The sequence below is a fragment of the Loxodonta africana genome, chromosome 13, assembly GCF_030014295.1.
Source record: "Loxodonta africana isolate mLoxAfr1 chromosome 13, mLoxAfr1.hap2, whole genome shotgun sequence".
Taxonomy (NCBI): domain Eukaryota; kingdom Metazoa; phylum Chordata; class Mammalia; order Proboscidea; family Elephantidae; genus Loxodonta; species Loxodonta africana.
Window position 1 is genome coordinate 46,794,109 of NC_087354.1, and position 71,743 is coordinate 46,865,851.

At 46.7% G+C, this 71,743-nt stretch overlaps 1 protein-coding gene across 2 annotated transcripts; it reads right to left on the reverse strand.

Moving 5' to 3' along the window:
* Window positions 1-22,461: 22,461 nt before the first annotated feature.
* Window positions 22,462-56,495, reverse strand: NOX5 (NADPH oxidase 5). 2 transcript variants are annotated; one of them, XM_064267333.1, is made up of 16 exons: window positions 56,153-56,495; window positions 46,854-46,977; window positions 44,914-45,064; window positions 42,529-42,739; window positions 41,204-41,438; window positions 39,158-39,311; window positions 38,715-38,899; window positions 37,399-37,581; window positions 34,629-34,761; window positions 34,086-34,228; window positions 28,686-28,730; window positions 28,066-28,190; window positions 27,708-27,792; window positions 26,961-27,060; window positions 23,891-24,057; window positions 22,462-22,593 (listed from the first exon to the last, which is right to left on the reverse strand). In XM_064267333.1, exons 1-16 carry the CDS (start codon window positions 56,200-56,202, stop codon window positions 22,462-22,464), a joined length of 2,223 nt encoding a protein of 740 aa, XP_064123403.1. In that variant the 5' UTR covers window positions 56,203-56,495. The 2 variants fall into 2 exon arrangements, with proteins under 2 accessions (XP_064123403.1, XP_064123402.1); XM_064267332.1 differs by having other exon boundaries at window positions 42,529-42,808.
* Between the last annotated feature and the right edge of the window lie 15,248 nt (window positions 56,496-71,743).

Consider the following 71,743-nt stretch of genomic DNA (forward strand, 5'->3'; position numbering starts at 1 on the left):
TTTATGACCCACCTTCAGAAGTCACAGTCACTTTTGCCACATTTCTGTTCATTAGAAGTGAATCATGAAGTCCAGCCCACATTCAAGGAGAGGAGAATTAGGCTGTACCTTTTGGGGCAGTTCTACTCTGCCCTGTAGGGTTGCTATGAGCCGCAATCGACCCAACGGCAACAGATTTGATTTTTACGGGTTTTGAAGGGAGGAGTGTCAAAGAATTTGTCACTCAACTACTGCCCTTATAGGTAAACTTTATATACTTGTGTCAGTATTTCCTTAGAATAGATTTCTAGAACTGGAATTGCGAGGCCAAGTGATACATGCACTTTTAATTTTGATAATTCCTGTTTGTGCCAGAAACTGCTCAAAACTAAACAGAAGAAAAAATTTAAACCAGTTGCCACTGAGTCAATTCCAACTCATACAGGTCCTACAGGACAGAGTAGAACTGCCCTATAGGGTTTTAAGGCAGAGGCTGGTGGATTTGAACCACTGACCTTTTTTTTTTTTTTAATTTTTACTGTGCTTTAAGACAAAGTTTACAAATCAAGTCAGTCTCTCATACAAAAATTTATATACACCTTGTTATATACTCCTATTTGCTCGCTCCCTAATGAGGCAGCACACTTGTTCTCTCCACATTTTCGTGTCCATTTGGTCAGCTTCTGACCCCCTCTGCCCTCTCATCTCCCCTCCAGGCAGGAGCTGTCCACATAGTCTCGTGTGTCTACTTGATCCAAGAAGCTCACTCCTCACCAGTATCATTTTCTATCCCATAGTCCAGTCCAATCCCTGTCTGAAAAGTTGGTCTTGGGAATAGTTCCTGTCTTAGGCTAACAGAAAGTCTGGGGACCATGACATCCAGGGTCCCTCTGGTCTCAGTCAGACCATTAAATCTGGTCTTCTTATGAGAATTTGAGGTCTGCATCCCACTGCTCTCCTGCTCCCTCAGGGGTTCTCTCTTGTGTTCCCTGTCAGGGCAGTCATCAGTTGTAGCTGGGCACCGTCTAGTTCTTCTGGTCTCAGGCTGTTGTATTCTCTGGTTTTTGTGGCCCTTCCTGGCTCTTTGGCTCGTAATTACCTTGGTTCCTTGGTGTTCTTCATTCTCCTTTGATCTAGGTGGGTTGAGACCAATTAATGCATCTTAGATGCCACTTGCTAACTTTTAAGACCCCAGAAGCCATTCTCTGAAGTGGGATGCAGAATGTTTTCTTAACAGATTTTATTATGCCAATTGACCTAGATGTCCCCTGAAACCATGGTCCCCAAACCCCCGACTCTGCTACACTGGCCTGCGAATTGTTCAGTTTATTCAGGAAACTACTTTTGGTTTAGTCCAGTCGTGCTGATCTCTCCTGTATTGTGTGTTGTCTTTTCCTTCACCTAAAATTGTTCTTATCTACTATCTAATTAGTGAAAACCCCTCTCCCTCCCTCCCTCCCTCCCTCCCCCCTCTCGTAACCATCAAAAAATATTTTCTTCTCTGTTTAAATTACTTCTCGAGTTCTTATAATAGTGGTCTCGTACAATATTTGTCCTTTTGCAACTGACTGATTTCACTCAGCATAATGACTTCCAGATTCCTTCATGTTATGAAATATTTCACAGGTTCATCATTGTTCTTTATTGATGCATAGTATTCCATTGTGTGAATATACCATAATTTATCCATTCATCCGTTGATGGGCATCTTCGTTGCTTCCATCTTTTTGCTATTGTAAACAGTGCTACAATAAACATGGGTATGCATGTATCTGTTCATGTAAAGGCTCTTATTTCTCTAGGATATATTCCAAGAAGTGGGATTGCTGGATCGCATGGTAGTTCTGTTTCTGGCTTTTTAAGGAAGTGCCAAATTGATTTCCAAAGTGGTTGTACCATTTTACATTCCCACCAGCAGTGTATAAGTGTTCCAGTCTCTCCACATCCTCTCCAACATCTATTATTTTGTGTTTTTCGGATTAATGCCAGCCTTGTTGGAGTGAGACGGAATCTCATTGTAATTTTAATTTACATTTCTCTAATGGCTAATGATTGAGAGCATTTCCTCATGTATCTGTTAGCCACCTGAATGTCTTTAGTGAAGTGCCTGTTCAGATTCTTTGCCCATTTTTTAAATGGGTTATTTGTCTTTTTGGAATTAAGTTTTTGCAGTATCATGTAGATTTTAGAGATCAGATGCTGATCAGAAATGTCATAGCTAAAAAGCTTTTCCCAGTCTGTAGGTAATCTTTTTTACTCTTTTGGTGAAGTCTTTGGATGAGCATAGGTGTTTGATTTTTAGGAGCTCCCAGTTATCTCGTTTCTCTTCTGGTGTTTGTGCATTGTTAGTGATGTTTTGTATACTGTTTATGTCATGCATTAGGGCTCCTAGCATTGTCCCTATTTTTTCTTCCATGATCTTTATGGCTTAGATTTTATATTTAGGTTTTTGACCCATTTTGACTTAGTTTTTGTGCATGGTATGAGGTATGGGTCTTGTTCCATTTTTTTGCTGATGGATATCCAGTTATGGCAGCACCATTTGTTAAAGAGACTGTCTTTTCCCCATTTAACTGACTTTGGCAAACTGCTGACCTTTTTGGTTAGCAGCCAAGCTCTTAACAACTGCACCACTAGGGCCCCAGAAACTGTTCGTTGCCCCCCTTCCTCCTCAATATCCATTTTTACTTTTAGCAATGAATCGCTTGAGTTTTAGCTGGACACAGTTAGAGAATATACTTCTCAGCCTCCCTTGTGGCTACATGGGACATGTGACTGAACTCTGGTCAGTGAGATATGAGGAGAAGTATTATGTCAAACTTCCAGAGGATGGTCTTGAGAAGAAGCTCTTTACCCTGCTTCCTCTTCCTCCCTGGAGAAAGCTGTTTGCAGAACAGATGTGGTGGTAGCCAGCTTCCACCAGGTGAGGAAGGCAACACCCTTATGGATGGTGGGTTGAGAAGCTGGAAAGAACCTGGGTCCCTGGGTAACCTCATGGATGCGGGCCACTCTTCTTCTCAGGACTGCCTTCCAGCTTTGACTTTTGTGTATGAGAAAAATAAAGGTTCTCTCTTGTTTAAGCCACTGTTATTTACTGATGATTTACCTTCTAAAAAGGCCTCATCAACAATGTATGAGTATCCATCTCTCCCATCCTTGCCCACACTAGATATTATCAGTCATTAAAAATTTACCAACGGGATGGGCTCCCCATTCACTTATCATCTATAATTTCCCTCATGCACTACTGTACCAAATGCCAGGAGAGGGGTGAAGGGTATTGATATGAAATTCAAGAATAAGAAAAAGAAAAGCCAGTGTTAATAGAAAACACAAAGATATAACGTTGCTTTGGGGAAAGATAGTCCTACAACTCTAAAAGTACACATCCATCACCAAAAAGGCTCCGCAGAGCTGCGGTGCCTGCCCTCAAAGGCATCACAGCGGCACTGGGCAGAAGAAGCTTTTGGAAAAAGACAAGTTATACAAGGTAGAGTAGTCAGCCTTCCCCGTCGGTGAGGCTGAATGGCAGCTACGGTGGTGGCCCTTAGCCTCCCAAAATCAGGTGAGAAGTGGGCGGGAGGGTGTGGAACATTTATGGAAAATGGCTGAGGGTACAGGCTCTGCAGTTAGACTGTCTGAGTTCCACTCTGCCGGCATGTATTCCGGGGTGCCTTCTAGGAGCCAGGCACAATGTGTGGTGCTGCACCCAGAGGTTACCTTCCAGACGGCTCAGATGGACGACAAGCCAGGCTTCAGTTTCCTCATCTGGAGAGTGGGGATAATACCAGCACAGGTCTCCCAGGGCTATTGCGAAGACTTAATGAAACACATATAGGGTTGTACCACGGTACTCAGGCAGAGCACATGCTCAGCAAAGGCAGCCATTATCATCAGGAAAACCCATGAGAGGAAAGGATGCCTCCAGAACCCCTATATTCCCTTTCTATGCTCTTTTGTCCCCTCATTGGTGACTTCTACAGACTTCATTTCCCCCTTCCCTTCTAACCACCCCTCCACCCCCACTTTTATAAAAGGTGTTATAAATTCTTTCTTACTGAGGTGAAAATGATTGAACTTGTTTTATTCATTCCTCTCCTGTGGCCGGCCCCTAGATGGCACAAACAGTTTGCTCTCTAGAGTTTGGTGGTTTGAACCCACTCAGTGGCACCGCAGAAGAGAGGCCTGATGATCTGCTGCCATAAAGATTACAGCCAGGAAAACTTTATGGAACAATTCTATTCTGTAACACGTAGGGTCGCCATGAGTCAGAACTGACTCAAAGACGAGGGGTTTGGTTTTGGATTTTTTTTCCTCTGGTTGCACTTTAAACACTTTAAGGGGGGGATATACTGTGTACTGGGTTTTTATACCGTGTTTGATTAAACCGCAGGCGTGAAAGTCTGATTATGAGATTTCAGGCATCTGCAAAGCTAAATGGAGGGCATTTGGACAAACTGGGGGTGCTTCACTAATGCTGTTAAAATCGTAATTTTTAGGGAGCCTGTCTCAATGGTCTCTTCTCTTCCTCCTCTCCTCCCCTCCCCTTTCCTTCTCTCTTCTCTCTTTTCCTTGCCTAAATGGCCATCTGAGTCCCTGGTGATTCAACGTGATTACATTTCCATCGGCAGGTGTGTGTCTTGTTGAGTCACATTAAAAATAAATCACTTGGCCACACTCAGTGGATGCACCTATCTGTTACTTTCCCCTGCTTCCCAGGAACAGATTGCTCAAAACCCAAACGATGGTTGGGAGGAATGTGAGCTGAGGAAAAGGCGTGACATGCAGCAAGCAGAGCCCTTCCAAGCTCATGCTCCAGGCTCCCCGTCCAATCAGAAAGGGAAAGCATCGCATCTGCAGCCAGCCGGAAGCACAGCTCTCAAGGCTGGGTTCCTCGGAGCAATGACAGTGAGCCTTGAAGAAATCCCGTGTGAGGAGGAGGGGAGGTACTCGGGTTTACTGAAACCTATTATGTGCCAGGCCCCATGCTCTCTTTTGCTTCTGCTCTAAGAGGGAAGCAGATCCTGGCTGGGGGAACTTGGACAATTTTGCCTTTAAGGATCTCAATTTCTTCAGAATAGAAACTTTACTAATAACTCTTTCTGGTGGAATGAAAAACCCTGGCGTTAGACAGTCTTGGCTCCACCACTTTGGGCACGTTACTTAACATCTCTGAGCCTCAGGTTCCTCATCTCTAAAATGAGGATGGGGGTCAAATGAGATAATGCATTTAAGACATCTTGTAAATGGCAGCTAAAAAATGTTGGTGTTTGCTCTCTCCCCCACAATATACGCACACCTTCATTCTCTTAAAGATCCTATGATTTTTACAGGTTGGGGTGGCAATGTTCTAGGGACTGTGTATGCATGTCTTCTTCTTATTCTTGACAAAAACGGTCTGAGAGAGAGAGATCTGAGTCTTTTTTAGAAACTCTTGGCCTTACAGAAAATCAGACCCAGGCCTCCATAAAATGCTATTGGACCTTCATTCATGGAGCAGCAAGATTCTAAAGATATCCCCCAATAAACCAGGCTTCCCATAGTCATGTTCTTGTGTGGTCCCCTCCCACTTGAACCTGGGCTGGCCTCTGACTTGCTTTAACCACTAAAATGTGAAGTGACGTTGGGCTAGTTCTGGGCCTAAGCCTTAAGTGATCTGGAAGTTTACATTTTTGTTCTTTGAGGAGCGCTTAGCTGATATGTGAGAAGTTTGGTCTCTCCATTTGGAGAGATCATATGGAGAGGACACACGGAGGAGTATATACGGAGAGAGAGGGAGAGGCCCAGTTGTTCCCAGCATCCCAGCTGATCCAGCCTCTCAGCCATCCCCCGCAAGGCACCAGACATGTGATGAGCCACATTCCGGCTCAGTGGAGCCCTCAGATGACTGCAGCCCCAGCCAATATCACGTGCAACAGAAGAACCACCCAGCTGAGCCCGATCAACCTACAGACACATGCGAGAAAATAAGATAGTTGTTTTAAGGCATTAAGTTTTGGTGTGATGAATTACACAGCAATAGAGAATTGAAACAGTCAGGAATATTTTGGGGCATTCTCTGTATGCCAGATCATGGACTGGCATTATGAGAGATACAGAGGTACTGTTCTCAGGAACTTGGTTTGGGCAAGAGGAGACATTTACTGGCCCACACACAAGTGTGTCACTAGAAGAGACAAACAGAGTATTTAGGGATGGGGCCCATTCGGGCTGGGAGAGTGAGTCAGGGAACACTTCCTGGAGGAAGAGAGCTTTGAGCTGGATTTTGAAGGAAAGGGGAATGACATTTCAGAGCATTTGGCGGGAAGGGGGTGGTAATAACTAAGAAACTGGGAGCACGGGGAGAAGGAGCTGAGATACTTAAAGATTGATATTAAATTAAAAAAAAAAATAAATAAACAGTTGCCATCAAGTCAACTCTGACTCACGTCAACCTCATATGTGTCAGCAGAGAATGGTACGCCATAGGGTTTTCAAAGGCTGGCTTTTCAGAAGTATATCGCCAGGCCTTTCTCCTGAGGCTCCTCCGAGTGGACTCGAACCTCCAACCTTCAACCTTTCAGTTAGTAGCCTCATGCGTTAATTGTTTGTACCAGCCCGGACTCCAAAGATTGGTATTAGCTGGGTGTAAAAATAATGGGACTCAAAAGGGAAGCTTGCTAAGTCCGGCCTTAAGCCTGCAGCAGGGACCTCAGGAAAAAAGCTGGTTATTTCCTGATCTTTACTTTCTTGGTCCCATTTGGCAAAAATATAACTTGCTAATGGCAACATCCCTCCTCTGCTAAATTATAAATGCCAGTGATTGTACAGTCTCCTGGGAGAAAGTTACTTTTCAGCACCCACTGGAGGTGGCTCAGAAAGGTATGCAGAACTGTCGGCTTTAGAGGGCCCTTGTATGTCTCCCCCAGTGACAGTTTCTGGGGTAGGGGGTAGCACGTAACAGTGAGGGAGGGCCCTCCATGTGGCTAGTGAGGAGCAGAGACAAGAAAGGCAATTGAAGCAGCAGCCAAGACCAGAGCTAACTGGTTGGTAATTAGCAGGTTAATGGCTCACATCAGGGAAAATGCAAGGCTGGAGCCAGATGGCAGAAAATGACTTTAAAATTCCCCCACTCTTTGCTTCTCTCCCCTCCTGGTGTCTGGTGGGGCTTTGAAGCCCTCGTAGCTGGGAAGGGTGGGTCATATTTGCCTCCTCAGCTTCTAAGAAAGGGCTCTGGGAGTCAGGGTAAGGCCAGAAGGTGCTGGCTAGCACCAAGAAATATTAATTTATAAGAAAACGAGCAATTCTGCTATTCCCTTGAGAAATGGGTACAAATGCAAGTGGGGTGGTAGAGAGGCATGTGGCCCCAGCTCTCAGCAGAGAAAGGCTGAAGGTAAGGGAGACACAGGGACCATTGCAGTATCTCTCTTCCAGGGTTAGGGTGGCACCTTAGTCTGGTTTCACCCAGTTTACTCCATTTATAATCTTAGCACGTACTGGCATAATGTTCACAGTTACTAGGTGACTCAGTTAGGAATATGTCTAGTTGTAAGTAACACAATTCCCAGCTAACAGTAGCCAAAGCAATAAAGATGTTCCCTCAGTCCACAAAGAATTACTGAGTGGTGACCATGTGCCAGGCACTGTTCTAGGAGGAGGGGGTAGCGCAGAGAGTAAAGCCAATCCCTGCCCTCATAGAGCAAAAAGGCAGCCCAGGAAAGGGCCACAGCTTGACACTGCCCTGAGCACCCAGTTTCCCTCCACTGACCCCAGCGTATTGGCTTCTGCCTCATGGTCACAGAATATCTCAGGATGTCCAGGAACCTCAGTCAAGACAGGAAGCAGGAAAAAGGGATGGCAACCAGCCTCACCCGTTCCTTTCAGCAGGAGAACAAAAACTTCCCCAGAATCCCCCAGGGGACTCTCCCTTACCATCATTTTGGAGAACTGAGCACACGGCCGCATCAGAAGTTTTGTGTTTGGTTATTTATCACTTGGGGTTGTTCTGAACAAAATCAGGTTCAGTTTGCAAGGGAAAGGGGGGAAGGACCACGGGGAGGTGGTCAGGTTCTCATGCTCCCTCAGTGTCGACAGGGCCAAATAGACACTGACAAAGGGAACCATTCCATGGGAGAACATACTATTGCAAACATTAAATGAATGCAAAGTTTCAAAATGAAATCAGATACAATGCAAGATCAGGCACAAAAGTCTTTATTGACTGCCTGCTGTTTAATGAGCTCTTTTCCAAGTGGTCTGTAGGAAAGGTGAGGCCGGAAGAAAGGATCTAGCCCCAGGGACTTTCCAGGCTACATGGAGATGACACACAACCACACGAGACAACCTGTGACCATGAGAAAGTGGGCCTGAATTTGGTAGAAACTGAATGTGCAGGTATCAGATAAAGGCACAAGACAGCTACTACCCTAGGCACTCTCCCCGCCTGCCCTGCACAGCCCCTTCTATAGAACATGTCCTGCTCAGAGCTCCTGAAGGCCCATCCTTACCCCAGCCATGGCTGATGGGACCAGGCACAACCCCTGACCCAAAGGCAGCCAGCCAATCTACTGACTCACCAGCAAGCCAGGTGTCTCATCTCAAAAAGCCCAGCCGAGCTGATCATGCTGTCTGTTGAGAATCTGAAGTGAAAGATACAGAAGCTTTGCTGCAGTGTGAAGAATCCTGAAACCAGGTGGACTGTGTGTAGGCACAGCAAGAAGACAGGAGGTCGCACAGCTCCTCGGGAAGGAGAACGCTGCCTCACTCCTGACTTGGGTCCATCCTGTCCTGGGGTCGGGTATTGCGCATTCCATCCTGACCACCAGTTTTCCTTTCACTAAGGCTGCTTTGAAGGGACCCTGGGGGAGCAATGGTTAAGTGCTCGGCTGCCAACTGAACAGCTGGCAGTTTGAACCCACCCAGCAAATCCACGGGAGAAAGACCTGGTGATCTGCTCCGATGTATAAAGGTTACAGCCTAGAAAACCCTATGGGGCAGTTCTACTCTGTCACGTGGGGCTGCTGAGTAAGAATCAACTTGATGGCACCTAACAGGGCTGCTTTGAACAGGTTTTTGTATCTTGGCTTGTCCTGGGAAGACTTCGTGCCCCCTTTTTTCTTTTTCACCCTTTCACCCTGTCATCAGCACCCATCCATTCCCTCCCCGCCTCCCCACCTTAGTCCAGGTCCTCCTCCCCAGAACCGGCCTCCCTACATTCGCTCTCCCCACTTCTCATTTCCCACATTGTGGACACAGTGTATGCATGTGTGTGTGTGTGTGTGCGCGTGTGTGTGTGTGTGTGCATGTGTGTGGACTCTCCTCCCTGGAAGGTTAGCCTCAGACCAGCCCTGGATGGGGAGCAGGGCTGTTGGAGGCCCTTCTCCCTCCCACCCCTGACGCACACCTCATCTCCCTGCACCGTGGGAACCGGCTTAGTGAAAGGGGCAGAAAGTCGCCTTCTTGTCCTCGACACCAGTCCCCTAAGAAACATCCCCTGTTTTCCCCTTCTGGAGAAGAATGCACAGAGCCACATGGCAGAGGGCTGCGAGCCTGCCTCAGATTTGATAAACAGGTAGGAGATCTCCGGCAGAAGCAATCAGGGGAGAAAGGAACACACATTATGCCAGGAATTCACAATGCAGCGCTAATGAGCCAAGGAGCTGCGGGGTGATCTCCCAGCTCCCGACTCCGCGCCCAGGATTAGCCCGGGAGCAGGATGCGGGGAGGGGCGCTGTCCCTGCTGAGGCAGCCTTGTCCGCACAGCCAGCAGGGCAGCCACGCAGGGGCTTCCAGGGAGAGGGGATTGGGGGGGGGGTGTAGTTGCTGACCCTGCAGCACCTGGTGATCCTTCCTGGGAGGGGAAGGGGCATTTATTAGGCACCCAAACATGGCTTGGCTACAAAGGATCTCAAAAAGAGGGGCTGCAGAGAGCTCAGAGCTGCAGTGGGGCTGGGGAGGAGGGCATGCGTGGAGGGGACCCACTGTGACCTCCTTACTGAGTGAGGTTAAGGCAGAGAAAGCCTGGCGTCTAGAATAATCCAAATCACCATCTTCACTGAATCAGTACCTACCAAGGCTTGTAAAGGGCAGGAACAATGATCAACATTCATTGGACTTTTTTCCATTCATTATCTTATCCAGCCCTCCACCACCTCCACCCAACACACACCCACTCACAAATACCCACTTACACTCACATTCACACACACACTCATACACTCACACTCTTACACTGTCACTCAATACATCTATGGGCACTCACACATACACACACTCACATATACTCACTGTCTCACACATTCACACACTCACACAAGTCTAACACACACAGTCTCACACATTCACACACTCACACTCGTTCACTCACACTCTAACACACACATTCACTCGCCCACACCCACTTACGACTGTGAAGTAGGCATTTGTTGTTATTAGTTGTTGTCCGGTTGATTCTGCCTCACGGCAACCCCATGTGTGCAGTCAGGCACTTAACCACTGCACTACCCAAGGGCTCCTGAAGTAGGCATTAAACCAAAAAGACCAAACCTATCGCCAACAATTCCGACTCATAGCAACCCTATAGGACAGAGTAGAACTGCCCCATGGGGTTTCCAAGGCTGTAATCTTTACAGAAGCAGACTGCCACGTCTTTCTCCGTTAGAGCAGCTGGTGGGTTCAAATCGCTGAACTTTCAGTTAGCAGCTGAGCACTTAACCACTGCGTTACCAGGGCTCCTCCGAAGTAGGCATTACCACCTTCATTTTACAGGGTGGAGAATTAGAACATGAAACATTTTCATGGCTTCCTGACATCACACAATTCCGGGCACTTGAACTCTGGGGTTAACTCCAGGTGCAGGTACTGCTAACTTGTGGGCTGAGTAGAAGCAGGGATCCCAGTGTCGGCATTGCTGTTGTAGGGGGAAGGTGACAGGTGACTTTGGAAACGCAGGATTGGGCAGATCAGGAGCCTTGTGGATGAGGGTCCCAGACCCTTTCTGCTCACTTCTTCACAGAGAAAGGACATGGAGGGCTGCTGACCACCCTTGGTGTACCTGCTGAGGTTCGGGGAGGAGGCACAGAGAGAGCGTGGGTCTGGTGGGGACATGTTGGGATGAGGGGGCATGGAAGTTTTTACACAAACTGCGGGACACCCTCTATTTCTCGCCACCACCCATCCTTACGTCTTGGGCAGACCCACTCAGGTCAACTTCAAGCCCAAACTCAATAGCAGCCCTGCCTCTCTGGAACACATTCTCAAGGCTGGAGAGCTGGGGAAATGGAGATGGTGCCTCCGGAAGGCATGGGCTGCAGGTAAGAACTGGCATTCTCAACTCCGACTCTGTAACTGTGAAAGGAGACACAGGTGGTGGGAGCCAGTCTCTGCTCTTATAAAAAGAGGTTGGACCAGATGGTCTCTGAGGGACCCTCCAGCACACACCTGTGTACAGCAAGGACGTTATGATACTGGTTGGGGAGAACTTCATGGGGAAGTGGGATGAGGACTTGAGGAGGGGCTTCAGGGCAGAGGGCACTGCATGGTGAAGGCATGAGAGCTGGATGGGTGTGGAAATAAGCAGTGGTGAGGTTGGTGGTGAGCAGGGTGGCCTGGCTATAGCACAGATGACTCTGGGGATATTACCAGAACATCTCCGCCCTTCCTAAAAGCAGCCTGTGGCAGGCAGGGCTTTGCTCCCCCATGTACCAATGGGAAATTCCACCTCAAGCCACATTTCCTGCTTAAAAGCTTCCGACTGCTTCCTGTTCCACCTCAAAGTCCAAGCTCCTGACCATGACTTCCAGCTCCAACCAGAGCTGGGCTCTGCCTACATCTTTGACCTCATCTCCTACTAGGCTCCCTCTCTCTGCATCACACCAAGCCCATTCCTGAGGCCTTAGCTCCTGCTGTTCTCTTACCCTGGGATGTTTTGCTCCCAGAGTGGAATGGCCACACGGCTGGCAACTCTCAGTTCTGACAGCATCTCCTCGGGGCACACTTCCCTGACCACCCACACTGAAATGAGTTCTCCCTTCCCCCGAGTTACTCTCTATCACTTTGCTTGGTTTTATTTTTCTCATAGCACTTTGTCGCGGTTAGCTGCTGTCGCGTCAGGTCCTGACTCACAGCGACCATATGTACAACTGAATGAAATGCTGCCCAGTCCTGGGCTATCCCATGATCAGCTGCAGATCAGACCATTGTGATCCGTAGGGTTTTCATTGGCTGATTTTTTGAAGTAGATTGCCAGGCCTTTCTTCCTAGTCTATCTTAGTCTGGAAGCTCTGCTGAAACCTGTTCAGCATCATAGCAATACACAAGCCTCTACTAACAGATGGCTAGTGGCTGCCCTTGAGGTGCACTGGGCAGGAATTGAACCAGGGAAACCCAATGGAGTACAGTTCTACTCTGCAACACATGGGGTTACCTTGAGTAAGAATCGACTCAAAGTCAACTAGTCTGGTTTGGTTTGTTCTCCCACATTGTTGTTGTTAGGTGCCATCGAGTTGGTTCCGACTCATAGCGACCCTTTATGTACAACAGAACAAAACACTGCCTGGTCCTGCCCCATGCCCACAATCATTGTTATGCTTGAGCCCATTGTTGTGACCACTGTGTCAATCCATCTCGTTGCGGTCTTCCTCTTTTTCACTGACCTTCTGCTTTACCAAGCATGATGTCTTTCTCCAAGGACTGGTCCCTCCTGATAACATGCCCAAAATACGTGAGACAAAGCTCGTCATCCTCACTTCTAAGGAGCACTCTGGCTGTACTTCTAAGACAGATTTGTTTGTTCCTTCGGCCGTCCATGGTATATTCAATACTCTTCGCCAACACTACAACTCAAAGGTGTCAATTCTTGGTCTTCCTTATTCACTGTCCAGCTTTTGCATGCATATGAGGCAATTGAAAACACAATGGCTTGGGTCAGGTGCACTTTAGTCCTCAAAGTGACATCTTTACTTTTTAACATTTTAAATAGTTCTTTTGCAGCAGATTTGCCCAGTGCAATGCGTCATTTGATTTCTTGACTGCTGCTTCCATAGGTGTTGATTGTGAATCCAAGTAAAATGAAACCCTTGACAACTTCGATCTTTTCTCCATTTATCATGATGTTGCTGATTGGTCCAGTTGTGAGAATTTTTCTTTATGTTGAAGTGTAATTCACATTGAAGGCAGTAGTCTTTGATCTTCATCAGTAAGTGCTTCAAGTCCTCTTCACTTTCAGCAAGCAAACACATGGAAGATAAGAGTTCTACCACTAAACCACCACTTCCCCCTCTCGTAACACTTGCTCTCTGGGATTTCATTGTTTATTCTGTTTATTGCCTGTCCCTCTGTAGAATGTAATGATAATAATGACGATGATAACCAATATTTATTGAAACTTAATACATGGAAAGCACTGTTTTAAGCACTTCATGTATGTCAACTCATTTAATACTTACCATTACCCTATCTGATTATCACCAGCCCCATTTTATGGATGAGGAAACTGAGAGCAGAGTCCTTGAGTATTCAGTCTACTGTTGAACCTCAGCACCTCGAACGGTAGGAGTTCAACAAACCTGTCCACTTAACAGATCCACAATATGCTCTAATGGGGGGGCCTGGGGGCCAACAACCTCCCAGGCAGTGGCTTACTGGCTCGGCCACCATTCGAGGACTCCGTCCTTCCCTCCCTTTCTCGTTCCTTCCATACTTATTTCTCAAGGACCTCTTAGTGCTCAGCTTGTGCACAGAGAGGAATCAGAGCCAGTTCTTGCCCCCAAATAGATTACGATTTAACAAGCAGGGATAACCTATGTCTAAAAATGACAGTAAGGTATAAAGTAATAAAAAACACAAAAGAGAAGCAGCCAGGGAGCTGTAATAAATTTGTTATTCATTCATCCCTTCATTTATTCATTCAAAAAGCAGTCACTGGGTTAAGCCCTGGGAGGCAGAGACAACGTGACTTAGGCCTCCCTATCAGGCCGGAGGAGGCAGGGGTTGCTTCGCCTCGGGGTGGTAAAGGCTCAGGGAGGCAGCAGTGCAGAGCAGTCTCCAGGTCTGAGCCCCTGCCACACCACAATCCCTCTGCTTCCTACCTGGATGGGGTGCTTTCCCAGAGCGGGTCTCAGGTTTTTGGGCTCACTGACTTCTCTCAGTGTCCCTCTGGACTCCCTCCCTCCACGATGACTGGCCGAGGGCCCCAGGCTCCTGGCCTGGCTGCTTCAGCCGAGAGCCACCCACAGCCACCCCATGGCTGCTCCCCCACCCATCCCCCAGATCTGTGGGGTGATTGATGGGCCACTCTGGCTCTTGGTCCCGGAAAGTTCCTTTAAATTAATAACTTGGCAAAATTACCCTCTTTTTTTTTTTTTGCTTTCCCTGTTTCTGATTCATTTGCTGTCTCTAAGCCATTCATCTCTTTTGAGTTAGATGAAGGAAGAGGAAGAAGGATTAGGAGCAGGGGGAGGAGGTGACACAGAGGTGCAAGGAGCACGAGTCCCACCTCCCCATTTTACCCAGGAGGCTAGAGAACAGCTCTGTTACCAGTCTCTCCCACCATGGTGTGACTCGAAGGCAGAGTGCGTCTCTGCCATTGTTGGTGTTGTTAGGTGCCCGTTCCGTTGATTCCAACACACAGGGACCCCATGTGACAGAGTAGAACTGCCCCAAAGGGTATACTTGGCTGTAATCTTTACTGGAGCAGATCACCAGGTCTTTCTCCCATGGAGATGCTGGGTGGGTTCAAACCACCATCCTTTCAGTTAACAGCCAAGCATTTAACCCTTGCACTACAAGGGCTCCTTACCTTTACCATTACGGTTTCATATTAAACCAGATCTCTGGTTGTAGAATAAAAGGCGCTGCCACTCTGAAAGGGAGGTATGGAGGCTGGGCAGCTAGAAATCATTTTAAGGCCCCTGAAGTCCCACCTTCAAGGCAGCTAGCTGCCTACTCCATCCCATGTAGGGCTGGTCCTGCCTGCGTGCCTGCAGAGATGTTGGAGTTTTCTCAGTCTTGAAGGGGAGCTCCAGAGAAGGTAGCGAAAGGATGGAGAGATGGAGTTTCAAGTGAGTCACGTCTGCTCACCTACTATTGTGTCAGGCTCTGGGGAGACAAATGTCAAGGAGTTCACAGAGTAAACAGGCAAATATAATACCAGGGATGAATGCTGTAGTAGAAGCAGGTGTGATGCCGTCATGAAAAAGCTATTGATTCTGCCATGGGAGGGAATGTCAAGGAAGTCTTTGTAGACAGGCTGATGCCAATGTGTTCATCTGCAGGTGGGAGGGCACTCCAGATGGACTGAACCAAGGCAGGGCCAATGGGGAAGAGAACAGATTTAAGCAACATTTAGAATGTCCTGTTTACTGGGCATGAAGGCTGTTGGACAGGGCACGTTGGCTGAAGGAAGAAGATGGGAGTGATAGGGAAGTCAAAGGTACCTTCCAGATCCCCAACTGAAAGAGGGGTCATAGCAGCAGAAATATTTGTAAGACACTGTCAAGCACCTTGGGAGCTCTAGCGGTGCAGTGGTTAAGAGAGTAGCTGCTAACCAAAAGGTTGGCAGTTAGAATCCACCAGTCGCTCCTTGGAAACGCTATGGTGTAGTTCTACCCTTTCCTATAGGGTCGCTAGGAGTTGGAATCAACTGGACGGCAACGGGCTTGGACCAAGCACCTACTAGGTGTTAGCACCCCTTCAGTGGATACAGAAACAAATCATCCATTGCCTTTAAACATTCTTCAGGGTGATTTCAAGATAAACTTAATCTCTATGATTAAACTTATATCTAGCCAAATTTGGGGGATTCTCAGAAGTCTTTTGTGAAAAAACACCCCCTTTTCTACTCTCCCATACTAATAACTCACTATCTACTTTTCTTTATTTTGCTTTTCTCCAGCAGGCTGCACTCACACAACTAGGATGACTCCAGCTGGTTCCCATTTGTCCCTGGGTAGGATCAGGGCAGCCTTTTGGGGCCAGTGAAGAATGGCTAAGGTTGGGAGGCCATAGCTTCCTTGAGAATCAAGGCTTCTTCCAGCCACCTCTGCCATTCAGCTTGAGTACTCCCCTCCCCCCGCCCGCCCCCGGGATGGGTTTCCCCATAAAATAAATGTCTTGTCTGAATTAATCGTATTTTTAAAAGGAGAGAGTCATCATATCGTAAAGACAGATCATAAAAAGAAGCATCAATCTGTCAGGAAGGCTGGTTATTATGAGTATTTGTTTAGTAGACACTGTGTGTCCTGAGGCGTGTGGACATGAGGCCCAGCTGGTGCTGGGCCAGCCCAGTGCACAGTTTCACCTGTATGTCCACCACCTCTGCAGCCTCACTGTACAAGCCTAGGACCTAAAGGAGCCTCATAGTTTAATGCTTAGAACATCCAGGGCTAGCACATTTGCACACTGAACCTGAGTGCTGTAGCAGCCTCATTTTTGGGAAGAGGCCGGGAGCAAGTCCAGCCTCCTCAATCCACCCCTGCAGCTCAGCCCAGGGGCCAGGCCTACTGCTGAGGCTGCCTGAAACACTTCTGACTCAGACGCTAAGCCATATCAGGGATCTTAGATACCATCTCAGATGATCTTCCCATTTTGTTCTATTCTTTTTTAAAACATGACAGAAGTCATACATGAGTATGTAGGTAAAATGGTACAGAGCAAAGCACCGCACAATAATACATGAAGTGCAGGGTATAAAAATTACATACCATGAAACATTGCACAGCTAATACATGAGTACATGAAATAGACAAGAGGAAAAATGATCAAGTCCACTTCTGCCTCCTCCATAGTTAAGTCTTGCGAACTATTTTGTGTGCATCTTTCCAATCCTCTTTCTGGGCATTTCTATCTATTCTCACAGGACATAGACATTGTTTTTGTTTTTTACATAAATAAAATCGTTTCTAACACTTGGGACTTTTACCTAACTTCCACTTTGGAATTCTTTTCAAAATAAAACTGTACAGCTAATACATGTTTATCGTAACAACTTCAAACTTTATAGATTGGTGAAAAAGAAAAAGAAAAAAAATCCCCCTTTCCTTCCTGCCCCTCCGTCCTCAGTCCCCAGAGCAAACAGATAAAATAAATATATTTTTGTGTATCCTTTTAGAGATTGACTATGCATATACAAGAGTTTAAACACACACATCTTTAATCTGTTCATTTTATGAGAAGGAAGTGAGAGCTCAGAGAGGTTAAGCAGCATATCCAAGGTCACACAGCTGACTGTAAAGGCAAATGTAGTGCCCTGAGCCCTGACTTCCAGGGGGCAAAGTCTTACCCACTGCACATTTCTAAGTTGTCTGCCCAGAGCCAGCCCCGGGCAGTGTCTCTAATCCCTTCCTTAGCCTTGACTTTGTCTACACAGAAGACTGGTGACGGATCTCATTGTTGCCCATGTCACCCTCCACTCCCACGGCTACCCCTCAGCTGCCATTGTATTTACTTGAGCTGCTCGTGGGGCCCTGCCTAATCATTGGTCTCTCTAATGCCTTCTGTCTGCTGGCCCCGTCCGCACAGCAGAACAGTCCTGTGGAGCCCTGCAAAGTGATCTGGTGACTTGGTGTCTGTGCTTTTGTTCCCAAATTACAAGTGGTTACTCAACCCTTTTTATATGCAGGACACCTGTCTCAAGGGTCCAGTAAACCAGCTGCTGTGGGGTCGACTCCGACTCATGGCAACCCCGTGTGTGTCAGAGCAGAACTATGCTCCACAGGGTTTTCCATGCTGGCTTCTCAGAAGTAGATCCCTGGGACATTCTTGCAAGGTGCCCCTGGATGGACTTGAACTGCCAATCTTCTGGTTGGCAGCCAAGCATATTAACCCTTTGCACCACCCAGGGACTCCCTTTCCAAAACAAAACGTTTTGCCCTAGGGTCGATTCCTCAGGATCGCTCTATTTAAATAATTCCTTTCCTAGTGAAAACCAACATCCAGTTCAGGTCTAGTCCCACCTCTCCGTGCTGAATTCCGGGGTCTCAGAGGTGGGCAGCTTACAGCTCGGCAGGGTGCACACTGGCAATCCATCCTGCATCTGCAGTTAGCCTGTGTGCCTCTCCCTACCCTTCACATGTGTCAGCCTCGCCTGTCTTGGGCCCAGATGTGTCTACAGCATCACCAGCAGCTGGGTGAGAAGTAGAGAAGTCAGCCAGCCATATGGATGCATTTGTTTCTTGTTGACAGCAGGGTGGCGCCCATATGGAAACCTCCAGATGGACCCACCCTGGGTTCTGTACACCCACATTTTTTATCCTGCCACCTAAGATAATATGTACACCTGGAGTGAGCCAGGATCTGCAGAACTCTCCCCTGCCAGGACTGTTCAGCTCACCTGGACCTTAAAATGGACATTCTGCTGGAAAGAAAAAAGAGGGAAGTCCAGAACCTAGGTCCTGAGTACCAGGGAGGGAGGAGTGTGCGCATGGTTGTGTGTGCATGTTTGCGTGCACACGCGCATGCTTGCGTGTGCAGATTTGTGTGCTGGGGTGAAGAGCTAGCAGTTAAAGAAGCTCTAACCTTGGAAATGAGCTCTAATGATTCCACAGTTCTGTCTGAGTCTGAGCCTGGGGGTGTTGGCCTGAGGGGGCAGCTTTGGAATTGGGTGTGGTCTTCTCTGCCCTTCCCTTTGATTCTCTGTCGCTTTACTAGGGGAAAAAAAAAAAAAAATGCTCTGGAGATCGCTGAGTCTGCAGCGCCCTCTCCTGGGTATCTGGAGTATCCCCGGAGAGAAAATCTATGATACAGGCTTATGGCCAGAAGTCAAACAGGGATTTTAGAATTGCTGTTTGTAGATGGGAGAGAGACTGGCTACATGTGAGGGCAAAAGGACTGAGGTCTGGAGTTCAAGTGTGTTAGGGAGGTGAGGACAGGGGCTGGACAAGATGTAAAATGATGATGATGTGTGTGTGTGAGAGAGAGAGAAGGGGGGGAGAGTGGGAGAGGCGGGGAGAGAAAGCCATTGTTAAGCAGACTCTGCTCTGCCCAGTTTCCAAGTCATTTGGGTTCATCCTCTTTCCGTGCTCTAGCTCGAAGTCAGGATGCCCTCTTTACCTCACGTCTTTGCTTCAGTGAGTGACAGGTAATTTTCAAGGTTCCCAAGCCAGCTAAAAAGGGGAAAACACAGGCTTGACAGAAGGAAATGAATTCCAAGATTGTGTGCCCTCAAGCTAGTTACTTAACTTCTCTGAGTGTCCCCTTGTGAGGTGAGTACCTACCCCAGGCACATTAAAAATTAAACATATTACGTGCAGATGGGCCCCCAGATATGCTAATCCCCAGGCCCATAAAACCTGTTCCCATTGAGTCAATTCTGACTCATGGTGACCCCATGTGCTACAGAGTAGAACTGCCCCATAGGGTGTCCTAGGTTATAATCTTTATGGGAGATTTCCAGGTGTTGGGTGGGTTTGAATCGACAACCTCTTGGATAGCAGCCAAGAACTTAACCATTGCGCCACAAGGGCTCCTGTTCCAGACCCATGTTGTTGCTGTGTGCCATCAAGTCAATTCAGACTCAAAGTGACCCTGTAGGGCAGAGCAGAACTGCCCCACAGGGTTTTGTAGGCTGTAATCTTTATAGGAGCAGATCGCCAGGTCTTTTCTCCCATGGAGCTGCTGGTGAGTTCAAACCACCAACCTTTGGTTAGCAGACGAGAACTTAACCATTGTGCCACAAGTGTCCCTTCCCCAGACCTACAGAGAGGCTCAATAAAGCTAGTTTCCCTCCTTTCTGTCCACCTTCTCCTTCACCACAGGGCTGACAAGCAGGCCCTACTCTTCCTCTGCTATTCTTCCTCCGGCCCCTCCGAGCATCTGAATACAATATCCCTTCGCAGTCTTTTGTCTGTTCTAGATCTCACTGTGTGTTTTGCCCAGTTCCCTACATCCCTACATCTCTCTTCAGCTTCTTCATCCACTACCCTCTCTTCTCGCTGCTTCTGTTTGAAAAGAACTTTTCCCACCAACTTTGTTTCATCGTCATCCCCAGAATTCCTCCATTCTCCACTCCTTCGCCTCTGCAAATCACCTCCCTCATGTGCTGGACCCCCTATTGAGGGGTGTCATTGTCATGGTGACCACCCAGCTTTTTCACTTGTTCTCCTCCGTGGACTTCCAATCCATGGAAAAGAAAGATACAAACTACAATTCCATTGGAAAGTGCTTGGCTCTGCTTGCACCTAGGCTGCTTCTTCCCAGCGCCCTGGTTGCAATTTGAGGGAGGAGTGTCTTCCATTGCCACGGAACAGGGAGAACCTAGCAAGGCTGACCACAAAGTGGAGGATGCCTAGAAAATGCGAGGTTCATAAGGGCTTGGGTGTTGGCAGAAGGAAAACGCCTAGCTCAGATCCCAGGGGATGAGGCAAGCCCTCCCGCCTGGCTCCCTCAGCCCAGGGCTCTCCCCTCCCCAAAGTGCCCCTAAGAGAGCTTTTGCATTTGCTGTCCCTGCCATCCACTCCCACCCAGATAGTGACACATGCAAACCGAGGCCAGAACACAGAGATAGAGAGATGGCTCCAGATAGTGTCACACAGGAAAGAGAAGATGCAGAGACACAAATGCCTGCAGCGATAAAGAGCCGCATGTGGAAGGAAGACGAATGTCCTGAACACTTAACATGGTGTCTCATTTTGTCCCCACAATTGTGACCACTGGATGGCATCAGTCCCGCCTTAAAGATGATGACACAGACTTGGAGAGGTTGTCAGGGCCACGTAGCTGGTGTGTGGCGAGCTGCGCTTGAGTCTGAGCCTGTTTGATTCCTAAGCACACAGCTTTTCCTTGGCCCCACAGAGATACACACAAAGAGAATGTCGTGCAGAGCAATGGAGGGACATGGAAGGAAACACCTAGGAAAGAGAGAGATGAAGAAACACAGAGACAAAGAGAGATCTGGATAGAGGTGGGAAGACAAAGCCACAGAGTTGTCGTTAGGTGCCGTTGAGTCAACTCTGACTCATAGTGGCCCAAGGAATGTGGATGAAGTGTTGGCCCGTCCTGTACCATCCTCACAGTCGTTGCTGTGTTTGAGCCCAATGTAGCCACCGTGTCAATCCATGTCATTGAGGGTCTCCTTTTTCGATAGCCCTCTACTTTGTCAAGCAAGATGTCCCTCTCCAGTGATTGGTCCCTGCTGATGATGTGGCCAAAGTAAGTGAGATGAAGTCTCACCATCCTAGCTTCTAAGGAGCATTCTGGCTGTACTTTCTCCAACACAGATTTGTTCCTTCTTCCGGCAGTCCATGCTATAGTCAACATTTTTCACCCACACCACAGTTCAAATTCATCAGCTGTTTTTCAGTCTTTCTTTTTCGTTGTCCAGCTTTTGCATGCATGAGGTGACTGAAAAGACCATGGTTTGGGTCAAGCACAGCTTAGTCATCAAAGTGACATCTTTGCTTTTTAAGATTTTAAAGAGGTCTTTTGCTGCAGACTTGCCCAATGCAATATGTCGTTTGAGCTCTTGACTGCTGCTTCCGTGAGTGTTGATTGTTGGTCCAAGTAGAATGAATGAGAAAACATGTTGTTTGCCCCTCTCTATGGGAATGGGTTTTGGAGAACATACACAATCCAGGTCTCATCTCCAGATCTTTGGAACCTGAATTTCTGGGAGTGGAACCCAGTATGCTGTATTTAAAAAAAGCTGACCCGTATGGCAAAGTATGGGGATCTCTTACTTTGAAATGCATCCGAAAAATAAGATGAACTCGTGGATGGCTAGAGGGAGAGACAGGTGGATAATATGCAATAAAGCCAATAGGTAGAGCAACACGTTAAACAAGGGACTAGGAGGCAGAGAACACCGTTCACAATACAATTCTCTTAACAACCTGTGTGTTTGAAAAACTCATAATGAAATGTTGGAGGAAAGCTCCCTGGTGGTTATGATGACTAGGCAGGACTGGGATGCGTACTGTAGGGGACACGCCCTCCAGAGGACTTTCTGGGGAGCCGCTGCTCTCTCCCAATCCCATCACACACCCTCTAGTCATCGGCCTTTGGTCTCCTCAGTTTCACGGTCATACGTGGCCACTGCCGAAGTCCCAGGATGCACAGCAGCACCAAGCCAAGCGTTTTCCTTTTCCTTGGGTTCTGAAGGAAATTAATCTGCCCCTCAAGTTCCCCCATTCTAATGCATTGAGCAGGATTAGGCGGTCCCTGGGCTTTGTACTGGCAGGTGGATCACTGGAGCCTAGTGCCTGTCTGGGCACTTTTACCATGACAATAACCAGCGGCCGTCAAGTCGATTTGGACTCATGGTGACCTCATGTGTGTTGGAGTAGAACTGCACTCCATAGGGTTCTCAATGGCTGGTTTTTCAGGTGTAGTTCTTTCTACCAAGGTGCTTCTGGGTGACCTTGAACCTTCAGCCTTTCAGTTAGCAGCAAAGCGCATTAGCCATTCGCACCACCCAGGGCCTACACCATTACAATAGCGCCAGTTGATAATCCTATAGCTTCCCAAGCTGACCTGTGGTATGAGTTTGAGGCAAAGCTCTTCGAGGTGGAGCTAGAAGTTCTCCTGAAAGAATTTGAAGTTGAACTGCTCACAATGGCCTTTAAGTACCTTGGCCAGAGCTGGGGAACCACAGAAGAAGACCTGTACTTTGCCCTTCTTCTCAGAGGCCACTTTCTGGAACACCTAGAGTCCATGGGTTGGGGGAAGAGCAAAAAGAAAGGAGAGGTGAGACTGCTGACCTACTTACTGACCCACCCAGCTGGAGTCAACAACATAACAAAGACCCATGAGACAGGAGAGTCAGCAGGGATGGTCCTCCCCATCTTACAGAGGAGGTTGGGGAACTCCATGGTACAGCTGATTGACTTTACAGCAGAGATTCCAACACATAACCATTCAAATAGGAGCCTTTTCCTCAACACATAACACGACCGAGACCCCTTGGTGGGGGCTGGAGCCAGAGATAAGTGAGGCCCTCCACTTAAGGAGCTGTGTCTGTGTGGAGACACCCAGTAACACAGGTGGGGAGTTGGTATGTAAGGACAGAGATGTGCCCAGAGTGCTCCAGGAGCCACACAGGGCATATTCAACCCAAACTGCCTGAACCTCCTACTAGTCCTCAAAGTTGGCCAGTGCCACAATTCAAATGTCTCTTTCCCCAAATCAGTCTTTTTTCTCCTAGTGAGGACACTTTTTTTCACCCCAAATTCTGCTTAAGAATTGCCTTTTTCTCCAAGTCTCCTTGGATGCCCAAGCACCACTGATAACCCATCTCCCCCGCAGCTCTCACTGCCTAGGCATGGCTTATCCACAGCCATTTTAAACGAGTACATTCTGGGCCACTTCCTGCAAAAATCTACACCCCAGTTGGTGAGTGCTCAGGAAAAAAAACCTGGTGGCATAGTAGTTAAGTGCTACGGCTGCTTACCCAATTGTTGGCAGTTTGAATCCACCAGGTGCTCCTTGGAAACTCTATGGGGCAGTTCTACTCTGTCCTATAGGGTCGCTATGAGTCAGAATTGACTCGACAGCAACAGGTTTGGGTTTTTTTTTTTTTTTTCAGGAAAGAAAAAATAATAATAAATTTTTCTGAGAAATAAAGCAGAAAGACTGCAAACCACTGCGTATCTCTGAGCCTCAGTTTCCTCATTTGTAACATGAGGGGATAAGACTTGATGCTTCCAGAACCCTGTCCACTCTGACCTTCTCACTCTGTTCTATAGGGAGTCAGAGGCCTTGGAGGTCAGATAGGCTAAACTTCCTCTCTGAAGAACTAGGGAAACAGAGGCTCATGATGGAGTAAAGTGTACTAGTGATGGATCCAGGACATAGGTCACTGCCTCCCGTTCTGGCCCTGAGACCCCTGGCTGGCCTCTGGACGCCAGCCTCATTTTTGCTCCTGGCTGCTGGCCATAATCTGCCCAGTGACTACCTAGGGTCTCAGCGGTCACTGGTCCCTGTAGGCTCTGCTGGCCCTTACCTTGCTCCAGTCAGGCCGCCCAGGCTGGGTCCGCGTCTGGAGCCCTGTGATAGAGTCCTTCTTCTCCTTCTTGGCCAGGAGGTCGAGGGCCATCTGCAGGCCAATGGCCTTCATGTCATTCTTGCCCAGCGCAGAGGTCATGTACATGTGTAGCTCCAGGAAGCGGCCTGGGGGTAGGAGGAAAGGGAAACACTGAACCTTGGTAACAGCTTTTAGCCTCAGTTTACCAGAACATTGAGATATCAGAGTTGAATACTGTATTTAAAACAGAAAGCCTTTTCACTTGAGAGCACTCATAAATACCAGCTGTACTGCATTTTGCAGCAACACAATTTTATAGTATTTGTAGCTGTGTAGTTATGGAATAGGAGTCCTTGGTGGTGCAAACAGTTAATGCCCTGGCTGCTCACTGAAAGATTGGCAGATCGAGTCCACCCAGGGATGCCTTGGAAGAAAGGCCTGGTGATCTACTTCCAAAAAATGACCTATGGAGCCGTGAGTCAGGGTCAACATGATGGCAACTGGTTTTGTTTTTTTCCATCAGCTTCATATGACAGACTAAGGAAATTATGCGAAAGAAGGAAAAAACTACATGACAAACATATTAATTGCAGGTTTATTTATAAAGGGGAGAATTAGGAATAAACAAAACGTCCAATAATAGAAACTTGGTTAGATAACTTATGGCACAACTATAATCGTATCATTAGATTAGTCATTAAATGCTACTACCACCATTATTGCTCTACTACTATGATGACGATGGCAGATACACTGAGCAGTTATTATGTCCCAGGCACTGTTCTAAATGCTGTCCAGGTGATGCCTCATTTCATCCTCACAATACCACCAAGAGGGGGAGACTCTTAGTATCCATATTTTCAGATGAAGAACTTAAGGCCAAGAGGTTAAGTAATGTACCCAAGGTTCTATAACTATTAAGGGATTGAGTAAAGATTCAAACCCAAACAGAATGATTCAAGCTCAAGCTCTCGACATTTAAAAATTATAAACCACATATTCTTTACTTCAAACTTTGATGTGTAATTAAAGTTGAAATCAGAGGCCCTAAGATTCAGCTGCTTAATGAGAAACCTTGACAGAGACCTGATGCAAGAAAGTTGTTGACTCAAGTGGCTTTGAGGCTGCAAAGCCCTGGGTTAGCGTGGCCCTTTGTTTACACAGATTAGGAAGAAGCAAACAGCAAATATTTACACACCAGTAACTAGGCAATTTAAATTAAATCTAAACTTTTCCTCCAGCTTGTCATCCCGAAATTGAGTTTCTAATGAATTAATATATGTAAAAGCATTAAGAGCAGGCTCAATGCTATATAAATATTTGCTACAAAGGTCACTTACGAGAAAGGGCAAGGAGCTTCCCTGCCACAGTCTAAGGTTTAGTAGTTATCTTCCAAAGACTGTTGACTTATACTTTAAAGCTTTGAATGTTTGTAATAGAAAACGACATCAGTTTGAATGCTTCCGGTATAAAAGTGTGTCTGATCACTTGAACTTGCAAATGCCTTTATCATAGGCATTTGAATTTACTCACGACAATTTAGTTCCAGTGAACTCAACCAGTACAACAGACCAGACTGATTCTGTTGAAGTTAGAGACACATCTAGAGACATTCCTCCTTATATCAGTTATTTCATAAGTAGAACAAAAAATAACAACTTTAAGGGATTAACTTCAAAACAGTGCCAAGTCTCAGTGTTTCACAAAGATGTCCCATGAAGACTGTGGCGTCAGCCAGAGAAACATTCTATCATACAATGTTTAGTAAAACATGTAGGATATAGCCCTTGGAGGATAGGAAGGGGGAGACAGCAGGGGCTGGAAGAAGGGCATTCAAACATTAATTTTTTTAATTTATTTTATATTTTGCGTGATGTTGAGAAGATACACAGCAGAACATACACCAGTCAACAATTTCTACATGTACAATTCAGTGGCATTGATAACATTCAAGTCATGCGGCCATTCTCACCTCCATTTCCAAATTGTTGCTCCCCCATTAAAATAAACTCACTGCCCCCTAAGGTTCCTATCTAACCTCCCAGAGTTCCTGTTGTCAATTTGATCCCATATAGATAGTTTTTCAAAGAGCACAATACTTCATGCAGACATTCCTTCAAACATTCATTTTTGATGAACAAATGAATGTAGAGGCCAAACAGTAAAAGACTTAGCACAGCTAAGATGTTTAATCTTTATCTTAGACCAGTTTCCAAACTTTCTGATTGCCGCTCCATGAGAAAAAATTGTTTGAGCATTTACACTCAATATACATGTTTATTCACATGTTCTTCTCTACCAGTACATTTTGTACTTCCAAAATGTATACTGGAGTAAGAATAGCCAGGTTTACCCTCTCATCTTAGACAATTAGAAAAATGGACAAACTATATGAAAGGATGGTTTCCAGACCCTGGTGCACAGGAAGTGCAGGTGGGGGGCTGACTGCAAAGGGGAATAGGGAACTGGCTGACGTAACGCAAGGGTTCCATATTTGGACTGTGGTGGTAGTCACACAACTGTGTATATTTGTCAGAATGCCATGGTACCATCCACTTAGAATTAGTGAATTGCAGCGTATGTACTTCAATAAAACTAAAAAAAAAAACACAAAAACAGCGTGAGTCTGAATCATTTGAGAACGTGTCACAATGTCTGCCCCTGGGCCCTGCTCCCAGAGAATCTGATCTGGAAGGATTAGGTCAGGCCTGGGAAGCTAAAGTTGTAACAAATTTCCTACCCCAAATTAAAAGACATGTCAATTAAAAAATTAGAAAAATGAAGGCTATATATTTTTATGTTAAAATGTGAATATGAAAAAAAAAATGGAAGGCAATCCTTTAAAATGTCTGGAGCAATCCGGATAGCTGATGGGATTATAAATGATTTGTTTTTCTTTCTGTTTTTTAAGCTTTACAAAATGTTACATTCTAGTGGAAACACGCACATACACACATTTTTGATAGAAATGGAATCATTGAAAGACCTCAGTTAGAACCTAAATTCCCCCTGCCCCCTCCTCCCTCCTCAGGCCCCGCCCCTCTCCTACCATCTTGATTCTCCTCGGCCTGGTCCATCTCCAGGCTGGTCAGCAGGCTCACAAACCACTCGAACGACTGCTGATCTCGGTTAATCCAGACGAAGTCCACCTAGGAGAGAGGCCCTTGCAGTCCGAGGTGGTGTCTACCTCACTCACAGCACGCTCGCATCTGTGGTCCCCAGGGCACACACTGAAAGGAGGAAAAATCCCAGGCTCGCGGAAGTGAGGAGCCTCATGGGACCAGACCCAGATTTTCTCTCATAATCTGTTGTTTACAGCAAGCGGTGTTCTGAGATATTGGCTTAGGATCGGCAGAAAAACATTTAATTTTCTTTTCAGAAACCCTTTCAAATGACCTCTACAGAATTGACTCTCGGTGATAATTGTTTTGTTTGTTTTGTTTTACAGGCTAATGAATTTTCAAGAGGCAAACATGTTTTCATTTTCAAAAACAACCACAGGGTCATGGATAGTAAGCCTCATGGCTAGAGTGGAATCCACGCTCCCTGACTTTCAAGATATACTGCTTTTAGTGAGATGAAGAACGGCTCCCAGAGGTGATGGGAGTGTTGACAGGGAAGCCAGAAGAACACTGGGCATGGCGGGGAAAGAGAGGGTAGAGTGTAGGAAATAAGAGGAACCCCGTGGATAAGAGGTCCTCCTTCCCTCCCCTGCCTCCACACAGAAAGGCCAGGCTTCTGTTCTTGGAGGTGTTCAAGAGAGAACGTCTGGAGGCCTGGAGGAGGCAGCACTCACCTTGTGGAGTTTCATCTCATCATTCAGGACACCATCTATCCAGGAATGCTGGCAGTTGGGGCAAATGTGCTTTCTCTTCTGGTGCCTGAGAGGTGGGAGGAGGAGGGGGAGTTTCAAATTTAGGGCAAACGTGAGATGCCAGAAAACAGTGCAGGGGACAAGGAGAGAGGTTGGGGTGGCAGAGCCCACCCAATGAGGCAGGAGAGGGATGAGACATGAAAAAGGGAGGAAGAGAGGAGAGGCAAGAGAGAAAAGGGGAGGGAGAAGGGAGGAGGAGAGATAGGTGACGGAGAGAAAGGACGAAGGAAGGGAGCTGGAGAAGAGGAGCCGAGGGCCTCCCTCAGGACTGTCCACCCACCTGTACATGATACTCTGCAGGATGGACGCAAAGGGCGTGATGCCAATGCCCGCCCCAATAAGCACGGCATGCTCCGAGGCAAAGATCCTACGGGTGGGCGTTCCATATGGCCCGTCTATGTAGCACTGCACACAAGAGGGTTAGAGAAGGGGAAGGGATGGGCGGTGGGGGGACAGCTGGACTCCCTCCTACTGAGCAATGTTCCCAAGGCTTCGAGACCCCCGTATACATAAGCAGTCATCTCCTAGGCTAATTGACTCTTAGTCCAGTGCTCTTTGCACATGCTGGCTCTTAGTGCAAGTCTGCTTAGCATACTAGAAGGTTAGAGCTCAGAGAACAGGGTCCTAGCCAGCACCCCTCACATGCACCTGCCACCACCAGGTGTGTGCCGTGGGTGCTGGGCACAGGGAGAGCACATGGCTCTGGGTGTTCTGTCCCTGCTCCTGGAGAAGAAACAAGCAGTGGAGGAGGGTGGGCATCTGTGGACACAAAGAGCAAATTATCTGGGTTCTTGGAAATCAGGCCGTGGGGATTTGAGGAGCTTGAGGACCATGAGCCACAGCAACTCCTCCCCCTTCACTTCCTGTAGTTGCGGGGGTTCTATCCCTGGAGTCTCTTACCTTGATGTTACAGAACTGGTGGTTCTCAAAGGACATCTCCGAGGCCTGGGGAAGTAGAGTAGAGGGTTAGGGGTCTCTGGGATTGGACGGTGTCAGGTGTTTCTCAGAGGCTTCGCAACACTGGCCAGTCTGAGCAGGTTTATAAAAAGGAAATTGTTTTTTCTGCCCAGATCATTCCAGGGAAAACAGAGCTGTCTTGGGGGAGAATATCAGTGGTGTGCTGGTAAACTGACTCTCTGGGAAAAAACAGAAATTCCCCCCCGCCGCCATTTGTAACATCTGTCAATTTCTGTGGTGTAAATACTGCCATCATGGCTTCCACCACGATGACTGTGTTTAATAACCGTGTAAATTCCCGAAAGTTAGACACTCAGCTTCTGCGGGTCACTACAAGTTGGCTTCAGGGTGTGACTGGAAAACACTCAGCCCCACTCGCATCTAGCCGCTCTCAATAATTTCATGTCTCTGGACACGCCTCCCACTCTGCCTATCAGTTTGTCATACTGTGGTGGCTTGCGTGTTGCTGTGATGCTGGAAGCTATGCCACTGGTATTTCAAATACTAAGCAGGGCCAACCATGGTGGGCAAGTTTCAGCAGAGCTTCCAGACTAAGAAAAACTAGAAAGAAAGGCCTGGCAATCTACTTCTAAAAATTAGCTAATGAAAACCTTATGGATCACAACAGAGTATTGTCCAACATGATGCTGGAAAATGACCCCTCTAGGTTGGAAGGTGCTCAGAAAACACAGTGGCTGCAAAAATGGACTCTAACATACCGATAATCATGAAGACGGAGCAGGACTGGGGAACGTTCTGTTCTGTTGTGCATGGGGTCACTGTGAGTTGTAGGGGACTCGATGACAATTAACAACACCAGCACTGACCATTCTTTTCCTTCTGCCTAGAACACCCTTTCTTCCCCAGCTGGCAAATTCCCGTTCATTCTTCAATATCCAGCTCATTGGAAGTCGATTCTCCTTGAAGCTTGGCAACAGGCAGAAAAGCCAGGGCTTCACCTGGCTCACGGAGGAGCCCTGGTGGCACGGTGGTTAAAGCACTCAGCTCCTAACTGAAAGGTCAGCGCTTCTAATCCACCAACTACTCCATAGGAGAAAGATGTGGCAGTCTGCTTCAGTAAGATTTACAGCTTTGGAGACCTATGGGGCAGTTCTACTCTGTCTTACGGGGTTGCTATGAGTCAGAAGTGACTCAGTGGCCATGGGTTTGGGTTTTCACCTGGCTCACAGTTCCATCCCAGCCCTGGGGCTCTGCTCTGGGCTTACTGATGGGAGCTACCTGAGGACAGGGAGCAGATCTCTTTTGCCACTTGTACCTGATTTCTTCAGCTCTGACTCCCCCAGGCCTAAGCACCAGGCAGACCAGACTTGACAAAGTCAACGGGTTTCCTTCTGAAAGGTGGCCCCAGAAGAGGCCTGAAGGGGCCGTGACCAGGGGCAGATTATTCAATAAACCTGGTAGGCACAGGCTTACTTATGCTTACTCACTAATCTGTAGTGAACAATTTCACACGGGTTTCACTTTGATGTGGTGTGGTGAAACCTGTGTGAAATTGTTCACTACAGATTAGTAAGTAAGCACAAGTAAGGCCGTGCTTACCTTGCTTATTGGGTACTCCACCCCTGGCTGTGACATACCCTTCTCTGGTGCCGCGTGCCCCAGCCTCCAGGCCAATCCCCTCATTCCACAGAAGAGGAGCCAGGTCTGAGAGCGTGGAAACGACTTGCCCTGGCCCCCACAGAGCTCAGGTGAGAGCCTGGGCCTCCCCTTCCTGTCCAGCGCTCATCACACCACACCACACCACACGGCTTCTCTGTCTGGGGTGACCGAACAGCATGTTCCCACACTGTTGGACGTGAGCTACTTATGGTGATTTTTAGAAGACACGCTGTGAGAGAGCTATTCCCTTTAATTTTCTTCAAAAGGAGAAAAGAGACTATGGACAGTATATCTTTAAAGTCCCTGGGTGGTGCAAATGGTTAACACGCTTGGCTGCTAACCAAGAGGTTGGAGGTTTGAGTCCACCCAGAGGCACCTTGGAAGAAAGGCCTGGCAATCTACTTCTGAAAAGTCAGCCACTGAAAACCCTATAGAGTGCAGTTCTACTCTGACACATATGGGGTCACCATGAGTTGGAATCAACTCCACAGAAACTGAATTTTTAAAAATATACCTTTAACACATCTCTATCTCTCTCTCTATGTATATTTGGAGCCCTGCTGGCACAGTGGTTAAGAGCTCAGCTGCTAACCAAAAGGTCAGTGGTTTGAATCCACCAACAACTCCCTGGAAACCCCACAGGGCAGTTCTGCTCTGTCCTATGGGGTTGCTATGAGTTGGAATCAACTCGATGGCAACAGGTATATATCTATGCATGTATTTATATGTGTATGTTTATATATACATATGCATATATACATACACACACATATACATAAATATGTATACATATAGAGAGAGAGAGGACCTTCCTCTCTTTCATTGTCTTTTAAGAAAATGAGAGAGAAAGAGAAAGAGCAGTGGCATGCAGTATCAGGCTCCAAGCCTAACAGGCAGAAATATCCAGCAAGAATTTAATAACCTGGGTTTTCATTGTTTCTACTTTTAGAGCTATCTTCTGTTTATTGCACGTGATACTGATTTCCCATTAAAGACGCAATATAATTAAAATATAATTAAGTTTAAAATAATGTTGGGATGTAAAGAAATGCTAAGTAGAAAAGAGAACCAGTGAGAAGTGAATACGGCAGAAGTTATGAAGGTGGTATACAAACAATTGGCTGCAGAAGCACGCACGTACTGTGGGGACCTTCCAGAATGTGGCACTGCCCCTGAGGCCTTCTCGTCCACGTTCCTAGGACCCACCCTCCCTGGGGAGACACGCCAGCCAATTCTCCCGCCTCCAGCCCCAGCATCCTCAGCCTTACTCCTTCTGGGCCCCAGTCCCTACCTTGGTCCCTGTATCCACGAGCCCTTCGTCTCCAGGCTGCGGAGTCTCCTCGGGCTTGTAGGATATCAGCTCCATAGTGACATCCTTGCTGGAGGCCACGACTCCCTGGGCCGAGGTGTGGGAATGAATGGGCTGGGGCTGCAAACACTGTTTGTTTCAAAGTGGAAATTGCGTTATTATTTACATTGCAAACTGAATACATGTTAGCTTTTTAAAAATTCAGATATTACAGAAATGCTTAAAGCAGAAAGTGAAAAAGTACCCTGAATCAGACATAACTACTCTTCGTGTTTTCTCCATGCCCTTCCAGGCTTGTTTCTAATAGCCATACCCACTCACAGACATTTCCTTCACATAAACGGAACCTTGTTACTGTCGTTAGGTGCTGTAGAGTTGATGTCAACTCATAACAATCCCACGTGACAGAGTAGGAATACCCCATGGGATTTTCTTGGCTGTGATCTTTATGGGAACAGATCACCAGGCCTTTCTCCTGCAGAGCCACAGGGCACTTCCAAAAAAACCCACTGCTATCGAGTGGATTCTGACTCATAGTCCCCTAAAGGACAGAGGCGAACTGCCCCATAGGGCTTCCAAGGAGCGCCTGGTGGATTCAAACTGCTGACCTTTCCATTAGCAGCTGTAGCTCTTAACCACTCCACCACCGTGCTTAGGGCTCCTCGAATGGCACATACTGCTTTGTGATCTGCCTTTCCAATTACTATATCTTGAATAGCTTTCTATGCTAATACACATAAATTTACACAATCATTTGTTTTCAGGCAAGTTACTATTGCATTAGGAAGCCCTTTTGGCGCAATGCTTAAGCACTCAGCTGCTAACCCAAAAGGTTGGCAATTTGAACCCACCCAGCGGCTCCATAGGACAAAGACCTGGCAATCTGCTTCCATAAAGATTACAGCCAAGAAAACCCTTACTCTGTCACACAGGGCCACTATGAGTCACAGTCAACTGCACAACACTCAACAAAATGCTATTGTAAGGGATGATCGATAATTTATTTAGTGCCTCCTCTATTGCTGGTCATTTTGATCACTGTTATTTTCTAATTTACTGTAAACAACCACCCTCTATAAAACAGCACCTCTCCCATCTCTATCCCTTTACCCTGATTGATGTTTCTACATAACAGTGATTATCACCCGACATATATGTCTTGTGTTAGTAGAACGTACGCAGGGGCTGTGTCTGTTTTGCTTATTGAAACACCTCCAGCTGAAGAACAGGACCTGGCAAACAGTAGGTGCTATGCTCGATAAATATTTACTAAATTACTAAATGAACAAGGTGATCAATGTACCTTTTGTACTTCCGTCCAATGAGACTTATAGGATAAATTCCTAAAAATGGAATTGCTGCTAGCAGTTATACCTATTGAAAAGTTGGCACATAGGCCCGGACTGCCCTCCAGAAAGATTGTGGCAATTCCTTATCTGGCAGTGATACTCAGGTTTCCAAGGAAACAGCTTGTAACATCTCCATCTACTGATCCGGCGTGCTGCGACTTGCTCGGTTTTAAAATCAGCTACCTTCTTCAGGAGCTTCCCCGGATTAACAGCAGAGAACTCTCCTCTCGTTCCTACCCACTCCAAATCCCAAAACTTTGCTCTTGGTGTGGTTCTGGAAGGGTCCTCTGGGCTGGCCAAGAAGGCTTCCACCTAGTTTTCTCCTCTGGACTTTAAATGCCACAAGGGCAAGGGAGACCTTTCATATAGTAACCTGTTTTTCAGCCAAGAGCACAGCTACTCAGTTTGCATTCAGCCACCCTCAGGCTTCCTTGCCTACTCTCATTTCCTCGGGAGCTCCTCTAGCCTTTCTCTACAACTCCGTCAAATTTTGCATAGCCCAGATTCACTCCACGGCACCAGTAGCTGGTCAGCTTTGTGGGCTTCATCAGTGCTTAAAAGATAACACTTCAATTTCCAAAAGGTAATACTATGATGATGATGGTGATGAAGGTGGCACACCTGGACTATGCTGCCAAGCTCACTCAGTACTTTATGTGCCTTCATTCAATTTGTCCTTAAAAGAATCTTGTGATGAAGAGAAGCCCAGAGTGGGCATTACCGCCATCTCACAGTTGAAGAAACTGAGATTCCAGGAGGTTAAATGATGTACCCAAGGCTATGAAGTTAGGACCAACCGGAGCATATGGAGCTGGGTTTTTCTGCTTTCAACTTCCCCTACAATTCCCGACCTCCACTGTACCCCTTTCTAATTGAGGAATTCAGACTGAGGTATCTGCGATCCTTGGGCTTTGAGGAGGCTCTTGGCCACAGTCAGCAGTTGTCATCCAGTCCTGTGTACACAGCAGTTGCTCAGTGACTGATGCCTGACCAAGAAGAAGAAGCCGACTGGTCCCTGAGGCCTTGCCATCATGGCGGACCCCTTTCTCCTCCACGGCCACTTACCTGGGACCTCCTCTGACTCCTCCTCATCTTCAAACTCCTTGACAGCCTCTTGGAGCCATAGTCCACAGGGTCTGATGTCTTGAAGGACTCACACAGCCTGTTTGTCCACTGGCCTTGGGACCGGATGTGTAGCCAGATGGTGTCTGAGCAAGAGACAGGATGAAGGGGTCAGGGGGTCAGCGCTGGCCTCTAGCAGGGAGTGGCCTCATCTTACTAGAGAAATTGGTGCTGATGCCTCAGCTGCTAAAGCTGAGGTTTGAATGTCCTTCCTCAGGGCTACCCTGGCAGCCACGGCTGTGAGACTCAGAGATCTGATCTTTCCGAGGGAGACCTTACCATCTTCTGATGAAGTCATCCCAAGCTCACCCTAGCAGAGTAATGCATCACCCCATTCAGTGAGCGTTTGCATGTCTGCCCCCTGCTTCAGAGGGAGCTCTTTGCAGCTGACTTTGTCTTGTGCACCCCTGGTTCCTAGTCCCAGGCCACCTTGCACAGGGCAGGAAGGCTGCAGGCATGTGGAGTGACTGGCTGCTCTGGCTGTACCTTTCTGCTCAGGAGCACTGCTGATGGTGAAGGGGTGCCACTCATACCGTGCGACGGAGGGGATGTTCAGATACAAGTAGTCACCTGGCCTATAGTGGAAAAGGGGGGGCCGCTTGATGATGAGGTGAGTGACCTAGGGACAGAGGAAAGACAGCAGAGTCATACCTGCAGGCCCAAAGCTGCCAGGAGCTCTGAGGCAAGAAGGCAGAGGCTGGCCCAGCAGCCTCCACCACGCACCTGGCAGGCCCCAGCACCTGTGACTCTCTGTGTTGTGAGTGGGAGCTCATCCTGAGCACACCTGCCAATGTGACTGGCCCCTCCTGCTGGTGGGACATGGGCTCACTGAGCCAGAAGCTGCTCCCAGACAACCCTTCTAGACTCTGAGGGCTGAGAGTGCTGCAGGGGGTGGGAGGAGCCTATGTGACCAACCAGGAAGTGGGCCCAGAGAGGAGGCGGGTGACAATTAGAGAAGGAAAGGGAGTCAGGCTGGGTCTGGAGTGGGGTCTGGAGTTTTACCCCACTTCTTGGGGTATAAACACTGCTTTTTAGTGAAATAGTGAAGGCTTTTCTCTGCCTGCTTTAACCCCACTTGAGGCTTCTGTAGCACTTACAGCCCGTACTTGGCTGGCATTGCAACCACCTAATGGGCACCTCGCCTTTGAAACCACATCTTCCTGGACAACAGCTTCCATGTATTGAGCATTTACTACATGCTGGAGCTGTGTGGAGCACTTTAAGTGTTATCTCTTATCCTCACAGCAGCTCTATGAGAGCTATGCCAATCTTCCTCCACTTCACAGATAAGAAGCTGAGGATCAGAGAGGTTAAATAACTTGCCCAAGGCCACCAGCTGGAAACAATAGGATTGGAATCCCAGCAAGGCTGTTGGTCAAATCCCGGAGTCAAGGCAGAAGCCACAGCCTCATTATTCAGCCTCCTACGTCCTCGAACTCAAGTTGTCCAGAGCTAAGCCCACCCAGAACTATCTCCTCTTTCTCTGTAGATGGCACCACCATCTACCGGTCACTCAGAGCCCAGGAAACATCCTAGACTCCTGCCTCTCTCTCATCCCAACATACGGCCAGTTACATTTTGAGTCCTCCTCTGATATGTAACCCCCTCCATCCTATAGCCACTGCCTTGGGATCAGAGCTCAGGGTCAAGACCCTCAGGGGTGCCCATCTCCATACGGGCCACAGCCTCTAAGCTGGTCCTCTCTAAATTGTGCCACAGAGCAACTCAAGAAATCTAGCTAGAATAAATGGACCATGTTGTCCCAGCTCAAAACCACCGCCCCGCCCTGCTCCGTGGTTCCCTGTGGTCTGCAGATGAGGCTCCCAGCACAGCTGACAGGCCCATCATGGTCAGTTCCCTGCCCACCTCTCCAGTTTCTCCTGGCGACCTGATACTGACTTGAAGCTGTGGCTATGCCAAATTACCCACATTTCACCAAATGCAGAATACCCTTTCCCACCTCTGTGCCTTTGCTCATGCTGTTCCTTCTCCCAGGTATACCCTTCCCAGTCTTATCTATCCAACAAACTCCTATTTATCTTTCAAAACCCTATATGACATCTTCTCTCTTCTTTTGAAGACTTCTCTGACCTCTCCAAGACAAAGGGTTTAACAGCTCCTGTCACCCGTTCTCTCATCTACACGGCTCCGCCCTGTAACAAAAGGGCTGACTCCTCCTAGCCTGTGGGTTTGTGGATAGCAGGACACTGCCTAAGCCTTCTCTGGGTCTCTAGCACCTAGCGAAGGGCCCGGCACCTTGGAGGCACTTTATATGTGCTTGCTGAGCTGAACTGAGACTGTTCCACCCAGACCTGGCCATTGATGGTATCCTGCCTGCCCCTTCCTAAAGCATCTGCGCTGAGATGGGTTGCTTTTGTGTGGCCTTCCTCGCCACAGTCTTGTAACTCCCACCCAAGTGACTGGGTGGGACTGTGCAAATAAGGCAATTGTGGCCTACCAAGGGGATCAGTCAGTTTTGCTTTAAAAGAGAGCCAATTCCAGAGCAGAGAGAGGATCCCACCACCACCAAGGAAGGAGAGGCAGAGAGACAGCTGCAGGAGAGACTGGCAGGAGATGGCACAGTGGGCTTCCCGGCCCACAGAATGAGAAAACTGAGTGCCTTTGGGCTGCAGCTACTGGCAGAGTGAGCTTTCTCACTCTGGGCACTTATGGGCAGAGCTAGAAGAGCTTTGTAACACTTGCCCCTGAGCAGGGCAGAGGCCACGGTCAGAGAGATGCATGCCTGTGGCACGGCTGGGAAAGGCTGTCCTGATGGAAGAACGGTCTTCTGAGCCTTCCTGAACCTGAATTGTAACCTGTTACTTCCCCAATAAACCCCATAATCTTGAGTATTGTCTGTGAGTTCTGTGTGGCCGTCGCGTTGCAATCAATTATCAAACCCAGCAGAGAAGTAGAGAGTGCCATGGGGGGACAGTTGGTGTCAGAATTGGTAAAGATGGCAAAGAGGGTACGCATGTCTGACCTCCACCTCATAGGAATCAGCCTTGGGCTGTTGATTTTGTTCCTCCTTCCCCCTTGTGAAGTTAGAGGTGGTTAGACTCTGCCTCCATGTCATTTTTACACATCGCTCCTGGAGGGCTGGACAGGTCTTGTCCTTTGCTTGTCTCTTTGGCAGTCCTGGGGTTATACTAGTCCCTTACTCCTTCAGGGCCTAACAAGGAACCCAACTGCTCCACCCACCACCTGTGGCTCCTCTCAGCCCCTCAGAGTGAGATGGGGAAGGGCCCTCTTGCACCTTAGAGGGGAGAAGGTTGACTTCTACAATGCACACAGCCGCCATGCGGGACACCACCAGCCCGATGACCTTTTCCAGGAGGAACAAGATGCCGGGGACCAGCAGCCACTTCCAGAAGTTGGGCCCATGCGCGATAAGCAGGCCCCATATGGGGAGATAGGACAGGTGGGTCCAATAGAACACCTGTGAGGGGAGGGAGGAGTAAACAGCTACAGCTCAAGGTCAGGGGGTGGTGGTGGGTGGAACAGAGTAGGGTTCAGGACCATCCTCAAAGCCAGGATGGTGCCCAGAGCCTGGGCCATACACACCCTCTCCTGGGGACCTAGGGGACTGGGAAGAGAAGGAGGTACAGCTTGGGAAGCTTCGTGGATTCTTTGTCTGGTGGCTCAGCTAATGATGTCTGTGAAGGAAGATTCCTGCCAGAGGCAAAGATCTGAAACACCTGCCTGGGGATGTTCCGGGCTGGGTGGGGGACCCCCAAAGGAATCATGGGCTGGGACAAGGGGAGGATCATTGTCCCCATCCCAGTGACCCTTTCTCAGGGAGAAAAAAGGGAAGACAGCAATGGCTTTCTAGGAGGGGGAAGAAAAAGCAAGGGACTTGCTTCAAAGACTGAGTTTTAACACCGACTCCACTACTGACCAGCCATGAAAACTTGGGCAAGTTTCCTGAGTGCCAGATTCCTCACCCCCTGGTCCCAGGGGAGGTGCTCTGTATGTGTCTATTTCTATGTAGTCAGGTCAGCTCGGAAGACAGCAAGGGTCTCCAAACCAAGGGCTTTGTGACCTCCTCTTGAGGAGGCTAGGGAGAGGGAAGCAAAGTTGGAACTAACATTTTCTGAGCACCTCTGTGTCAGGTATACGGTTAGTGGCTTCAGTATTATCTCATAACATTTTCTCTAGACAGTATAACCAAATTATCTCATTTAATTCCTAAAGTAACTTCAAAGGGCAGAGAATTAAATCTCCATTTTACAGATGAGAAAACTGAGGCTCAGAAAGGTTGTGACCAGCCAATAGTGGAGTGGGGATTTGAACCCCGGTGAGCCTGTGTTCCTTCCCCACCACGTGCTGTCTTGAGCCCAGCTCAATCCAATTAGAGTGAGCTGATAAACCAGTGAAAAGGCAGAACCTTCTAAAACAAAACATTCTCATTTCAACTGGGGATTAAATGGCAGAACCCCAATCACACGCAAATAATATGTAGACCAGCCTGGGACCTTCCTGGGCTATGACCCTGGGGTAAGTTAGAGGAGATAGAGCAAGAACAGGGAGGGAGCCTGACGTGGGGAGAGGCAAAGGGGCAGGACCGGGCACCTCAAAGTGGCCGCTTCTGCGGACGCAGGAGCTGGAGCAGGCGAACATGAGGAGGAGCAGCAGGAGCAGGGCCACCCCGGTCCATGTGGGGACTGCCGGGACATGGGCCCAGCCAACAGCAGGCCTCACGGTGGGCCTCAGGTCCCAGGACGGCAAGGGGCTGACCTCGGACTGAGCCTGGAGCACTGAAGACATGCACAAACTAAGCTCTTACCAGGCCACCTTCCCTTTGGCTCCTCCACCCCTCCCCATCCAATGCTGGCATAGGCAGGGATGTTGGTCCAGACGGCCAGCTTACCCAGGCCACCCCTTCTCCACCCACTGGGCAGGCAGGACCCACAGGGGCTGTGCCCACGCCCTGGGCTAAGGGCTGGATAATTGAGTGGTTTGTGAGAAGATCCAGCCTTCCTCCCCGAGGTCTCCTCCTCCACCAGATCACTCACCAAAATTCACAACGTGGGCCACAGCGTGCACAAGGGAGAGCCCCACCACCACGTAGCCCATCAGTTGGTGGAACTGGATGGTCTGGTCCAGCGGCAGGACCTGAGCCAGCCTTGTGGCCCGCAGCCAGGTGAGGCAGCGTCTCAGCATCAGCACCTGGTCCGAAAGTGACAGACAGCCTGCCTCACTCTCCCCCTCTCTGCCCTGTCCTCTCTCCAGCTGCCTCCCAGCATCCTCCCTGGCTGGCTGTGCTTCTTCACCTGGCCCCATCGCCACAGCCCCCTGCTCCCAGGCCATCGCTGGTTGCCGCAGGTCCACGGCTGGGGTCTCTAAAGTGGGGTCTCCAGAATCCACTGGAACAGAGACAGTGTTACAGAATGTCTGCCTGCGTTACTTTATATCTGAACACGTGAGAACACCATAAGCTTTCACTAACATTTAACGTCTGCGCTGCCGTGCTGCCCTCATTCAGTCTGCATGGCAGATAGGCACGTGCCACATGTGGGTCTCGAGGTGCCAGGGCGGGGAGGATGGAGGCTGGGCTTTCCAAAACGCGGGGCCGTCCTCAGGGGCTCCCTCACTTGGTCATTTGCTTTCAACGTATTCATGAGCATCCAGATACAGGGACTTGCAGTTGACATTATCTGGTTTTAACTAAGCTAACTTTAACTACCCTTCACAAAAAAATAAGTAGTTTCAAAGGAAGGAGCTCTGGTGGCGCAGTGGTTAAGCGCTTGGCTGCTAACCAAAAGATTGGTGGTTTGAACCCAACAGCATGCTCCGTGGAGAAACACATGGCAGTCGGCTTCAGTAAAGATTACAGCCTTGGAAACCCTATGGGGTGGTTCCACTCTGTCTTATAGGGTTGCTAATGGGTTGGGCTCCACTTGATGGCAACAGGTTTGGTTTTGGCGTGGACCTTATAAAGAGTACCCGTACAGAAACTACAGATTGAAGATAGCGCTAATTATGCAAGAGCAAGTGATCAAGGAAATGAACCTACGTGTCTCCCACTCCTGGTATGAACTCTTTGTCAGTCAGTTTGAGGTTAAAAATAAAGCCCGTTCTGACAAGAAGCTGATATTATCCAGAAGAGGAGTTGAACAGAGATGTATATCCATGATCATTAACGATGGATCTTGCCTTATATTGTGCTGTGTGTCCAATAAAAAAATAGGTAAGGATAATGTGGTTGTTAGTTGCCATCTAGTCGATTCCAGCTCATGGGGACCCAATGTGTGCAGAGCAGAGCTGCTCCATAGGGTTTTCAAGGCTGTGACCTTTCGGAAGCAGATTGATTGTCAGCCCTGTGTTCCGAGGCACCTCTGGGTGGATTCGAACTGCCAACTTTTTAGCTAGTAATCAAACGCTTAATGATTTGCACCACCTAGGGACTCTTAATGATAATAGACCATATATACAATTATACGTTAAACCCGGGTGGCGTAGCGATTAAGAGCTATGGCTGCTAACCAAAAGGCCAGCAGTTCAAATCCACCAGGCACTCCTTGGAAACCCTATGGGTCAGTTCTACTCTGTGCTATCGGGTCACTATGAATCAGAATCGATTTGACAGCAATGGTTTTTGTAATACAGTTATAAATAAATAAACATGTACTGGGATATTAGGAAGGTTGGTTGTTGTTATTAACTATATGAGCATGTGATCAAAAATGGTTGGAAACCTCACTCACTGTCACATTCCAGAGGATCGCATTCCAGCTCTTTAGTCTAGCATTCAAGACCACTGGAAGAGTTCTCTCCTTTGGAGCCCTTCCCAGGAGCCAGTCCATCTCCTCAGGGCCCACCATAGGATCAAATGAAAAGTGCTTGGCACCCTGACAGGCACCTTGTAAGAATTCAATAAAGGCCAGCCATTTACTAACTGGCCGTGTGACCATGGATAAGTCACTGCCCCTCTCGGAGCCTCAGCCTCCACCTCTGAGTGTTGGCCCAGCATTCCAGGTGTCCACGTGTGAGACCTTGGCCTTCCAGGAGCCTACATCACTCCCTGGCCCCTTTCCCCGCATCATGCCAGGGGGCCCTACCGCAATGAAGCTGCAGTTGAAGTTGAGGCACTGGCCGCAGCCTCTGGCCACCATGATGCTGGCACCCTGGGCCCGGTGCGCGCTCGCAGCCAGCGCGAAGAGCAGAACGCAGAGGGCCCCGTAGGTGGCCAGGCAGAACACCTGGCTGCGGTGGTTGTGCCAGTAGGCGAGGGTCAGGGGGCGCGGAGGGCGTGGGCGTGGCCGGGCGGAGGGGGGCGTCAGCCAGTGGGTGGCGCTGTGAAAGAGAGGGGCTTGGCTCAGAGGGACCTGGCAGCACCCCCGAGTTTGAACCTAGAGACCCCTCTCCCGTCGTACCCAGGCAACTCTTTGAACTCTTGAGGCTCAGAGAAACAGAGAGGTCCAGTGACTCACAGACACACAGCTAGTAAATAGTGTGGACCAAAAACCAAACCTGTTGCTGCTGATTCCGACTCATAGTGACACTATGGGACAGAGTAGAACTGCCCTATAGGGCTTCCAAGGAGCGGCTGGTGGATTCGAATTGCCAACTTTTTGGTTAGCAGCCATAGCTCTTAACCAGTGTGCCACCAGGGCTCCTACGTCTTCTTATTACCCAGTTAAAAAAGGGCAATTGAGAAGGATCGAGGAACCTGAGACGTGTTGTGGTAAATAGCCCTCAAGAAAGCTAAAACACGGATAGGATGAACTACAAAACCGACACCATTCAGACCTTGGGCTCAGACAACCTGAGTCTGTCGTTGCACCTTGTTTTCTCCTTAGCACTTACCAGTTTTCTATGGCTTAAGTTTATCTATTTGTTTATTGGTATAAACTATATGTCGCTCTTCCTGGAGGACGGGGACATCGTTCACAGCCATATGGCTATTATTCAGAAAGTGCCTGGAACATAGCAGCTGCGAAACCAATATTAGATAAATCAGTGGCTGCCTTTGCTAATTGTTTGCGTGATTCTAGGCACGCTGCTTCACCTCCAGGCTTCGGTTTCCTGTTATAAAGTGGGCGTTGCTATAAAATTCACTAATGTGAGTGAAGTGCCCAGCACCTAGTAGGGACTAGATACTGTGAGCTGATTCTGAAGACATACTGCAAAAAATGGAGGTATGACAATGGCTGCCCCGCAGGGCAGACCTTAGTCCCCTAGGAGATGGCGGGCTGAGCCGGGATTGGCTGGGATGGGGCCGGGGCGGGGCTGGGGGTGGGGCCCGGGCAGGGGCGGGACCTGGGCGGGGCGGGGCGGGGCGATGAGGAACCGGCCCCGCCCCCTCGCGACAGCCGGCCACCTTGGAGTCTGATCCGGATCCCAGCCCGGAGGCCAGAGGCGAGGGCCGGCGACCGGGCAGTACCTGATGGTCAGGTTCTCCATGACGCCCGGGAAGCCCTGCAGCTCGTCACGGAGCTCGTCGAAGGTGATGGTGCCGCTGCCGTCCTTGTCCGCCGACTCGAAGAGCGCCAGCGTCAGCTGGTCCAGCTTCTCGTCGGGCAGCGAGATGGCGCTCTCGCGCAGGCACGACTGCAGCACTGTGCGCAGCTCGTCCGGGTCGATGGAGCCGCTGCCTGCGCCGGGCGGGATGGGACCGGATGGCGAGGGGCGCCTGCCCAGCACCCCCGTTGTGGACCTGCAGACTCCCCCGCCCTGCACACGCGTTGCGTCGCATCGGGCGGTGTAAGAGGTTTTCCCTGTGCGCCTGCCTCCAGCTTTCTGCCAACCAACTCACCTCTGGGGTACAGACTAGGCAACCAAAGGACAAAACGTCACCCCCTTCCATGGCTGCCTACTGCCCAGCTTACCAAAGATGGACGCCTTCTCAAGAATGGAGAAGCTTTGGCCTTGGTGAATGCCTTCCCCCGGCTCCAAAAAAAGAACCCCAGTGCCGTCGAGTCGATTCCAACTCATAGCGACCCTACAGGACAGGGTAGAACTGCCCCATAGAGGCAGTTTCCAAGGAGCGCCTGGAGGATTCGAACTGCCGACCCTTTGGTTAGCAGCCGTAGCACCTAACCACTACGCTGCCAATTTCCCCAGAATCTCTAAATACTACGCAACCTCCAAGACCATCGGCAGATGGTCTTGCTTCCTTAATCTATAGAGACCTGTGAGCTTTCTGGGGTTAAAAGTGGGGCAGCAGTCCTTCCTCCCAGTCTCTTCTAAAGCTCTTCCTCTCCCCACTTCCTTTCTCCTGTCTTCACTGGCATGTGGATGTATTTTATTGCTCCTCCCAGAGAAAGTGTATGTGAATAGATCGGGCTCGCTTTGCTCTGAAAAAAAGGTGCGGCCCCAGCTCTGGCTGGCACCCCAAACCGCCTGGGTCTGCCCCAAGGAAACTCTGGATGTCTGAGCTGAGAAAGGGTCTGTGTCACCGAGGAAGGAGCCTACAACTGGAGAAGCTGCTGCGGTGGTCCCAGGGCCAGGGAAGATTGTCCAGCCCTGGAAGTCAGAGAGTTCTCTCAAGACAGTGCAGAATGGGCCAAGGCCGTGACTCCCGCAGAAAACTGCCTGTCACAAACAACTTAGACTGCGTTTATTTCCCTTTTGAAACGTCCGGCCTGAATGTACAGCGTAAGCCTTTCTAGGAATTTATGCTAAGAAAATAATAAAATAAGTCATCAAAGATGTGCACACCCGGATGTTCATTGCGGTGTTGTTTACAATGCCAAAAAAAAAAAAAAGAAAAACAATGGATTTCTCCAATAACAGGGGTTTGGACAAATACTACTAATAATAGTTGACACACATACAGTCTACGTCCTATGCCAGGCACTGTTCTGAGCACTTTATGTAAGTTAACTAATTTAATTCTCATATCAGCCTTAGAGTAGGTACTATTATTATTTTCATCCCTATCTTAAAGAAATTGAGGCACAGAAAAGTAATTTGCCCAAGGTCATGCAGTGTGAGCACTGAGATTTCAGCCTAGATAGTCTGGCCTCTGTGTGTTTAACTATTAAGCTTATTTACTATTAGGCCACGCAGCTTGGCACATATGATCATATACATACAACAGAATATGATACAGCTGCTAAAAATAATGTTATAAATTGATACAGTCTCCTATGAAAAGATACTTACATCATTCAGTGGAAAAAAGGCAGTATGTATAATATAATCCCATTTTGTTTTAAAAAAAGGTGTGCATAGGGCGCCTATGTGTGTGTAAAAAGTTAGAAGGTAGTATAGCAAAAGCACAAGCGTAACAAGGATTGTGAGGATGGCGCACGACTGGGCAGTGTTTCATTCCGTTTTAAATATAGGGTCACTATGAGTCTTTTATGAGTCGGGACCCACTAGGCGGCACCTAACAACAATATCAAAAGATTATGGGTGGTTTTTGCTTTCTTCTTTCTACCTGTCTGTACTGTCTAAAATGTTCACAATGAGCGTATCTCGTTATTATAATAAGGAAAAAGTAACACAGCAATTGCCTTTTTCAAGCATAGAAAAGAACAAAAGGAAGTCCTGGCTTATGGTGAGTTGAATAAAGGGCATTTGTGTACTGGGCCAGACTGTCCTTCCCACTCTTTCCCTCTCTCCACCCCATGGGGCAGGGATCAGAAGGAGAGAACCTGGCGGGGTACGGGGGGAGGGAGGGAACCACGGAGGGATGGACAGTCACCTCACCTGGACAGAGTCCCATGCTGGGCCTTGGAGGGTCTGGGTGGCCCTTCGTGGGGCACACTGGGGTCCCTTTGTCCCCAGCCCACTGAGCCCCGCCCCCAGGAAGAGCCTTTACCATCGACGTCGTACACCTGGAAGAGGAATTTGAGTTTGTCCATGGGGCTGCCATGGATGAGCAGGGCCAGCGTCTCCTGCAGCTCTTGGAGAGTGATGGTGCCGCTTCCATCAGAGTCAAACAGGGTGAAGAACCGCTCGGCAAAGAAGGACTGTGGCCAGAGAAGGGAGACATGCACATGTGTGGCCACTGGACCTGGGCTCCAAATATGTGGGGGAGGACCAGGTACCTGAACACAGGGTGTGATGGGCCTTATGAGGCCACACCTTGGGGTGGTGCCCATGCCCACTTGCTGAGAGTGAATTTCGGCTCCCGTGAAAGAAATGTTGAGATCCTTCAGCAAAAATGGACTTGTGTTTGGGCCCTAAGCCCCCTCTGGCCCCCTGGACCAGGTCATTTGCATAGACTCTCTGCCCCCTACATGCCATAGCCCCTGGCAGCCTTGCAGTCCAGACATTTGATGGCCTCTCACCCATCATGGGAAAAGGATCCTCCTGCAGGCCACTCCCAAGCCCTGTCTCATCCCCCTTGGGTTAACCCCAAGGAATAAGTGAAAATGAATCTGGGAAGGACTTGTAGAGTATGTGCCACTGGAATACCTACGTTTTTTCCTTCTCTTTGCCTTAAGGCTACCTACAGCCTACACTTAAGGCTTTTTCTTAAACGCTCGTTCATTCATTCACTCAACAATCAAGTGCTACGGAAATTAACAAGGGTTTTTCTTAAATGCCTGTTCATTTATTCACTCAACAATCATGTACTACGGAAATTAACAAGACAGGCTTGCATCTGTGTCCCAGATATGTCATGCCCTGGCACGCTCCCCTCGAGATGGGGAGGAGCCTGAAGGGCTCTAGAGCCTGACCTAATGTAACTCTGAGGAGTTTACAAGTATGCAGTGGGGACAGACATCAGCCCTGCCTTTTTCCTCTAGTTCTCTTGAGTAATGCCTTCATCACTCTCTTAACAGCCTGAATGGCCTTTATCTTAAGCTGCTTTATAGGCTCCTGTTATGATGGGAATGTATCACTAAGCAGAATGGAACTTTCTTTCTTCCTCCATATTTGCTATGGAAGAAGACATGGCAATTAGAGTTCCAAGCAGTATCCTGGTACCAGCAAGTGAAAGTCCCCTGACCAACTAAACCAGTTGCCATCAAGTTGATTCTGACTCATGGTGACCTCATGTGTGTCAGAGAAGTGTGCTCCAGAGGGTTTTCAATGGCTGATTTTAGAGAGATCGCCTGGCCTTTCTTTCAAGGCATCTCTGGGTGGACTTGAACTTCCAACCTTTCTCTTAGCAGCTGAGCATGTTAACCATTTGCACCACCCAGGGACTCCAAATAAGGGCATTTGAATGACTAGTCCCTATTAAGGACAAGGTCACTACCTAAGGTAGCCCACAGGACGATTTGGGGAGACGGTGGCATTTGCAGGCTCATTCCTGCCATCTCTCTGCTACGTCCTCCATCATTTGTCAGGTTTGCAGGCTGTTATGGGACTCGACAGCACTGGGGTATTTTATGGGTGGGCGGGGATCTATGACACCGACAGAGTACTGGGAATGATGTGGCAGTGCAATCAAGAGTTTTAACAGGTACAAACTGTTGAAAAGCTATTTCTGGAAGGAGGCTTACTTAAGTCATAGTACCAGCTATGCCCATGAGGCTAGTGGAAATTGTGAGGTCAATAGGATTTCTTAAGAACTGACAAACTATTGATTTGCAACCTCGTGTTGTTTTGAAGACCCCAGGAGGTGCATCCATGAATGGGGGCATGAGGGTACCAGTGGCAGAAAAAGAAATATCCGCCCCCCCCCACCAAGCCTGGCTAAAGGTAGAGACCTCAAACCCAGAGGAACCCAGAGGGGCTCCCTTTTCTTTCCTTGCAAACACTATAAAATGTAAATGTAGGGTCCCCGCTTCTGGAGTAGACACTTGCCTCTTTCACATTCAGGGCTGTTTTGAATTCTTGCAGGCTGATCTCCCGGTCTTCTCCTGCCACACTCTCAAACTGCTGTGTCACCCACTGAAGCCACTTGGCATCCTCCTCAGCATTCATGGTGCTGGGGACAAAGGAGCCAGGTTTATGGGCAAGAAGAAGGCATGTGAGGATGTTCCTGGTGGTCCCAGGGCCTCTGCTTTCCTCTAACTCAGCTGCTGCCATGGAATAGGGTCAGAGCCTACCCGTGCTGCTCCTTCTCAGTCTCTAAGGCCTGGCCTCTTCCTTCCATCTAGTGTTGGCCGGCCCAGGCTATGCCTGTTTAGATTCTGAAATGACAGGGCCATTTGATGATAATGATGACAATGACTTTTCCCCCCACATTTATGCTGCTCTTCACTGTTTCCCAAATACTTTCCACCTATGACTTCATTTGATCTCTCTGACAACCTGGTAGGCCATGCCATGTTACCGGTGAAGAAATAGGCTCAGAGCATTTATGTAACTGAGCTAAATTTATTCAGACAGAGCTCAAATCCAAATCCAGTAGTTTTTTCCCCTTATTCCTGTAAACATAAAAGTCAACAGAAAGCAAAATTCTCCACTTTCCACTTTTCTGCCACTTCTGTTTTGACACCAGCTGCCCATGCAGCATTTCTTGCTCTGACCCTAACCACTTGGAGCTAGTTCAGATCTCCCAAGTTAAAAGACACAGTCCTCCAGGACTGCCAGGTAGGTCCAAGACTTTAGACATCAGCTGCAAGCTTGGGAGTCCCCAGGAGTCCCCTTATATCTGACTTCCTGGCCCTCTACCTCGTCAAGAATACTAGTCACAAGCTGAGGGTTTCCCAGCCCCCTCGTTGGCCTGCTGGTTCCCACTCCTCCCTCAAGTTCAATAATTCACTGGAAAGATTTGTAGAACTCACAGAAGTGTTATGAATGATGCTATATTATAAGGATACAAATCAGGATCAACTTAAAGAAGAGGTGAATTGGGTAAAGGGTGGGAGGGTTCCCAGCACTAAGCTTCTATATCCCAGAAAGGGTGTATTACCCTCCCAAGGGCAAATGCCTTTAGTCAACAAGGAAGCTCATGGAACTTCCACGTCCAGAGCCTCTACTGGGGTCTCATTACATAGTCATGGTTGATTGAATGAGGCCACCTGCCCCGAGGTCAGCTGATACTATGAGGTGGTCTTTCTGGCCTGGTCAGCCCCTGTCTGAGACATCTAACTCTCAAATATGGTCTGGAGGTTTATAGATAACAAAGGCACCACTATTTTTCAGGAAATTCCAAGGATTTAAATTTTCTTCTCAGGGTCAGGGATAGGAGGAAGCAATGGAATATGTGGCTAATTACCTCCATGAACAACTGTCTCCTTTGCCATGAGACCAGAAGAACTAGATGGTGCAGCTATCATTACTAAATGTTTTGATCAAGGATTCTACAGAAGAATCCTGATCAAAAAAGGGGAATGCAAGCCAGAATTTCAAAATTTCATGGAATCCAGACTTTCTGGAGCCACAGAGGCTGGAAGAACCCCCGAAATTATTGCCCTGAGATAATCTTTAAACCTTAAACTAAAAATACCCCCTGAATCCTTCTTTAAACCGAACAATAGTTTAGTTTAATTATTTGAAGAATGTCTGCCTTAAGCATTTTGCTCTTAAAAAAAAAAAAAAAAGAACTATTGTATGGGATCAAATTGACAACAGCAACTAGCAACTCAAAAGGCTAGATAGGAAGCTTAGGTGGGGCTGTGAGTTTGTGTTAATGGAGGAAGAACAATTTGGAAAAGGAAAGTGGGGATGGTTGCGCAACTTTAAGAATGTAATCAATGTCACTGAAGTATACATGTAGAAATTGTTGAATTGGTGTATGTTTTATTGTGCGTATTTTCAACAACAATTTAAAAAAGAGAGAAAGTTTGTTTCTCTCAGGAAGCAAGAACAAAGACCTAATTACTTTAGGTAAATTTTATGTAAACCCCACAATTCCCCGAAGTCCCCAAACACTCTTAAATACATCTAGTACAAGAAAGACCAAGCCAGGACTCAGACCTAGGGCCTTGATTCTCTAGGTTTAAAAAGCTATTCTGTGTCACAATGGTATCAGCTGTCTAAAACCTTCACTGATGAACTGTCTGCATTGTGATCTGAACAGAGGTTAGTGATGAAACTAGGACACCAATTTTTATGGCATCAGGACACAGCAAACAAAAACTGAGGCAGCAAGTGAGGATTTATAGAATCCTATTATTGAAATTTTTTTTTTTTTATTGATATAAATGGAAACCCTGGTGGAGTAGTGGTTAAGCATTCGGTTGCTAACCCAAAGGTCAGCAGTTCAAATCCACCAGGTGCTCCTTGGAAACCCTATGGGGCAGTTCTACTCTGTCCTATGGGGTCTATAGGGTAGCTATGAGTCAGAATTGACTCAATGGCAATGCATTTTTTTGGTTTGGGTATTGCTATAAATTTTCCTCTGAGAATAGCTTTTGCTATATCTCATGAGTTTAATATAACCTTAAATGATTTAGCTATTTATAAATAAATATTTAAAATAAATGAGCTCACATATATACCCAAAAGAAGTGAAAGCAGAAATACAAAAATCTATACACCGATGTTCATTGCAGCACTATTTGCAATAGCCAAAAGGTGGAAACAACCTTAATGCCCACCCACAGATGAATAGATAAACTATACGTGGTACATACATACAACGGAACATCACTCAGCCATAAGAGGAATGAAGTGCTGATGCATGCTACGACATGGTTGAACCTTGAGAACATTATGCTGAGTGAAATAAGTCAGTCACAAAAGGCTAAATATTGTACGACCCCACTTATATGAAATATCTAGAATAGGCAAAGATATAGAGAGCAAAGTTTATTCGTGGTTACCAGGGACAGGAGGAGAAGTAAAGGGGAAGTCATTCCCTAGGGACACTGAGTTTCCGATAAGTAATGGAAAAATTCGGAAACATAGAGATGACAGTTTCACAACATGATTAATTAATGTCACTAATCATACATGTAAAAAATGGCAAATGTTTTTATATATATTTACTTCAAACCCAAAAACCTATTGCCGTCGAGTGGATTCCAACTTACAGCGACCCTATAGAGCACAGTAGAGCTGCCCCATATGATTTCCAAGGAGTGGCTAGCCGATTTGAACTGCCAACATTTTGGTTGGCAGCTGAGCTCTTTACTTACCACAATAAAAATAAACAGATAAACGAAGGAGTCAACTTCCACCTAAGAAACTAGAAAAAGAATAAAATACACACATAAAAAAATAGAAAGATAGGCTATTAAATACAAAATTTGAAATTAAGGGATTCGAAAACCAAAAAAGTCGGGGATTTTACAGGTGTACGCATGCCGAAACTCATGAAGTTATTCATTTTAAATTTGCACTGTATTGTACATGAAGTATAGCTCAATATAGCTTCAAAAATGAGTTTTACTATGTCAATAAATGCTGACAGAAGCATATGATAAAGTTCAGCTGTTGATCCTAATAAAAATTCTAAGAAAATTACCTAAACATGATATAGATGTTTACAATAAAGAATAATTTTATCTCTTGTTCTATGATGTTTGTAATGCATATTTAGTTTCCTTATTTTATTGATTTAATTCCAACACCCAAATATTAAATACTAGTGATGACCAGTTTCTGGATTGAAAATAGAGCAATTCATTCATTTATATCTATAAATATAATATAAAAATTGATTTCCATATCTACATATATCTAGATCCATCTTTTTTACGTCTATAGCTATCTACCTATCTAGTAACTTGCCTATCTCACTAGCTATAGCCGTTAGAAATGGAAATTTTTAAAACTTCTGCTCACGATTGCTATAAAAAGTTAGGTTATTAAATAAATGCTTTTGGCAAAATGACTGTCTAAATGGGAAAAAATAATTAGACATCTCTGTATTCGACTTTATTTTACATTTCCTGATCTAAGCGTAAAGCTCTAAATGTAAAAATAAACAAACCATAAAAGAAGAAATTATAGGAGATTATTTGTATAATCTTAGGGTAGGGGAGTGTCATGGATTGAGTTGTGTCTCCCAGAAATGTCTGTCAACTTGGTGAGGTCTTGACTCCCTTTTATGATTGTATGATTGTCTACAATTTTATCTTCTGTTGTGATTTCCCTATATGTTGTAAATCCTATCACTATGATGTAATAAAATGGGCTAGTGGAAGTTATATTGATAAGACCTACAAGATTAGGTAGTGTTTCAAGCCAATCTCTTTTGAGGTATAAAAGATAGAAGTGAGCAGAGAGACATGAGGACCTCATACCACCAGGAAAACTGTGCTGGGAGCAGAGCACGTCCTTTAAACCTGAGGTTCCTGTGCTGAGATGCTCCCAGACCAAGGGAAGACTGATGACAAGCACCTTCCACAGGAGACGATAGGGACAGAAAGCCTTCCCCTGGAGCTGAATTTGGACTTGTAGCCTGCTAGACAGTGAGAGAATAAATTTCTCTTTGTTAAAGCCATTCACTTGTGGTATTTCTGTGATAGCAGCACTAGATGACTAAGACAGGGAGCAAATTGAGCATCCCAAAGACATTAAAGTAAAAGACTGAGAGATCTACATAGGTAAACATTAAAAATTTCTGCATGACAGAAGACACCATTAACAAGAGCTGGAGGAAAACATCAGCACTACCCAAGACAGAAGGAGCCCTGGTGACACAGTGCTTAACATGCTGGGGTGCTAATCGAAAGGTTGGCAGTTCGAACCCACAGAGCTGCTTCACAGGAGGAAGACCTGGCAATATGCTCCCATAAAGATTCCCCGTTGCTGTCGAGTTGATACAACTTAGAAAACTCTTGGGACAGTTTTACTCTCTCACATGGGGTCAAAATCGACTTGACGGCACCCAACGACAACCACACATGACAGATTGTATCTGTTATAAAATAATAACAACTAAAATGGCAGCAACAACAGCCTTTTGGGTACAGTTAAGTTCAAGACTCTATTAGTGTTGAACTATTAGCATGGAAGCCCCACAGTTTAATTACAAAACATAACAAAACGAACAAAAACCAGCAATGGAAAAGTAGCAGAAGAAGGGTCAATTCATAGAAGAGAAATGATATTGGCTGATTGTAGTGGTTATGTGTGATGGTTATGTGTCAGCTTGACTGGACCATGATTCTCAGTGGTTTGGCAGTTATGGAATGATGTAGTTATCCCCCATTTTGTGATGTAATGTAATCACCTCCATGATGTGATCTGACATGACCAGTCAATCAGTTGTATGGTGAGTTTTCTCAGGGGTGTGGCCTGCATCCAATATACATGGACATTCAGGCAAAGGTCATTGGCTCTTATTCTCTCTGGGTCCTGCATCCAGCTTGTCTTCATCCGACCTCCAGTTTTTTGGACTCGAGCCAGCCGCCTGCTGTATTGCCTATGAATCTTGGGATTTGTCAGCCTCCACAGTCTGTGAGCCAGCAGCCTGCCGTCTGACCTGCCTGTCTTGGGTTCGTCAGCCCATAAAAAAAACCCAAAACCACACCCACTGCCGTCGAGTCGATTCCGACGCTATAGGACAGAGTAGAACTGCCCCATAGAGTTTCCAAGGAGTGCCTGGCGGATTTGAACTGACAACCTCTTGATTAGCAGCTGTAGCACTTAACCACTACGCCACCAGGGTTTCCCGTCAGCCCATGCAGGTACAGAATTCAAGAGAAGCCACCAGCCCGATGCCTGACACATGGACTTGGAAATTGTCAGCCTCTACTACTTTTTTTTTTTTGCACAAGCCATTTCCTTGAGATAAATCTCTCTCTCTCTTTCTGTGTGTGTGTGTGTGTGCGTGTATGTGTGTATGTTCGTGTGTGTGTGTGCGTGTGTGTGTGTGTATACATGATGTGCTTCAAACCCTCTTCACTGGTTTTGCTTCTCTAGGGAACTCAGCCTAAGACAGCTGACAAACATTTGAAAAGATGTTCAATTCACTTCTTATATTAAGAGAAATGCAAATTACGGCAATTATAACTTTTTGGAGAGGTAGGGGGAAAGGCATCAGATTGCCAAAAATTTGAAAATTTAATAACATCCGATACATATAGTGCTGGTGAGACCATGAATTGTACAGCTTTTTAGGCAATAGATTCCATGTCTAGGAATCTATCCTACAGAAATAGAAGCATGATTACATAATGGTACCTATTCATCATCCAACCGTGTTTGCTACAGCACCGTTTGAAGCAGCAACAATTTAGACATCCGAACGTCCACCAAGAGGAGAGTAGTTGAGAACATGCACTCTGCTACGCAAAGAGCTAGCTCCATACGGACCGACCTGGAAAGAAGTGTGTTATATTCTTGAGTGAATAACGCCAAGTTGCAGAGTAATATTTACGGTATGGGCAGTCTTTGTTTAGAAAAAAAGATTAAAAAGACCATCCTACGTCACTTATTATATGTGTACGCACACAAAAATCAAACCCACTGCTGTCAAGTCACTTTTGACTCAGAGTGAACCCAAAGGGTTTCCAAGGCTGTAAATCTTTACAGAAGCAGACTACCACATCCTTCTTATGTGGAGCTGCTGGTGGTTTCAAACCACTGACCTCGAGGTTAGCAGTCTAGTGCCTTAACCACTGCACTACACCACACACACACACACACACATGCATTCTTTAGGGTATGTGTGTTTTCTTACACTTTGGTTTCCTCATTTATTAAAAGGGGTTAGTAACAGTTTGCCTTGCAGGGCTCTTGTGACAGTGCACACAGCCTCTGTCTAGCACATAGTAGCTGCCTAGTATACCTTTCTCACCTTTTTTTCATGACTATTAACTTACTTCGCCTTCCACTCGGGCAAGTCAGGTGTCGGTCACATTTCCCAGAGGAGACACAGAGAGAGGAGACATCTCGCCAGGGAGCCTGCAGGGGCTTGAGGCAGAACCAGGCCTACGTCCCAGGCTCCAGACTCCTCCAGCTCTCTGCAGGGTCCCCACAGCCAGGTCCTTACCCTCCTTGCCTGTAAATGTGTGGTCCTGGTGAGCCACAGGAAATGCAGGCAGGGAGCAGGGGGGTGTTCCAGGCAGCCCTGGTCAGAAGCCAGCCCAAAGCCACAGGGCGTACCTCACCCTGGACAGATGTGAGCAGGAGGTGGGGAGCTGGGCTCCATGTCTGGCTCAGACTGAGTGCAGCTGGAAGTGCAGGGCCTATGGGATCCTCAAGTTCAGCCTCTGACCAATACAGGTCCTTCTCCATACCTCTGAGGCAGTTGCATCAGGCCCTCTGGTTTGCCAGGCACTTTATTCCTCTCCTCTGGGGCGGCCCAGCAAGGGAGGCATTGTGATTATTATCCCCATTGTACTACAACAGAAGCAATACAGTGACTTGCCTAGGTTGCAGAGCTGGCAAAGGTAGGAAACCAAAACCAAACTTGTTGCTGTCAAGTCGGTTCCGACCATAGCAACCCTACAGGACAGAGTAGAACTACTCCTTAGGGTTTCTAAGGCCGTAATCTTTCTAGAAGTAGACTGCTACATCTTTCTCCTTTGGAGCAGGTGGTGGGTTCAAACTGCCAACCTTTCAGTTAGCAGCCACAGGCTTAACCACTGTGCCACAAGAAGTCTTTTGCAAAGGTCGCAGGGAACCTCAAATCTAGACCTTTCATCCCCACTGGGTCTCAACAATGCCAGCTAGGGAGCCTCTTTATAGATAGGGCTGCTCTGGGTTTTCCAGGGATCCTGCAGCAGCCCCAGAGAACCACTGTCCCAGGCTCACTAGCTCAACTCCCTGCAAGCCTGGAGTGTGCGCTTCTGGTACCCCAGAGCTGAAGTGGCCTCTCCACCACTACTACCCCAGGCTTCTTCTGCACCTGCTCTGAGCCCCAGCCACCCTGCAGCAATGTTGGGGCAGCCCTCCACTGCCTAAAGAACCAGTCTCTTTAAGAGCCAAACCCCAAACCCGATCCTGACTTATAGTGACCCTTTAGGACAGAGTGGAACTGCCCCATAAAAAAAAAGCCCCATAGGGTTTCCAAAAAGCAGCTGGTGGATTAGAACTCCCAACCTTTTGGTTAGCAACCTGAACTCTTAGCCACTGCACCACCAGGACTCCTCTTTATGAGCAGTGATTCCCAAACTGTGGTCTGTGCCTGTGAGACCCAGAGGAGCTTGTTAAAATGCACACGCAGAGTCACTTAGGTGGGACCTGTTTAACCAGCGCCCTGGACATCTGTGCCCTGCGTGGATGGTCCCGGCCCACACTCAGGAGAACACTGCCCAGAAAGTTAAACAACCCCTCTTATTTCACCTCTTGGGACCTCACAGGAAAGCATTCCATGAAACAGAGAAAACTCTGGAAAACCTGCTGCAGGCAAATGGGACCCAGGGAAGGAAGGCAGGAGGGCCTGGGTACCTGGTGCTCACCTCTGGCTGCCCAGAAACCAGATCAGGGTTGCAGGCTGAGAAAGGTAACTCAGGAAGGGGGGTGGTGAAGGGACTGGGACAGCCAGTGGGAAGCAGGGGGTGAGGGCACGGGGAGAAAAAGGTAGTGGCAGAGGTTCCAGAAAAGGAGCTGGGAGTCTTCAGGAACCAGGGCTGGAGAGGAGGAGTGCACTTCTCCAGAGGTCAGGATTTACCCAGGACGCCCAGGGTTGTAGGCCCTGCCTTGCTTTGTCCCCACGGAATACCCATCCCACCAGACTTAGTTTCCTCATCTGTAAAATTGTGCCAGGCATGCCTTCAAACACAGGGCTGTGGTGAGCACCGAGTGGGACCCTGTTTGGAAACGTGCAGCGGAAAGCCCTATACAAATGCTAGGGATTCCTATTAAAAAAAAAAGAAATTGCCATGGAGTTGATTCCAACTCATAGCGACCCTATTGGACAGAGTAGAATTTCCCCATAGGATTTCCAAGGCTGTAAATCTTTACCAAAGCAGACTGCCACATCTTTCTCCCAAGGAGAAGCTGGTGGGTCCAAACCACCAACCTTTTGGTTAGCAGCCCAGAGCTTAACCATTGCACCATCAGGGCTCCCATAGGAACACCTATATTAGACTTGGTCAATTCCTTATTTTACAGATGAGCAAACTGAGGCCGGGAGAAGGCTAGTGACTTGACCAAGACTACACAGCTTACTGGTAGCAAGGCAGAAGCAGACAGCACAGGTCGCCAAACTTCTGCCCAAAGCCAAGGCAGTCACCCTTTGTAGAGCCCCCAAAGGCAAAGAATCCCGTGCCTTTCCCTGTCCCTGGCATGGAAAGCCAGCTAAGTGAGCTGCTCACCCTCTGCAGCCCTCAGGCTCTGGCTGGGCTGGATCCCCTGGTGGGCTCATCCTTCATCCTGTTTTCCAGATCACTCGTCCCAGAAAGGCTGTCTTCTGGACAGCAGTCTGGGTCTAGAAGCCTGCAGTCACCTCTTCCAACTCCTCCTCTTCCCGACTCTTCTAAAGTTCTGCTCCCACCCGCAGCCCATGACCCACGGGCTGGCTGGTGGTCAGCTTGGCTAATTCCACAGTCCAGAGAAATTCCAACAAGAAAGCCTGGAGCAAGACTTTCACTGGGAAAGATGCTGGCTGTCTGCCACCTGGCCCGGTATTTTCTACTTTCCCTTCCTCCATGCAGCACAGAAGGCTAGGAATCCCACGCGATAAAAACAACAAGGCAGGTCCTGTTCTGGGCCTGATGAACCACTTGGACTGTGAGACTTCATAGATAACAATAATATCAATTATCAACAGTAACGTTTAAACAGTTACTGAGTCAGTCTCTGTGCTGAAAACTGCATACATATTACTCAACACAGCCCTGCTGGGTGTAAGTTATTCTCATCATTCTACAGGTGAGGCGAGTGATGACCAGAAAGGTGAAGCAACATGTCCAGGTGGCTGATCAGGAATTCAACCCATGTTGGACTGACCCTAGAGACTGCATTTCACTATCCATGGAGGTAAAGAGTCCCAACATAAAGAAAAAGCAAACCCGTTGCCATTGAGTTAATTCTAACTATAGAGACACTATAGGACAGAGTAGAACTTCCCCAAAAGGTTTTCTAGGCTGTAATCTTTACCACCACCATTCGTCTGTCAGTTGTCATACTGTGGTGGCTTGTGTGTTGCTGTGATGCTGGAAGCTATACCATCAGTATTTCAAATACCAGCAGGGTTGCCCATGGTGGATAGATTTCAGTGCAGTTTCTAGGCTAAGACAGACTAGGAAGAAGGACATGGCAATCTACTTCTAAAAAAATTGGCCAGTGAAAACCTTATGAATAGAAGTGGAATACTGTCTGATACAGTGCTAGAAGATGAAGGCACTCAAAATATGATTGGAGAAGAGCTGCCTCCTCAAAGTAAGGTCAACTTCAATGATGTGAATGGATTAAAGGTTTCAGAACCTGCATTTGCTGACGTGCCACGTCTCAAAATGAGAAGAAACAGCTGCAAACCTCCATTAATAATCGGAACATAACCAAAAACCAAACCAAACCCAGTGCTGTCGAATTGATTCTGACTCATAGTGACCCTAGAATGCACAAAATATGAATCGAGGAAAAGTAGAAGTTGTCAAAAATGAAATGGAATGCATAAACACCGATATCCTAGGCATTAATAAGCTGAAATGGCCTGGCATTGGCCATTTTGAATCAGACAATCATATGGTCTGTTATGCCGGGAATGACAAATTGAAGAGGAATGGTGTCACGTTCATTGTCAGAAAGAACATTTCAAGATCTATCCTGAAGTACAATGCTGTCAGTGATAGGTTAATACCCATACGCCTACCAAGAAGCCCAGTAAATATGGCTATTATTCAAATTTTCAAACCAACCACTAATGCCAAAGATGAAAAACTGAAGATTTTTCTAACTTCTGCAGTCTCGAATTTGTCAAACATGTAATCAAGATGCATTGATAATTACTGGTATTGGAATGCAAAAGTTGGAATCAAGAACAATCAGAAGTTGGAAAATACAGCCTTGGTGATAGAAACAACAAGGGACAGCACATGAAAGAATTTTGCAAGACCAACGACTTTTTCATTACAAATTTCTTTTTTCAACAACATAAACAGTGATGTCACCCTGAAGACTAAGGTGCGCCTGACCCAAGCCATGGTATTTTCAATCGCATCATATGCATGTGAAAGCTGGGCAATGAATAAGGAAGACCGAAGAAGAGTTGATGCCTTCGAGTCGTGGTGTTGGCGAAGAATATTGACTATACCATGGACTGCCAAAAGAACGAACAAATCTATCTTGGAAGAAGTACGGCCAGAATGCTCCTTAGAGGCAAAGATGGGGAGACTGCGTCTTACATACTTTGGACATGTTGTTAGGAGGGATCAGTCCCTGGAGAAGGACATTATGCATGGCAGAGTACAGGATCAGCGGAAAATAGGAAGACCCTCAAGGAGGTAGATTGACACAGTGGCTGCCACAATGAGCTCAAGCATAACAACGACTGTAAGGATGGTGCAGGACCGGGCAGTGCTTTGTTCTGTTGTGCATAGGGTCGCTATGAGTCGGAACTGACTCGACAGCACCTAACAACAACAACAAACAGTGACTATACACATGGACCTCACCTGATGGAATACACAGGAATAAATTGATCACATCTGTGGAAGGAGACGATGGAACAGCTCAAGCTCATCAGTCAGAACAAGGCCAGGAGCCGACTTTGGAACAGACCATCAATTTCTCATATGCAAATTCAAGTCAAAGCTGAAGAAAATTAAAACAAGTTCACGAGAGCCAAAGTACAACCTTGAGTATATCCCACCTGGAAATTAGAGACCATCTCAAGAAAAGAATTGATGCATTGAATATTAATGACTGAAGATCAGACGAGTTGTGGGGTGACATGAAGGACATCATACATGAGGAAAGCAAAGGGTCATTAAAAAGACAGGAAACAAAGAAAAGATCAGAATAGATGTCAGAAGAGACTCTGAAATTTGCTCTTGAATGCAGAGTAGCTAAAGCAAATGGAAGAAATGATGACATGAAAGAGCTGAACAGAAGAGTTCAAAGGGTGGCTAGAGGAGACAAAGAAAAATATTATAATGAAACGGGCAAGGACCTGGAGTTAGAAAACCGAAGGGAAGAACACCCAGCATTTTTCAAGCTGAAAGAACTGCTGAGAAAATCCAAGCCTCAGCTTGCAATATTGAAGGATTCTATCCGCAAAGTTTTGAACAACACAGGAAGCATCAAAAGAAGATGAAAGGAATATAGAGAGTCACTGTACCAAAAAGAACTGGTCAACGTTCAGCCATTTCAGGAAGTAGCATATGATCAAGAACCGATGGTATTGAAGGAAGAAGTCCAAGCTGCACTGAAGGCATTGGCAAAAAACCGAGCTCCAGGAATTGATGGAATACCAATAGAAATGTTTAAATAAACGAATGCAGTGCTGAAGGTATGCACTCGTCTGTGTCAAGAAATCTGGAAGATGGCTACCTGGCCAACCAACTGGAAGAGGTCCATATTTGTGCCCATTCTAGAAAAAGGTGATTCAACAGAATGCAGAAATTATCAAACAATATCGTTAATATCACGTGCAAGTGAAATTTTGCCAAAGATAATTTAAAAGCAGTTGCAGCAGTACATTGACAGGGAACTGCCAGAAGTTCAAGCCAGATTCAGAAAAGGATGTGGAATGAGGAATGTCATTGCTGACGTCAGATGGACCCTGGCTGAAGCAGAGAATACCAGAAAGATGTTTACTTGTGTTTTATTTGCTATGCAAAGGCATTCGACTGTGTGGATCATAACAAATTACAGATAAGATTGCGAAGAATAGGAATTCCAGAACACTTAACAGTGCTTATGTGGAACCTGTACATAGACCAAGAGTCAGGCAGTCGTTTGAATAGAACAAGGGGATACTGCGTGCTTTAAAGTCAGAAAAGATGTGTGCCAGGGTTGTATCCTTTCACCATACTTATTCAATCTGTATGCTGAGCAAATAATCAGAGAAGTTGGACTATATGAAAACAGAGGCATCAGGATTGGAAGAAGCCTCATTAACAACCTGCGTTATGCAGATGACACAACCTTGCTTGTTGAAAGTGAAGAGGACTTGAAGCACTTATTGATGAAGATCAAAGACTACAGCCTTCAGTATGGGTTACATCTCAACATAAAGAAAACAAAAATCCTCACAACTGGACCAATAAGCAACGTTATGATAAACAGAGAAAATATTGAAATTGTCAAAGATTTCCTTTTACTAGGATCCACAATCAACACCCATGGAAGCTGCAGTCAAGACATCAAACGATGTATTGCATCAGGCAAATAGGCTGCAAAAGACTTCTTTAAAGTGTTAAAAAGCAAAGATGTCACTTTAAGAACTAAGGTGGGCCTGACCGAAACCATGATGTTTTCAATTGCCACATATGCATTCAAAAGCTGGACAATGAATAAGGAAGACAGAAGAAGAAGAACTGATGCCTTTGAATTATGGTGTTGGGGAAGAGTATTGAATATACCATGAACTGCCATAAGATGAACAAATCTGTCTTGGAGGAGGTAGAGCCAGAATGCTCCTTAGAAGCAAGGGTGGTGAGGCTTTGTCTCACTTACTTTGGACATGTTAACAGGAGGGACCAGTTCCTGAAGAAGGACATCATGCTTGGTAAAGGAAAGGGTCAGCAAAAAAAAGAAAGACCCTCCACAAGATGGATCGACACAGTGGCCACAACAATGAGCTCAAACATAGCAGCAATTGTGAGGATGGTGCAGGCTGGTGGATTTGAACTGCTAACCTTTCAGTTAGCAGCACACAGTGTAAAAATATTTTAGAATAGTCACATCTGGAGGTTCCCAGCCTAAGGAGCCTAGGGGAAAGAAGGGACCACAGCTATTTTTTTTTAAAGCCTAAGAGAAATTGTACAATTACTTAGATGAGGCCACCTTGCAACTAAAATTCTAAGTGTTTTTTAATTTCTGTCCTGCTTGACAAGAGATCAGCTCAGGTGATAACCCTAGATGTCTGCTACAGATTAGGTGCTCCCAGTGGAGGTTTTAGATGTTGCTGATTAGTTTCTACAGTGATCAAAATCATTGGCAGAAGGAATTCCCTGAAATATAGGCCCAGGGTGGGGGTGTTTTGAAGGGTTCCTTGGGGAGTAGCCACGTTAGGACCCCTGACCAGCAGGAGCTCACCAGAAGCCCCTGCCTGTCAATCCCATATTTCCCTCCCCACAGATCCAACTGGTTCTCATTTGGGCCAGTCCCAAGCCCAAGACAAGACCCACAGATTTGGGGCAACTGCCTGATGAGCCATGGAAATTCATCCAATGTGACTTGGCAAAAGATCCCATCTATTGGGTCAAAATGGTTTAAGAGAGAGTCTGGAAGTGATGAAGAGTATCTGTTTTTCTTTTCAGGGTGTCTGGTTCAGGGACTGTGTAGTGATGGCAGCAGTTTAGAAGCCCAGTCTCGTGGTCTCAGTTTAGACTTGACTTTTTTTTTTCTTTTCCTTAGAATCCAGAATTGGAAAGCCTTTCAAGATCATAGAATTCAGCCCATCTTTTTTAGGTTAAATTCCTCTTCCAAACTCCCCAACCACACCTGGTGGTAGCCAGTGCTGACTTGGACACCTCCAGTCATGGGGAGCTCGCTCCCTTGGGAAGTGGCAGATTTGGGGGCTGCTTTGATTGTTTGAATGGTCTTCCTCGTGTTAGAGTGAAGAGAGAACTAGAAAGGCAAATTAAACAATTTCAGAAACGAATATAAAACCAAAAAGACCAAGCCCGTTGTGTTGATTAGATCCCAACTTATAGCAACTGTATAGGACACAGTAGAACTGCCCCATAGGGTTCCAAGGAGAGGCTGGTGGATTCGAACTGCCAACCTTTTGGTTAGCAGTCGAACTCTTAATCTGAATATAGGAAACGGAAAATTCTGTTGAAGAAATAAGCCAAGCAATAAGTAAGAATTATGCTTTCAAGACCTAGCCAATTAAAGTAGAAAAGTAGCTGTGAGAAAAGGTGAAATGGACCTGCCTGTATCCCACCGTCATTGTAATGATCTGTGTCTATCTCTCCGTCTATCCCACTGAACTGTGAGTTCCTAAAGTAAGTAAGCTCCATGTCTCACTAATTTCGAATCCCCGGAAGCTGGCAGAACGTCCAGCATGTAGTGCGTACTCCATGTACATTTGTGGAATGAATGGACCTGCCTTGATTCAGCAAACACCTATAAAATGCTTACTAGGTGTCAGGCACTGTGCTAGGTGCGGGTCCACAAAGCTGAGTGAAACAATTCAGCACAATATGTGCAGATACAGAAGTGTGTTCACGGTGGAGATACAGGGCAGAGAAGAGACCAGAGGGAGGGCTTGCAGGCACAAGTTGGCTTTGAAAGTCTGAGTAGACGTTTGCCAGGTGAAAGAGGAAAAGGACAGCCTGGGCAGCTGGAAGATCACATCCAAAGTCATGAAGATGGGAATGCATTCTGTGTTCACCGAACTCTAAGCAGTTCAGGTAGAACTCAGCAGTTACATGGGAAAGGACAAGCTTGAACATGGAGCTGGAGCACAGAGCAGGGGTCAGATCTTGAAGGGTCTGGTAGGAGGCAAGCCAAGGAGCTAGTACTCTATCCTGGAAGCTGGGAGACATAAAAACTGTTCTGCGATGGAGCGACATGATACAGACACTTGCCAAACTTCTGCCAAATAAAAATCTAGTTCCTATCCTAATATTTGGGCAAAATGCAAGTTTTTAAAAGGAAAAGAATAAACATTGTGAACATGTATTACTAAAGACGTCTTCTGTCTAACAAACATTTTGGAAGGACAAGTGTTCTTTTCCAATAACACTTTTTGCGTGATTGCAAAAGTTAAGAACATTAATTGTAGAAAATAAGCAAAATGTCAAAGAGCACAAAAAAATAAAGTTAAAAATCACTGTAACTTACCCAGCCAGATAACATCACTGCTAAATTGAGGGTTTCTTTCTGGTCACACACAGAGGGTAGCGGAGCACGGGCTTCAGGGTGGGGTTTGGGTCTGACGGACTCATTTGCATGAGTTGGTTTGCCTTTTGGGAAGGGGGCTACTAACAGAAAACTGTAAGTCAGTGGCTTGGATGGCACCTGGGAAGAGGGAGGAGAGAGAGCGTGGGTCTGGTCTCTGGCTCAGCCCTGGGTCTCTGGGGAAAGACAGTGGGGCGTGGGGTGGGGGTGGTCATTCTCCCCACTTTTGCAGGGAACACAGGGTGCATTCAGAGGTCTTGCATTTTTGAAGGCTCAGAAGATAGCCCCTGCGCTAGGTGGTGGTTTCCAAAAGGGCACAACTAGTGGGGTGGCAGGAGAAGAGACGGCCTCTGATGGCCACCCGGCAGCAGACAGCTCCAGGAGTGGGCAGCACGCCTGAGATGCCCGGAGTGCTTGCCCCGGAAACAACGGGGGAAAGGGAGCTGGGGCGGCGGGGGGAGAGGGCCTGCAGTCAGCAGAGCGGTGGCTGTGACATCAGCTCTAATTCATGGAGACCCCATGTGTTTCAGGGTAGAACTGTGCTCCACGGGTTTTCAATGGCTGATTTTTTGCAAGTAGATCACCAGGCCTTTCTTCCAAGGTGCTTCTGGGTAGACCTGGGCCTCCAACCTCTCAGTTAGCAGCTGAGCTCATTAAGTGTTTGCACCTCCTGGGGACTCCAGCAGTCAGCCAAAGGTAAGCGTAAATGCTAAGGACACTTCCTTCCCACTCACAAGTTGGAGTCAGAAAAGTGAGGAGCTGCAACTTGGGACTTTTGGTTAAGGTGATGTTTACGCTCACTCTCTTCTGAGGTCCTCTCAGCTGTGCCACACACAAAGCAATGATAGATACAATATTTTTTTAAAAACTTTTTTAAAACTTTAAAAGACTAGTTGTTCCCCCAAATAAGATAAATATCTCCGTTGACCAGAGATGAAGCAGAAACACGCCGTATGAGCAAAGCTGAAGCATTGTCCCCCTCAGCTCCGGGTCCAGAACTGAGCAGAGGCTACCAGGAGTCTGGCTGCGAATGGATGTGAAACCCTCAGCTGGGGTGGGGCCCCCTCCTGCACCTCCTTCTCCCACCCTTGCTTATGGGAGAAGGCTGAAGAAAGCTGGGACTGACCATCACCTAGGACTAGGACTTGTATTTTGTACCTAGGAGAGAGGAAGTTGACACAGCCTCTTAACTAAGAACTGCGTGAGGGCAACTACGGCTTAAAAAAAAAAAAAAAAAAATCCATTGCTGTCAAGTCAATTCTGACTCGTAGCAACCCTATAGGACAGAGAAGAACTGCCTTATAGGGTTTCCAAGGAGCGGCTGGTGGATTCAAACTGCTGACCGTTTGGTTAGCAGCCGAGCTCTTGACCACTGCACCACGACTACGGATAGGTGGTTGGATTTATAATCGCCTCAGAATCTCTACAGAACAGCAACCTCAAGATACCAATATAAGGCCAATGTTGGACTGAGGGGCCCAGGAAGCTGGGTAGAAGCAATGGCAAAACTACTAGAGGAGGGTTGAACACACACAACAGACACATACGTGCACATGCAGACAAACACAGACAAGAGACACACACTCACACGCAGACACAAACACACACACTTACCACTCGAGAGGAGTCAGCAAGTTGATACTCCAAAAGACCTGAAAAGAACTGAATTATAACAAAGACGGCCAATGAAACCAGTAATAGAGAGGAGAATTCATTCTGTGTGAAATGAAAATAGACTTTAGAGTAAACATGTCTAGAATCCTCAAAAAAAAAAAAGGACTTAAGAAGCAAAAATGGAAAGAAATGAAACGAGGGCCCGCTGATGTGAAGAAAATCCAACTAGAAATCATAGAGACAGATATGAATATTTTTTTTAATTAGTACAATAATCTTTAAATAGTAACAGGTGAAGAGAGAATGTACTATCCCTGAGACAGTATAGAGGGATTCAGCGGGAATAGTTTTATAACATTTTTTTATTTAACAGTATATTTTAAGCACTTCTCCATACTATTAAATATGAATATTCCAGAATGTTGCAACCTTGTCTTTTATATTTGGGCATTTAATTTTATTATATTTATGTCACTACTGAAAAGAAGGTTGTGACAAATTTTCTTGTGATTAAATCTTTGTCCAAGTTTACAGTGATTTCTCAAGAATCGACTTCCAAAAGGACAATTACTAAACCAAAGAAGTATAAACTTTCTTAAGTCTTTTGATTTAGCTAAATAACCAAATTGTTTTCCAAAAATCTTGAAGAAATTTCCATTCCCACACGTATTTTAAGAAAAATGCCTGCTTCATCAAACACTTGTTAACGCTGGGCATTATCATGAAAAATATTTGTCTGTTGGACAAGAAATGACGTCTTGTTATTTTTACATGCCTTTTTCTAATCACCAAGGAAGTGAAACATCATTGTGAAAGGAAAAAAAAAAAACATCTTATAATCCTCTTTTCCTCATTTTTTGGGTGAAGTGGGGCATACCTTGCTTGAGAAGGAAAAAGGAGATTCTTTTAGATAGCCACGTTCCCAACTGATTTACTGAGAAGAGCTATCTCATATTAAGTACATCTCATTTTTCATTATCTAAATCTGACATAAAATATTTTTTATTGTCATATAAATATATATGACATTTGCCGTTTCAACCTTTTTTATCTGTAAGTTTCTGTGGCATTAATTAGGTTCATCATGTCGTACAACCATCACCACTAGCCCTGTTCAAAATTTCCCATCACCCTTAACAGAAACCCACTTTCCCCGAGGCAATGACTCCCCTCCCAATTGATTCCTCCTAGAATAAAGTGCTTTTTCTGTACTTTTTTCAAAGGCCTGGCACGTTTTCAGCCTATCCCTACAAGAGATTATTTGTTGATTCTTGGCCTGGGTTTAAGTGCTGAGTCTGTTCTTCCTGGTTGCTGTAGAGTGGGGACATGGCAGCAGCATCATCTTCATCCATCAGGATGTGCCAGGAAAAGCAGGTCATCTGTAGAAACAATGTGGACGACCTGCCTGTGCTCCTACCTGAGGCCGAGCCCGCCACTTTTACCCTGGATCCCTCCCTGTGTCCCCCACTCGAGGGTCTTGCCCTGCCATTATCCTTTCTCCTTCTGCACCATTTCCTCCTTCTTTGCTGGATCACCCCTTCTCCAACTGTCTTAGTTACCTAGTGCTGCTGTAACAGAAATACCACAAGCAGATGGCTTTCACAAAGAGAAATTTATTCTCTCACAGTCTAGTATTTTACAAGTCCAAATTGAGGGTGTCGGCTCCAGGGGAAGGCTTACTCTCTCTGTCGGCTCTGGAGGAAGATCCTTGTCCTCAATCTTTCCCCGGTTGAGGAGCTTCTCAGGTGCAGGTGGTACAGGCCCCACCCCAGGGAAACTTCATTTACACTGGATCAGGGAGGTGACCTGAGTAAGGGTGGTGTTACAATCCCACCCTAATTCTCTTTAGCATAAAATTATGATCACAAAATGGAGGACAACCACACAATACTGGGAATCATGGCCTAACCGAGTTGACGCATATTTTTGGGGGACACAATTCAACCCATGACCCAACCAAAAACTTCTTCAAAGAGTTGCCTATACTTCATCTCTGCTTCCTTATTTCCTTTTTGTTTTGGAATCTACCCCAATTAGACTGTCCCCAAAAGAAATCTCTCTTAATATGATTATCAGTAACCTCCTCATGGCCAAACCCAGTGGTCATTCTCATCCACACCTTACTCAGCCTCTCAGCAGCATTTGATAAAGGCGAGTATTCTTTCCTTCTTGAACCACTGTTTTCACTTGACTTCCGGGATACCACTCTCTCTCCTGGTTTCCTTTCTACTCACTTGTCTCCTTCTTAGTATCCTTACTTACTGTCACGAATTGAATTGTGTCCCCCCAAAATTTGTGTTGTATATCCTAACCCCTATACCTGTGGTTATGATGCCATCTGGGAACAGGTTTTCTCTGTCATGTTAATTAGGCATTATTAGTGTAGGGTTGCCTTAAATCAATCTCTTTTAAGATGTGAAAGAGCAGTTTAAGCAAGCAAGCACAGGGGGGAAGATACAAACCACACGCTCACCAAGGAACCTAGGAACAGAAGCTGAAAAGAGATAAGGACCTTCGCCCAGAGCAGCACAGAAAGAGCCTTACCCTAGAGACGGTGCCCTGAATTCAGACTTCAAGACTCCTAAACTGTGAGAAAATCAATTTTTGTTTGTTAAAGCCACCCACCTGTGGTACTTCTGTTATAATAGCACTAGATAACTAAGACACTTATTAATAGAGCCTATTCTTTTTTCTGACCTCCAAAAGTTGGAGTGTCCCAGGTCCAGTCCTCAGTTGGCTTATCTTTCTATCTAGACCAACTTCCTCATAGAGCTCATCCAGCCTCATGGTTTTCAAAATCATCTACAAACTCATGTCTCTAAATTATATCTTTAATCCCAGCCCTGGCCCTGAACTGTGGTCTAGAGATCCAGGCACCAACTTAGCACCTCCAACTGAATGTTAATAAGCACCTCAAACTTAACATGTTCCAAACTGGACTGGTGATATTCCTCCAGCCCTGAGCCACCCCAGTGTTCCCATCTCAGTAAATGACCCCACCCCATGTGCTTAGCTGCTCAGACTGTGAACCTTGGAGTACTCATTTCCTCCTTTCTTTCCCACGTATCCAACATCCAACCCACAAGCAAGTCCTGTTGTTTTACATTAGAAACTGATCCAGACTCCAGTTGCTTCATCCCCTCTCCACAGTGTTCACTTTAGGCAAAGCCAACATCACGGCTCTCCTGGTCTACACTGAAAGCCATCCTAACTCACCTCCCTTTTCCACCCCTGTCCCCTGATAGGTGAGTCTGTGCTCAGCAGCCCTAGAAATCCTGTTCAAATGTAAATTACATGAGGTGACTCCTCCTCCCACCCCCCTACCCCCCACTACTTAAAAATGTTCTTATGGTCTCTCATTCCACTTAAATATCCCCGAAGTCCTTATTGTGGCCTTCAAAGCCCTACCTAACATGGCCCCACGACCCATCTGCCCTCCTCTCCTGCTCTCCCAGTCACTCACTGCGCCGGGCCAGAGCTGCACTGTCCCCTTCAGTGTTTCCCTAACCCACTGGTGCACTTCTGCCTCAGGGTCCTTGCAGTGACTGTTCCCTCTGCCTAGAACACTCTTGCCCCAAAGACCCACTTGGCTAACTCCCTCAGCCCCTTCAAGCTTTTCCTCATATTGCACCTTTTCAATGAAGTCTCCCCTGAGCACCCGGTTTGAAAATTACATCTCACCCCACCCCCCGAAACTACAGATCCCCATTACCCTGCTCTATGCTTTCTTTCTCCTACAGCATGTAACATCTTCTAGAATTCTATACACTTTGCTCACTTATTATATTTACTATTTATTGTCTGCCCCCCCATTAGAATGTCAGCTCCACGAGGGTGGGGGCTTGTGGAGGTTTTATTAATGGATAATTATCAGAGACTAAAACAGTGCCTGGAATATAGTAGTCCCTCAATAAACATTTAGTGAATGATTGATTTGGGCTAGCCACGTGGGCATCCCAAGAAGAAATCTCCTCACTCTGATCAATCAGTCTCAATGCCCCCCTCCAGTTGTAAGGAGAATCAGCAAGAACCCAGGGCCAACCAGCTCCAGGCACAATTCAGGAAAGGTAGCTTCTACTCCCTGGAGTGCCTGGGTGATTCAAAAGGTTAACACATTGTGCTACTAGCCAAAAGGTTGGAGGTTAGTCCACTCAGAAGCACCTTGGAAGAAAGGCCTGGCAATCTACTTCTGAAAAAGCAACTACTGAAAATCCTGTGAAGCACAATTGTACTCGGACACACATGGGGTCACCGTGAGTTGAAACAGACTTGACAGCAACTGGTTTTTGATTTAGCTTCTACTCCCAACCTTCTACCTAACTCACCCTATGCAGTAGGAAAAGGCACACTCTCTCTCCAGGACTAAATAGAGATTTTTTTCTGGGCTCCCTCCTTCAGGACAGAGTGCAGGAGTGACACAGGGACATACAGTAAAACCTGTGAAAGCCGGAACTCGTGTAAGACAGAAACCTGTCAGAAAAAGAAAACTCAAATATTTTCCACTAAAACGAGCAATAGAAAAGTGGTGAGACAGCACCCTGTCAAAGGGGAAAAACCTGTGAGACCCAGAAAAACAAGGCAGTCCCATTGAGCTCTGGCTCTCATAGGTTTCACTGTGTATTTTTAAAGCTAAAACGATTGTTCTCATCCACATTATGTAACAAGTGTCTACAAGAGAGGCTTACAAGGAAGGAACTCTTTACTGGCTATTTGCTAAAAATAATCCTCCCACTAAAGATCTGTCCAACAGATTGGGCCCTCTGGGGCTGAGAAAACTATGCAGAAATCCTGTTTTCCCACTGATATAACTAGGGTACATGCCAATGAGATGGAATATGGCCTATTTCCCCGCTCCACCTTGAAATGGACTTCTCATGAAAAACAGGGCAGCTCAGGTCATCTACATCATTCCGGGGAAGCTCTGGTATTATTTTGATCTGAGACATCAAATTTCAGAGGATATCAACTTTTCATCAGTTTCTGCTTATCTCCAACTTAAACCCAGGAAACCTGGAACGTGTCGTCCTCCCCTGTATGTCCCATGGTGCCCGACACACAGTCACAGCTCCACCAGTTGTTGCTGATTTGGTTCTTGTCTGTTTCCTGAGCCCTGGGTCATTGCTCTTCAGGTTAAGGAAAATGTGCAGAGGAAAAGAGCCTTGCCTGCTTTGGGAGAGAAGTTGCACAGGAAACCCTGGGACCACAGTGAGTGCTGACATTTGCAGAGCACCTCCCAGATTGCAAAGTGCTTGTGCAAACAACAAAAAAAGCAAGTTGTCTACACAGCTACAGTAGTCAAAACAGCCTGGTACTGGTACAATGACAGATACATTGACCAATGGAACAGAATTGAGAACCCAGGTGTAAATCCATCCACCCATGGTCACCTGATCTTTGACAAGGGCCCAAAGTCCACCAAATGGGGAAAAGACAGTCTTTTTAACAAATGGTGCTGGCAAAACTGGATGTCCGTCTGCAAAAAAAAAAAAAAAAGAAAAAAAGAAACAGGACCCATACCTCACACCATATACAAAAGCTAATTCAAAATGGATAAACCAAAAAAAACCAAACCCAGTGCCGTCAAGTCGATTCCGACTCATAGCGACCCTGCAGAACAGAGTAGAACTGCCCCATAGAGTTTCCAAGGAGCGCCTGGTGGATTCGAACTGCCAACTTTTGGTTAGCAGCTGTAGCACTTAACCACTACACCACCAGGGTTTCCTCAAAATGGACAAAAGACCTAAATATAAGGCCCAAAACTATGAAGTTCATAGAAGAAAAAATAGGACCAACGCTAGAGGCCCTAATACACGGCATTAACAGATACAAACCACAACCAACAACATACAAACTCCAGATAGTAAGCTAGATAACTGGGATCTTCTAAAAAGTAAACACTTATGCTCATCAAAAGACTTCACCAAAAAGTAAAAAGAAAACCTACAGACTGGGAACAAATTTTTGGTTATTGCAAATCAGACAAAGGTCTAATCTCTAAAATCTACAAGAAAATCCAACATCTCTAAAACAAAAATACAAATAATCCAATTAAAAAACGGCCAAAGGAAATGAAAAGACGTTTCACTAAAGAAGACGCTCAAGTGGCCAAGAGATGTATGAGGAAATGCTCACTATCTCATCATTAGAGAAACGCAAATCAAAACCACAATGAGATACGATTCTACCCTGGCATTACTGGCACAAATCAATAATAAAGGATATAACAAATGTTGGAGAGGCTGTGAGGAGATCTGAACTCTTAAGCACTGCTGGTGGGAATGCAAAACAATACAACCATTTTGGAAAACGATCTGGCATTTTCTTAGAAAGCTAGAAATAGAAATACCATATAATCTAGCAATCCCACTCCTAGGAATATATCCTAGAGAAATAAGAGTTATCACACGAATAGACGTATGCGCACCCACGGTCATTGCAGCATTGTTCACAATAGCAAAAAGATGGAAACAACCTAGATGCCCATCAACAGAAGAATGGACAAACAAACTGTGGTACATACATACAATGGAGTATTACCCAACGATAAAGAACAACAATGAATCTGTGAAGCATCTTATAACGTGGAGCACTCTGGAGAGCATTATGCTGAGTGAAATAAGTCAATCACAAAAGGACAAATATTGTATGAGACCACTACTGTAAAAACTCATGAAAAGGTTTACATACAAAAAGAAACAATCTTTGATGGATATGAGGGAGGGGAGGGTTGGGAATGGAAAAACGCTTAATTGACAGTAGGTGATAACTTTGGTGAAGGTAAGACAATACACAATACTGAGGAAGCCAGCACGACACATACAAGGCAAGGTCATGGTAGCTTCATAGACACATCCAAACTCCCTGAGGGACCAAATTGGTGGGCCGAAGGCTGTGGGGACCACGGTCTCAGGGAACATCTAGCTCAATTGGCATAACATAGTTTATGAAGAAAATGTTCTACATTTTACTTTGGGGAGTAGCGTCTGGGGTCTTAAAAGCCTCTGAGTGGCCATCTAGGATACTCCACTGGTCTCACCCCTTTGGTAGCAAGGGAGAATGAAGAAAACTAAAGATACAAGGGAAAGATTAGTCCAAAGGACTAATGGACCCACATCTACCACAGTCTCCCCCAGACTGAGTCCAGTGCAACTAGATGGTGCCCAGCTACCACCTGAGACAGATAGGGTTAACTGTGCTGGTGGCACAAAAGAGCTTTTAAAAAGATGACCATCTAGAAGTTGGGTAAACAGGAACCCACCCTGTCAACATGAGGTAAG

What these genes read in the sequence shown, in the direction of transcription:
- NOX5 (XM_064267332.1), bottom strand. Translation starts at nt 56,202, where the DNA reads ATGAGCCCACCAGGGGATCCAGCCCAGCCAGAGCCTGAGGGCTGCAGA. An exon ending in CAGCCCTGAATGTGAAAGAG is followed by an intron (nt 45,065 to 46,853) that starts GCAAGTGTCTAC and finishes CTCTGGCCACAG; the next exon opens with TCCTTCTTTGCCGAGCGGTT. An exon ending in GCAGAAGCGGCCACTTTGAG is followed by an intron (nt 37,582 to 38,714) that starts GTGCCCGGTCCT and finishes CTCCCCTCACAG; the next exon opens with GTGTTCTATTGGACCCACCT.